The sequence below is a fragment of the Jatropha curcas genome, chromosome 11 (genome assembly GCF_041381405.1).
Source record: "Jatropha curcas cultivar XTBG-Jc1 chromosome 11, XTBG_Jcur_1.0, whole genome shotgun sequence".
NCBI lineage: Eukaryota > Viridiplantae > Streptophyta > Magnoliopsida > Malpighiales > Euphorbiaceae > Jatropha > Jatropha curcas.
Genome location: NC_143161.1, coordinates 22,272,244 through 22,344,332, shown reverse-complemented (window position 1 = coordinate 22,344,332; position 72,089 = coordinate 22,272,244). Strand labels below are relative to the sequence as shown.

Sequence of the window (72,089 nt, the reverse complement as noted above, 5' to 3'; positions counted from 1 at the left end):
GATTAGTAGATGAAGTGAAAGATGGTAATACCATGGTTTATCCTTGGAAGCCATGGGAAAGAAGAGTGGGACAAGGTAATAGAGATGAAGGAACCTCTCATGTGAATGAAGAACAAGACAAAGGAAAGGGAAGTCGCCAGTGACATCCTCCGCTCCAGCAGAAGAAGTTGATGGATGGAAGCAAGTCTTAAGTAGAGTTGATGCGTTACAACAGTCCCAAGAAAATTTGCAAGTAACCGTTTTTGAAATGGGGCAACAATTGCACACCATTCAGAAAGAACACAAGAGTATGGCACGGAAGTGGATGTCCTATTTCTGTAAGCAGAACATCGAATTCACTCCATCACCTCCAGATTCTCCGGAGGCCTGAGGTTTTTCTGTACCCATTCATTTCTCTTTTTATTTTTTTATGTGTTCTGTGTATTCTTTCTACATGTGCAAATGTGTGTGATATGGCTGTTTTCTCTCCCAATGAGGACATTGTATCTCTCAAGTGTGGGGGACGTATCTATTTGTTTTTATGTTTTTATGTTTTTATTGTCATATATATATATATATATATATATATATATATATATATATATATATATATATATATATATATATATATATATATATATATATATATATATATAATCATATAATATTATAATAATAAAAAAAAGAGACACAAAAGGAGAAAATAAAAAATTTTGACAATTAAAAAAGTCAAATTCTTTACCTTAGTTCAATGTTTAGTCTCTACATGTTGATTTGCTTATATTTCACTTTTTGAAATGGAAGTCTTGAATAATATACCATGATTAAGAGATTTAAATGATTATATGTTTAGTTTGATTATGAACTTAGCTATTAGGATTTAAAACATGACATATGAAGTTTCTTTAGCAAATTTTAAATCTTTAGTTAATTATCTAGACATAATTTTTGGCTTAAGAGAAGCATGAATCCTAACTTGAATAAGAAATAGGAAGAAAAGGGAAACTAAAGCCATAATACATGTATGTTTCAAATCAATAAAAGATGAGGGTATTACAAGAGAAAAAGCAAGATTGAGGGAATAACGGAAATCCGTTCTAATGAGAAGTGGTACGGAGTATACAATGCAACCACTTTGTGCTTATATTCCCATTTAAGTTAAAAAAAATGTGGTATGGAGCATAAAATGCAACCACAAAAGAGGTAAAAAGTGAGAAGTGGTATAGAGCATAAAATGCAACCACTTTGTGTGATAGAAATAGGTTACCTAAGAATACCTTGAGATGAGAAACATTATATGTGTACTAAACTTGTCCTAAGTACTTTCTATTTTGCATTCTAAGGAAGGAGAATTGCCTATCTCATGTTTTAAGTTTGGCTAGATTTTTAAACTTAGATTTTGTTTGCTAGATTGAAATTTTAGATGCCATGTTCACTTATAATACTTGGTTCAAAATCAAATCAATCTCTTATCTTTTGGTAGATTACTTTACTTAAGAAGTCCAAATCAACAAGTAAAAATAAACATGATCAACATGAATTCCAAAGTAAATATGAATAATTTGCTTAAGGACAAGCAAAGAGCTAAGTGTGGGGGAATTGATAGCCTCGCAAAGCAGGCAAATTTGTTATGTTATAAATCGCATGATTTGCATGTTTGCATGTTTATTGTTATACATTTTACGTTTTCTTGTGTTGTTTTTGCTTTAAAGTTGTTTTAGGAATGCATTTGAGTAAAGGATTGGAAAGGCTTGCTTTTATGGAAAAAAAGGATCAAAATTTGACCAAGTATGGAAAAGAGAAGTCCTGCCAAGAAAATTCGTGACGCGAATGAAGTCGCGTTGCATGGGAAGAAGTGAAGATTCGCGAGCGCGACCTAAAATGCGTGGGTGTGATCTATATGAAAGAAGGTTCAGAAGACATCAAGCAGAATTCGCGAGCGCGACATTAAAATGGGCGAGCGCGAGAAGCACTCCAGAAGAGGTAGAAAGATCATAAACAAAGATCGCGAGCGCGACCCTTAAACTCGCGAGCGCGAGTCGAGTTTCCAGGAGACGTCAATTGCTACCTTTTCACCAGGAAATCATGTCCTCCCATGAACAGGTCGGAACTTTTCCCAACAGGGGTCATCTGAAGTACCTTTTGTCTAACCAATCACCATCACAACCAACATCATCCTCCTCTTCTATAAATTGCAATCCAAATGAATAGGAACAGAGGAAGAAAAAAGACAAAGAAAAACTCAGAAAATAGAGAAGAAGATAAAAGAAAAACTAGTATTAGATTATAGTAGAAAAGAGAAGCAGTACTTAGAAATAAGTTGGCAAGAGTCACTTATTATTGTTTGTGCAAAGAACATCAAAGAGTTTCTCGAGGTGTGACGCCCTCCAGAGGCTTGAGTTTGATTACTTATATCCTTCTCTTGTTTTATTAAAGACTTTTTGCATGTTGTTCTTCATTACTTTTCTATGCAAAGCAACAATATTATTTAGTTTCATTCAATAAAAGTTCTTTAAGTTATCTTTTGGTCTTTGTTTAATAGAAAGAAATAATTTAGTAAAGATCAAAGAGATAGAATTCATTTAGTTGGATTTGCAAGTGAATCTTTAACTTGTTTTGCCAAAGTTAAGTCTATTCTTATTGAAATAATAAAAGAATAAGAACTAGATTCAATATTTGACAAAGGAAGCTATTTGTTGTATGTAGAAATATATATAATAAATAGAGTAATTTTGTACCGAGAGGTTGAATTATACTTTACCATATATGATTAAAGAATCCTTTATTGCATGTTACAAGTTTTGCTTTAGAAAAAGAAAATCCAGTGCATAATCAATTCTTCTAAGTATTCTACTATATCTTTTATGGGTCCCATATATGTATGGCACAACCCAAGAGGGGAGGTCAATTGGGTTTTCTAAACATATGAATTTTAGCTTTAAAAACAAAATACAGAATTCTAAGTGCAGCGGAAAAATAAAGAACTTGTGAAAATAGGTTATTGATTAGAGCTAGCTCACAATGTTCTATTCAGAGAAAATAGAAAGACCTTGCGAAGTGCAGCTATCAATTAGAACGGCTTCACAATGTCTTATTCAATTATCAGAACTGCTTTATGACGGAAAGCTATTGTAATTACAACTTCCTTATAAAGTTTAGAAAATCATAAAAGACTAAGTGAGAGACAGTTATTGAAATCTGAACTGCTTCACAAAGCTTCAATCAAGTTTAGAAAACTAATTAGAAACCCAAATAGTGAAATATACTGAAAATAGAAGAACCGTTTGGAACTTGTTATATTCACTGTTCAGAATTTCAGAGTTCTAATCTTCAGAGAAGATAAGACTTATTTCAGTTTTAGAACATCAAAACCATTAACAACTTTAGCATTTCTAGAGTATAAACAGAAGTGTGAGTAAAATAGTATCAAGCAAAACTTCAGAAATTAAAAAGATCAACACAGTGATTTATAGTGGTTCGGCACTAACTCGCCTACATCCACTCCCAAGACTCATCTTGAGATCCTCAACTATGTTATCTCTTTTCAAGGGTAAGACACAAACCAACAATACAAGGCAATAGATCAACACCAAGATCTACCTTTTATCCCACTAGATTTTCCAAAGGTTCTAGTTAACCTCAACCCTTTCTATTTTTGGCAGAGTACAGAAACTCAATTCAACAAATTAGAATCTCTCTCATGTTATCTCCCCAAGACATTAGAATCTCTCTCATGTTATTCTACATCCACTCCCCAAGACTCATCTTGAGATCCTCAACTATGTTATCTCTTTTGAAGGGTAAGACACAAACCAACAGTACAAGGCAATAGATCAACACCAAGATCTACCTTTTATCCCACTAGATTTTCCAAAGGTTCTAGTTAACCTCAACCCTTTCTATTTTTGGCAGAGTACAGAAACTCAATTCAAGACATTAGAATCTCTCTCATGGAGAAGGTCTCTTGATAACCTCTTTCACGATAGCTTCTCACCTAAGCTATTACACAAATGTTTATCGAATAGAAACCTATCTACTAAAGATTACAGAATCTAAATAGACAGACAGAAATGCAAATATAAGCACAGGAAAAACAGTTTTTCAGATTAGAAAATCATTTAGAAAACATAACTATTTTTCAAAAGAAGTTGTTATAAAAAATTCTTTTCTCTTTTAAAGATAAAAACGTAAAGTATAAAGATGAAAAGAAATAAGGGGGTAGAGAGTAAGTTTTGAGAGATAAAAAATATGATCAATAGGTGAATACTCTTAAAACAAAAACTCTTTCTTCCACATTTTTTTCAAGAATGAAAATGCCTTTTTATAGAGAGGTCTGTGACTCTCGTTTTAGAAAGTAAAAATCTCTTTTTCAAATCTTTGTTACCAAAACTTTTGAGTCAATATTCTATCTTTTTGGTAAGTAAATAAAAGACAATCTTTCTTTCCTTTACAATAAAGATTTTCTAAAGTAAGTACTTGAATAAATATTTTCCAAAAAGATTTTTCTTACTAAAACGGATTAAAATAATATCTTTCCTCATTTTAGGTAAGAAGATAGATCAACATTCTTAGATCTTCAAAAAGATTTTGTTTCTGAAATTGAAGTGCATAAGATCTTTATTCGATTTATTCTTATTACCAAAATTGTTAGAGACATAGTCTCTTTAATTTAGGTAATTTGAACATTTCAAATCTTAAGAGAATTTCAAAAAACAATTTTTAACGAAAAAAATCAAGGAATGAAAAGATTTATTTTGAAGAACTATTTTTGAAAAATAACTTTGATGAGAGAAAATTGATTTTTGTGCTTATAGTTGAATGTTCTCTCCATCCTACAATGAATCCTAAAAATCTAACCACTAGGGTCTTCGAATGTCTTCATAATCTTTGGATTTGTAGGACTTGCCTTGTTCATTTATTACTTTCCATATGTATTCTGCATAAAATATTATTAGCACAAATAATATAATTTAAATTTATTTGTTTTGTTTTAATCATCGAAATTCCGAGATTAGAATTTGACCTTTAAGCCAACATCTTTATCTATAGGATTAAGTAATATATTTAATTATAAAATAAAATAGGATTATAGTTTAATCATTTCATATTTTTATTGATGTAAACATAAGTATTAAGGATAAGTAGTAAAGTGGACATAATCTGTTCCTCGTGGGATTGATCTTTTTTATTACTACGTTGCAATCTGTATACTTGCGGGTAATCAAGGAGTGCAACAACTGCCATGTTCAAGCCACACAGGGGCACACAGAGCATGTACGAAGAAACTGTGACTCACTCTATGTACCACTAGGGGCAAGTCCATCTGACTCCCTCGGAGGTGAGATCTTGAAAAATAACAGTCCAGTCTTCAATAGTCTCACAAGTCAAACAGTAGTGACGTTGGACATAGACTCACGGTCTATAATCGAATCTCAGATGGTCCGATGGTGGATCCATCACTTGAAGATTCTCAAAAGCCCATAACTGCAAATGCATTAAAGAAAATGAAATGAATAAATAACACATTAAGTCGAAAACCCGCAAAGGGCGGCTTAAGCAAAAGTTAGAGCATATGAAAAAATAAAAAGAAAATAAAAAGAAAGAAGAATAATGCATTTACCTACAGTAGAAGCGGACTCCCCATCGGACCAAGTATTGAGCTAGAGTCAAAGCATGCTCTCCCAGCCAAGTAAATGTTTCAGCCAGAATAAGTAAAAACAGTATGCGGCGCCTAGCCATTTGCTCGACTTCAGGCACCAGCCTAAGGCTACCATAATCGTCAATGCCATTGAGTAGCAAGTACTAACTAAGTATTGAAATCTTTGTAATTAGAGTAAATATTATCTTTCCTAGTTTAAGTTTATTCCTATTTAGATTACTTCCTATATTGGAATAATCTTTTGTATATATATAGCAGAGTAGAGATTGGACAATAACAACATAATATAAAGAAATAAAACTCTCTCTTTTCAAAAACTAAATGGTATAAGAGCCTGGCTGTGATTTTTCGGCATAGGTTTTTTGCTCGCAAACAGGTCTGAATCTCAAGTAGTGTCGCTAGGAGAGGAAGTTGGTCATCACCACCCACATCAAAAGGAGGAGCAACCGCCGATCGGCCTTCCGGTCAAATCCCATCGCCATCCGATCATGCGTGCGTGCAAATGCGCCACTAGAAGTTTTTGCCCTTTCTTCATGCGCCAGTGCATGCGGCATTTTTCGGTGACCTTTGTCGACAATTCTTATTCCGGTGGTCTTGTTTTGGTGCTACAACTCAGACCCATTGGTCACTCAGTCCCAGTTTTGACTTTGTGTTGGTTCCTTTTTTTATTTCATCTCATGTACTGCTGCCTATGTGATTTTCGATTCCAATTTTTGAATCAGCTATCAAATTTTTTAGACTGACAGCATGGTTGATGGAGAAAAGGTAGACGTAGTTTTTCACTTGAAGAATCCTTCACCACAGATTAGTCCAGTGAAGTTAGATGGCACAAATTACTTGGCTTGGTCTCGGTCCTATTTGCTATTCATTGAAGCTAGAGGTTTGCCGGGGTATCTTAATGGTGGACCACCAACACTAGTTTCGACAGATCCAAGTTATAACAAGTGGAAATCAGAGAACTCCCTTATTATGTCTTAGCTAATCAATTCTATGCAGCCAACCATTTTAAGAGGATATTTACTTCTTGATATAGCTAAGAAGATATAGGATGCCACTTCACAGACTTACTCGCAGACTAGAAACTATGCTTAGAAGTATGAATTACGACAGAAAGTTCGTGAAACCAAGCAGGGAGATCTGACTATTGCTCAGTATTTTGCTGAACTTAGTGGGTTATGGCAGGAACTTGATTATTACCAAGACTTTCAAGCAAAATGTGCTGATGATGCAACTCAAGTTTAGAAGTTGATTAAAGTAGAATGCGTGTATGATTTTTTGGCTGGCCTAAATAACAAGTATGATCAGATTCAAGTCTAATTTCTTGGACGAGATCCTTTTCCATCCTTGCGACAAGAATACTCATTTGTACAGCAAGAGGAGATTAGGAGGAGTGCTATGGTTCACAGATCTACAATTGATAAAGCAGGGTTAATTGCTAATTCTGCAAGAGAACAGATACAGGCTGCAAAGAGCGGTTCTTCAAACAGAGATCAATTATTTTGTGACTATTGCGGTAAGAATAGGCACACTAAGGAGTTATACTGGAAATTACATGGATGCCCAACTAAAGGGCATGGAGGGAAGCAGGTCAGTTCTTTTAGACCACAAACTCATATATCTGATAGTGGAGTTTGATATGAGGAACCATCTACTGCTGGTAGCTTTTCTGATAAGGAAATTCAGTCCCTGAAACTATTATTGTCACAGCTTGATTCTTCCTCAACTCAAACTGTAGCCTCTAATTTTGTTAATTAAGGTAATGCTTTCCTTATCTTTCTTGCAAAAATTGCAAAACCCTCTTGGGTTATAGATTCAGGAGTAAATAAACATACAATAGGCTCTATAAAACATTTTCTCACATATTCTAAGTATCAAGGCACAGACAAAATTTGCATTGCGAATGGCTCCTTAGTACCGATTGCTGGCACAGGTCCTATTGACTGTACCTCCAATATTAAACTCTCCTCTATTCTTTATGTTCCTAGATTCCCTATTAATGTGTTATCTGTTAGCTTAATCACAAAAGTGCTTAATTGTAAAGTAACCTTTTACCCTACTCATTGTATATTTCAGGAACTGAACATGGGGAGAACGATTGGGAGTGGTAGCTTGCATGATGGACTGTATCTCTTGGATTACGTTTGTCATTTTTCAAATTCAGGTACCAGTCAAGCTTTGTTAGGAACAATTCATAGCTAGGTCTCTTATGTTCGCTATGAATCTTCCCAAACCATATTGGGGGGATGCTATTTTGACTGCTGCTTACCTTATCAATCGTATGCCTTTTCGTACTTTAAATTTTAAAACTCCATTAGAGATTCTTCAAGGAAAAAAACTCTTATATTGTACCTCTTGATATGGATCAGCCATCACTCATCCATGGAGCTCAACAGAGCAAGGAGCACAATAAAGGAAACCCATTGATACTTCCTAGTGGGCCAATTACAAGAAGTCGTGCAAAGAGATATAGGGCAGCCATGTCCTTATACGTTCAAGAATAAGTTACACAAGAGCTCCATAACCTTGCTTTCAATAAGTGCTGTGTGGAACTTAAAGGCATACCTAAGCTTTTTACATTACTTGAAGCGTATGTGGGACTACCCAAAGACAAGTTGCAAGGAGTCATGCAAAATTGAATTTGTAGCTTGTAGCACGCTCGTGCTAGAAAGCACGACCTGGCCATACTAGTTTAGCACGTCTGTGCTATGTAGCATGCCCTACCCGTGTTAGGGCCTGACCTTGGAGTGAAAAGAACACTAAACTTGCAGCAAGTAGCACGCTCGTGCTGGGTAGCACGCCCTGGCCGTGCTAGATTCTAACTTTTGCGCAATTTAGTTAGTCCATTTGTATTAGTTTTGAGTTGTAATATTATTAATGGGTTGAGCCACCAATAATTCGGCCACCCTTTGCTTTTATCCTTAATTTGTTTGGATTAGTTATTCTTTATCCTTGGTTTGTTTGGATTAGTTATTCTTTATCCTTGGTTTGTTTGGATTAGTTATTCTAAATCCTATAGTGTTTAGGTTTTTAGATTTAGTATAAATAGCTTTGTTATGTTATTAAACAAATTAATTAATGAATAATAAAATCTTCAGATTTGTTCATGCTTTTGGCGTGTTCTTTAATTAGAGTGATTGTGAGATTACTTTCCTCTAATTGCATCTAGAATCAAGGTAAACTTATCAATTTACTTGTGGCATTTATCTTGTTCTTATTTACTCTATTATTGGTGTTTTTACTTCCTTAAGCTTTGGGTGCCATAGAGGGGGAGTTTAGTTTGATCTTTGAAGCTATTCGAATCTTGTCATAGAGTTCTTGGAATTAATTTCCATAGGGTTCCGTGTCGGTATTAGAGCCAAAGATTAAGGTAAATTCTTATTTATCTTAGTTCTAAGCTTTTTGAGTTTTCTTGTTTTCTTGAATTCTTGTGTTTGTCTTATTGTTTTGATCAATTTTAATTCTGAATTTTGCATCATTGTGTTTTCTTGATTTGTCCTTGTTTCTTCAAAAAAAAATTCTGGAATTATGGCTTTAGCTTTGTCTAAACAGATTTGTTACTAAAGAAAAAAGAAAGAGAAAGGGAAAAATTCGGCAACCATTAAAGTTTGTGTTGTGTGGTTTTTGGATTCTGATCCTAATCCATAGAGATTTTGACCTTATCTTGTGGAATTTCAACTTAATCACTTTGCTTCATGTTAGAGCTTATCCTTATCTAGATTGGGTTATACTTTGTGGGATAAGGCAGCATAATTATTTGTCCATATCTTTTGGTGATTAAACTTATCCACTTTAATCTTTTGCTAAAACCTAATCTTATCTACTTTGTGGGATAAAGCAGCATAATTAATTGTCATATCTTTTGGAGCTTAAACTTATCCACTTTAATCCTTGTCAAAACCTAATCTTATCTAAATTGGGTTATACTTTGTGGGATAAGGCAAAATATTTGACTTAATTTAGGATCTTACCTTGGGAAACACATGTTCCTTGCTTGAACAACCTAATTATTCTTGCTAGGACAGCCTATCTTACACTGATTTGCACAAGCATGCACTTTTAGAGTTAAAATTAATCAAATTGTGGCATTAAGTGATTTCGGCTATCACTATAATTTTGTGTAAAATCTGATTTTTTTTTTTTTTGTTTTATTGTTTGCTTGATTTGATTGGGTAGAACTAAATTAGGTCCATATTTGGTTTGCTTTGTGGTGAACTAAATTTATAAAATATCTCCAGAATTCGTCTTCTTAATTCTAGTTTTATTTTCTTTGTTTTTGTGCTATCTTTGCTTCTTTTACATTGTTGGAGTGTGTTTGTTTGTTCCTACACTCTAAGTTGATATAATCAAGTAGTACATAGTCTTGTCCATATGCTACCATCCGTTTATATTTGAGTCTTTTTTCTAGAATTTGTGCCTACTTTTATTGTTAAGGTTCATTCTTTGTTTCTAAACGTACTTTTGAGTTGGTTGCTTGGCCTAAGATTTTGAAGTACAATTGGAGGAATTGCAAGGAGTGATAAAGGAGTGTAAACACGTGAGGGAGTATTTTTTTTTTTTTTACTATTAACTCTAATTTTTTTCGTGTTTTCTGTTTTGAGTACTAATCATGAGTGCAGGTAAGTCCGGAGATAATAGTGGGACGGAAGTCAATTAAAAGATCCCCAATTGAAACTTTTTATAGAGTCAATTCAAGGGCAGTTTCGAACTTACAATAACTTCATCCAAGACATGAGAGAGGAGTTGTAAGAGATAAAGGCTGCCCAAAGCTCGAATGCAACAAGAGCTCATCCACGTACTCCTGGCCTAAAGAGATTTCAAGCCCATGATGATGAAGAGACCGAAAACACTAATCTTAGTAAAGTTGATGGGGACTTGGGATGAATTAAGATGAGAATTCCAGAATTCAAGGGTAACAACAATGCTGAAGAATACCTTGAAGGGGAGAGAAAGATAGAACAAATCTTTGAACGCCATAACTATTCTAAGGAGAACAAATCCCACCTTGCAGCTGTTAAGTTCAAGGGTTATGCTATGTTTTGGTGGGACCAACTACTATTAAAAAGAAGAAAAAAAAGGAATGCAGCCTATGCCACCATGGGTAATTGTGAAGGAGTTAATGCACCAAAAGTTTGTCCCTACTCATTATTTCAGGGACTTGCACAATAAATTGGCAAGAATGGTGCAAAGAGGGAAGAGTGTGGAAGACTACTACAAGGAGATGGAGATTTGCATGGCTAGAGCCAAAATTGAGGAAGATGAACAAATAACCATGTACGGTTCCTTGGGGGTCCAAATAGTGTTATTGCTAATGCTTTAGAGATGTATCGCTATGATACCATGGAACAGATGGTAGATATGGCTATGAAGATTGGGAGGCAGAAAAAGGGGAGATCTACCAACAAGTACTCTGACAACACATGGGGATCTAAATGGTCCAAAGGAGGTGAAAAGAAGGACTTTAGAGGTTTTAATTTCCAATGGGCAGATTCAGCTTCAAGAGGTAAAGAGGCTACCCAAACTTCATTTAAGGGTAACCAAGGTACTTCTAACTTTACAACCCCTTCTAGAGAAATTAAATGTTTTAAATGTTGAGGAAAAGGGCATATTGCATCTCAATGTCCTAATAAAAGAGTTATGATTGTTAAAGATGATGGGAATATTAGTTCTGAATCTGAATGTAATGATTATTATGATATGCCTCATTTGATTGATGCTGATGATGATGATTCGGATAATTTGATACTTGCTGAACATGGTGAAACTTTAGCTGCTAGGCATGCTTTGAATATGCGTGTTAAAGAGGAAAGCCTTGAGCAACGTGAGAACATATTTCATACCAGATGTTTGATTAATGGAAAAGTCTATATTCTTATTATTGATGGGGGTAGTTGCACTAATGTTGCTAGTGTAAGTATAGTGAACAAACTGAACTTGGCATGTCTTAAACATCTTAAACCTTATAAATTGCAATAGTTGAATGATTGTGGGGAGGTGAAGGTAAGACGATAGGTACTTGTGCCATTTTCTATTGGGTGGTACAAAGATGAGATTTTATGTGATATAGTACCTATGCAGGCAGGCCATTTGTTGTTTGGTAGGCCATGGCATTATGACAGGAGAGCGCGTCATGATGGGTTCCACAACCGGTATTCTTTGATTCATAAGGGTAAAAAGGTGTTCTTGTTCCATTATCACTTCAAGAAGTGTATGATGATCAAAAGAAGCTACTTGGGAGAGAGAGAGAGAGGCTTCGGCCTTGAGGAAAAATGGGAGTGAGGCTTCAGAATCGAGAGAACAAAAGAGTGAAAAGAGTGAGGTTGGGGAGAAAGAGGCCACAAAAATCACAAAACAAATTAATGGCCCGATTGTGAGTGAAAAATTGAGAGAGGGGAGAAAGAAACAAACTTTTTATACAAGAGCTAGAGAGGTTAAGTGCGCTATCGCCTTGGAGCAGCCTGTATTGCTTCTTAGGTATAAAGAGGTTTTATTTGCTGACACTGACATTAACTTTGATAGTTTGCCTTCTTTGTTTGTTTTTATGTTGCAGGAGTTTGCTGATGTCTTTCTTAATGATTTGCCTAGTGGTTTGCCACCTTTGAGAGGAATAGAACATTAGATTGACTTCATTCCTAGCTCCACCATCCCAAATAGACCAACCTATAGAAGCAATCCAATGGAGACAATGGAGTTGCAAAGGCAAGTTGATGAACTTATGGAGAAAGGTTTGGTGTGAGAGAGCATGAGCCCTTGTGCAGTTCTAGTACTTTTAGTACCCAAAAAGGATGGTACATGGCGAATGTGTGTTGATTGCAGGGCGGTCAACAAAATCACTGTAAAGTATAGACACTCTATCCCTAGACTTGATGATATGTTAGATGAATTGCATGGGGCAACTTACTTTACTAAAATTGATTTAATGAGTGGTTATCATCAGATTAGGATGCATCCAGGTGATGAATGGAAAACTACTTTTAAAACTAAGTATGGTTTGTATGAATGGTTAGTAATGCCTTTTGGATTGTCTAATGCACCTATTACATTTATAAGGCTTATGAACCATGTTTTGCGTGCCTTCTTAGGGAAATTTGTGGTTGTATACTTTGATGATATACTCATTTATAGCAAGTCTCTTGATGATCATGTTGAACATGTTAGGCTAGTATTACAAACATTAAGGTCTGAACAATTGTATGCTAAGCTTAAAAAGTACACATTTTGTATAGATAGACTTGTGTTTCTTGGATTTGTTGTGAGTGCATAGAGTATTGAGATAGATGAGGAGAAAGTGAAAGCTATTAAAGAATGGCCAATTCCCATATCAGTTTCGGAAGTTAGAATGGGTTGGCAAGTTTTTATAGAAGATTTGTACAAGATTTCTCTTTAATTGCAGCACCACTCATAGGGATAATCAAGAAGGAAGTTGGGTTAAATTGGGGAGAAGAACAGTAGAAAGCGTTTGACACGCTTAAAGGGAAGTTGACATCCGCTCCTATACTTTCTTTACCTAACTTTGAGAATACTTTTGAAATTGAGTGTGATGCTTCTGGTGTAGGAATTGGGGCAGTCTTGATGCAAGAGAAGAAGCTAATTTCCTACTTTAGTGAGAAGTTGAATGGAGCCCAACTCAACTGTTCAACCTATGATAAGGAGCTATATGCCTTGGTGAGAACTCTAGACGTTTGGCAACACTACTTACTACCTAAGGATTTTGTCATACACACTGATCATGAGGCCTTAAAACACTTGAAGGGTCAAGGTAAACTCAATAAAAGGCATGGTAAGTGAGTTGAATTTATTGAACAATTTTCTTATGTGATTAAATACAAGCATAGAAAAGATAATGTTGTTGCTGATGCATTGTCAAGGAGGTATGTTCTAATTACTGCTCTTAGTTCTAAGTTGCTTGGATTTGAGTATGTTAAGGACTTTATGTGACTGATTCTGATTTTGGCAATGTGTATGTAGCATGTGAGCATGGAGCATTTGATAAATTCTATAGAAATAATGGATATTTGTTTAGGGGCAACAAACTTTGTGTGCCTAAATGTTCTATGCGTGATTTGCTTGTGCTTGAATCTCATTGTGGGGGATTGATGGGACACTTTGGGGTACATAAAACTTATGATATGCTGAATGAATATTTTTATTAGCCTCATATGCGTAGGATGTAGAGAAAGTTTGTGGTTCTTGTATTGCTTGTAGACAAGCCAAGTCTAAGTCTATGCCTCATAGATTATACATGCCTTTACCTGTTCCTAGTTCACCTTGGGTTGATGTATGTATGGACTTTGTGCTTGGTTTACCTAAGACTAGGCATAGTAAAGACATTATATTTGTAATTGTTGATAGGTCTAGCAAGATGGCTCATTTCATTCCTTGTCATAAAACTGATGATGCTAATAATGTTGCTGAGTTATTCTTTAGAGAGGTGATACGGTTACATGGGGTGCCACGGATTATAGTTTCTGATAGGGATGCAAAGTTCCTTTCACACTTTTGGAGAGTTTTGTGGGGTAAGCTTGGTACAAAGTTACTTTATTCTACCACTTGTCATCCACAAACAGATGGACAAACTTAGGTTGTGAATAGAACTTTAGGAACCTTGCTTCGTGCTATTGTGGGTAAGAACTTAAAAACTTGGGAAGATTGTTTGCTATTCATTGGGTTTGCATATAACCGTAGCATACATTCTACTTCAGGTTTTAGTCCATTTGAACTTGTTTATGGTTTTAACCCATTAACTATGTTGGATCTTGTTCCTTTACCTTTGAATGAATTCAAACTTTCTAATTTAGATGGTGCTCAAAAGGCAAATTTGGTGAATTCTTTACATGAGAAGGCTAGAGCAAACATAGAAAAGAGGAACAAGCAATATGCTGACAGAGCGAACAAGGGCAGGAAGAAGCTGGTGTTTGTGCCGGGTGATTGGGTTTAGGTACATTTTCACAAGGAAAGGTTTCCCAACCCAAGGAAGACTATGCTTGATGCACATGGAGATGGTCCATTTCAAGTCTTAGAGCGCATCAATGACAATGCCTATAAGATAGACTTCCCAAGTGAGTATGGTGTTTCTGCCACTTTCAATGTTAGTGATTTGTCTCCTTTTGACATGGATGCAGATTTAAAGACAAATCTTTTTGAGGAAGGGGGGGAATGATATGGATTAGCCATCACTCATCCATGGAGCTCAACGGAGCAAGGAGCACAACAAGGGAACCCATTGATACTTTCTAGTGGGCCAATTACAAGAAGTCGTGCAAAGAGATATGGGGCAGCCATGTCCTTATACGTTCAAGAACAAGTTACACAAGAGCTCCATAACCTTGCTTTCAATAAGTTCTGTGTGGAACTTGAAGGCACACCTAAGCTTCTTACATTGCTTGAAGTGTATGTGGGACTACCTAAAGACAAGTTGTAAGGAGTCGTGCAAAACTGAATTTGCAGCATGTAGCATGCTCGTGCTAGAAAGCACGACCTGGCCGTGCTAGTTTAGCATGCCCGTGCTATGTAGCATGTCCTACCCGTGCTAGGGCCTGACCTTGGAGTGAAAAGAGCAGTAAACTTGCAGCAAGTAGCACGCCCGTGCAGGGTAGCCCGCCCGTGCCATGCTAAATTCTAACTTTAGCGCAATTAGTGAGTCCATTTGTATTAGTTTTCAGTTGTAATGTTGTTAATGGGTTGGGCCACCAATAATTTGGCCACCCTTTGCTTTTATCCTTAATTTCTATACCACAGGAGTTGCAAAAGGCATTACAGGACTCAAAATAGAAGGCTGCAATGGTTTAGGAGATGAGAGCTTTGGCAAAAAAATGAGACATGGGATCTTGTAATTCCTTCACCAAGAAAGAAGCCAGTTGGATGTAAATGGGTGTTCATAGTTAAACATAGGGCAAATGGTTCAATTGAGAGTTACAAGGCTAGATTGGTAGCCAGAGGGTTCAGTCAGCCCTATGGAGTTGATTACCAGGAAACATTTGCCCCTATAGCCAATATGAACACAATCAGAATTTTATTGTCTTGTGCAGCCAATCTTGACTGGGAGTTACATCAATTTGATGTTAAAAACGCTTTTCTACATGGTGATTTGAAAGAAGAGGTGTATATGGAGATTCCTCCTAGATTTGATGATGACAAGACTAGAGGAAAAGTTTGCAGGTTGAAGTCATTACATGGGCTGAAGCAGTCACCAAGAGTTTGGTTTGAAAGGTTTAGTAAAGCTATGCTTTCTTTCGGGTACATTTAGAGCAATGCTAATCATACTTTGTTCATTAAACATCATGAAGGTAAGATCACATTGCTTATTATTTATGTTGATAATATAGTGATGAGTGTAAATAATGAAGAAGAAATGACTCACTTGAGAAGTTTGTTAGCTAGGGAGTTTGAGATTAAGGATTTGGGAAAGTTGAGATATTTACTTGGGATAGAAGTTTCTAGATCAAAAAAAGGGATTTTTATTTCTCAAAAAAAGTACATCCTTGATCTCCTTAAAGAAACTGATATGTTGGGATGTAAACCTGCAGAATCACCTATTGAAGCCAATCATAAGCTTCAAGCTGGAGTGGGAAGTCCAGTTGATGTTAGCAAGTATCAAAGATTGGTCGGAAGGTTAATTTACCCTGCCCATACTAGACCAGATATTGCCTATGCTGCAAGTTTAGTGAGTCAGTTCATGCATGACCCTCGAGAGTCTCACTTAAAAGCTATGCATTAGATTCTAATATATTTAAAATCAGCTCCAGGTAGAGGACTTTTATTTTCTAAATATGGCCATTTGACAATAACAGGCTATACAAATGCGGATTGGACTAGTTCCTTTGATGATAGGAGATCAACCTCAAGTTATTGTGTTTTTATTGGAGGAAACCTGGCCACATGGAGAAGCAAGAAGCAGGCTATTGTTGCAAGGTCCAGTGCAGAAGCTAAATATAGAGCTATGGCAGAGGGAATCGATGGACTCCTATGGTTGCGCAGATTAATGGAAGAGTTAAAATTGGTTGAAACAACAAATATATCCTTGTTTTGTGATAGTAAAGCAGCCATCAGTATTATGAATAATCCAGTCTAGCATGATCGAACTAAGCAGATAGAGATTGATCGTCACTTTATAAAAGAAAAGATAGTTGAAGGTTTTATAAGTGTCTCCTATATACCTTCAAAATAGCAACTAGCTGATGTTTTCATAAAGGGTTTGAATAGCAAGTTGTTTCATCTTTTAGTTTACAAGTTGGGCATGTGTAATATCTATGCACCAACTTGAGGGGGAGTGTTGAAATCTTTGTAATTACAGTAAATATTATCTTTCCTAGTTTAGGTTTATTCCTATTTGGATTACTTCCTAGATTGGAACAATCTTTTGTATATATATAATAGAGTAGAGATTGGACAATAACAACACAACATAGAGAAATAAAACTCTCTTTTCAAAAACTACACTAAGAATGAAGAAATAGACAAGTGAAGGCTAGTACAGGCTAGTGCAGTCCATACTAAATGCACAATTTACAAGTGGTCGCAATGGTACGACATCAACTCCAAAGTTGTAAGATGGAATCTTGGAAGCTGAGAAATCGAAAATAGACAGAATCAGTGAAGTAGGGTCTATATTCGACCGGGACACTGTAGGAACTTCTTCTACTATGGGTATTCTCTCAGAAATAATGCTGAATTCCTCGAATAACAGACAAATCTCGAACTAATTGTGGTGAAATAAGTGGTCTGAAGGATCAAAACGGTTATTAAACATCGCAGCGATCCGGTTGAACCCAAATATTCCGGTAGTAGCTTAACCCATTGAGCTCGATGGCGTCAGCAAATCCCAATCCTTATGGCTAAAACTATGGAACAATGCTTCGAAAGCAGGCGCCAAGGACCAATCCATGAAAAATGGAGAAGAAATGAAAAGTTTGGGGAAGTTTTTGAGTGAAGCTTCGTCTAGAATGAGGAGAAAGACCATTTCAAGCGTATGGGTGTGTTATGTACTTTTATAGCAAAGAATTAAAGGACAGATTGATAGCTAGCTGCCACTGTAACCTTAGTGGTGCACGCCACTACGTGTGGCGCATGCCACTACGTGTGGTGCAAGCCACAATATAGTGGTGCACGCCACTGGTTAGCAGATAGCTCAAGAAAATGCTGCTTTGTTGCTTTCCAATTCTAGATACAACGAACAATGCAATTATTAGCTATAAAGCACAAAGACATCAATACCACTCAGAAATATGTAAAGAAATTGGCTTTTGGCCATTGTATAAATAAAATAATAATCATTCTTTACAAGAAAATATTTCCCAAACTGGGTCCAGAATAAAAATGTAGATGAGAAAAGGAAAAATAAGAGAAATAGACTGGGGCAACCAACTCAAGACATGTTGGAAGTTGTCTCCTCTGAATCATTGCTGCTGGTCTCCTCAGTTTCTTCAATGATCACCGGCCTGCGTCTAGCTTCGAGGCTAACATGTCCGCCACACTGCATACCTCAACCAAGGCTAGCAAGAGGCGCCATGCTAGCTCTCTGCATACATTCATAAGTATTAGTAAATGCATTTCATGCATACATGGCATAAACATTGCATGTTTTGCTTTTATTGTTTATACTTATAGACACATGCTCTTCCGAGAGCCTCGCCATCACCAACTTGAGGCGCACCGCTTCGTATAGTTGGCACACCTCATTATAGTCGGAGATGGACACCTGCAGAATAAGGCAAGGGTAGACAATAAGAAAATAGAATAATAAAAGAGCAGTTATCAAAATAAAGAACAGAAATTACTCACATGGGTGCAGCCGGGAGGAGACACCTGGTACCTTTGAAGTTATAGCTAAAGTTAGTTTTTAGCTTAATATGGTTCATGTACCTTACGGTACTGTATAAGGTAAGTTCAAGAACAATTATTGTATTTAATCGAGCAGACAAATGTTATTAACCTTTTGCTTTTTATTTGTAAAGAGGAATTTTAAAATTCCATGTTAGGATATAAAAATTGAAGTTTAACTTTTATGTAAAATAGAATGGTATGCAATTCCTTTCCAAAAAGGGCCATGGGACATGGTTCCACTACATGGATGTTATGGTAAAAAAATTTATCATTTTATTAATGAGTGTTGCAGCTTATTTGACTTCTCCTTTAAGGAAATGCTTATGAACCCCCTTGATCTTTTAAGCATTTGTCATGAGCCTTGATCAAGAGTTATTCATCAGGCGCTTCTGCCTTATATTTACTTCCCAATCTATCATGAGCCTTTGACTAAGGATTATTCATTAGGTGCTTCTGCCTTATGTTTGCTTTCCCATCTGTCAGATCCTTGACCAAAGGTTATTCATTAAGCGCTTCTGCCTAAATTTACTCCCTTAATCTTAAAATGTTTCCAAAATGTAAGTTTTACTCTAAACATACTAATTATTCAATTTTAATCTCCTTTTATTTAATATCCTAATCTACTCCACAAAAAATATTTATACATCATATTAGTTTACAATTCCTTTCAAAAAGGTTTTGGGGTTATGGCTTCACTATAATTTTATTATTCAAAGGTTTCTTTCATCCAAACTTAATAAATGTTTTAAAACCAATTTCGTCTCTTCTTTAAAAAGATTTTATATGAATACGATGACAATGATTCTTTTCAAAAGAAAGATTTTCACCAATTTTATATCTCTTACGGTATGTGTAGGCGCTCAAATTTTACCCTTAAAAGGTTCAGTGATGATACACCGTTTTTCGTATGAAATTGGATCGAGATTTTCGATCGCCCCGGTTTTTAGACCAATGGTTCGTGGCTAAGATTATTATGTGTTTAACCATTTTTACTTTCTTGGGTACCAAGCGTTTCGCGGCGAAACCAAGCCCGGGAAGCACGTTAGGGCCCTCCCGGCACACTTTTTGATGCATCGTCTTGTCTTGCGTGCCACCCAATCTTATTTAGTAATAGTGGACCGGGTCCCATTGCAGGGCCCGACAGTGGCATTTTTGCCACATCAGCCCTAAATGGGGCCACTCACCCTCAAATGCCTATAAATAGACATTGGCTCGATCCCGACGCTTAAAGCACCAAAGGGCAAAAGACTTAAGAGAGACGTTGGAAGCAAAATGAGCTAAAAGAGCTCTTTCCAATAGTGACTATAAGGCCGAAACTCAAGTGCCTAAAAGGGAAGCTCCTCCAATTCCAACTCTAACAAAGGAAGACCATTTAGAAGAGGCTCATCAACTCTTGCTTGAAATAAAGCAAGCACAACTTGAAGCTATGACTCTCTTCCAAGGTGTGGAAGCGTGATTCACTCTCATGCGTAACATTGTCAATCACCTTGTGAAAATTGGCCACTTCACTCTAAAGGATGCAAAGCCATATCAAACCTCTTAGGCTTTGAGGTTCAAGTATTATAAATAGTTAGGGCCTCAAAAAGCAATTAATGTAAAAAGTCTCCTTTTGGGAAAGTAATGAAAAGAGTCTATTTTAAGCTAAATATTGTTAATGCCATAGAAAAATAAAAAAAGGAGAAAAAAGCAAAAGAAAAAATCTCAAATGTATATAAATAAAGAACCATGCTTAAGTACCATTACACTTGAGGCAAAAAGAAAAAAAAAGAAAAAAAAAAGGCATTATAAGTATTTGGCTATTAAATTGGGCACATTTTACTCCTAACAGTTCTCAAGAGCCTTTCTCAGACTTTGAATTTGAGATGTTGTGATAAAGCCACGATGGAATACAGCATTAGTTGCATCTCATGATGTTATGATTGCATTGTTGTATGACATTCTATATCCATGCATCCATGCATACATACATCATGTCGTGTTTGCTAATATTTATTTTATGCAGTCAATATAGCATCCCGAAGGGACAAAGCTCCACAAGAAGTCTATTGGTTAAAAGCGGACAATCACCTAGTTAGAGTTGAAGAAACTTCAACCCCCTCTAATTTGCCTAATTCTGCAACTATCAGTTCTTCAGGCTCCCATACTGAGATTGAATACTCTTTGTATCAAACTGATTTGTCAATTCTAGCTTCTACTTCTGCATGCTAATAAAATGGTCGAGCCAAGCATTTCCATTTCTGAAATTTAGAAGATGATTAAGAAGATAGTGGCTGCTGGCCTTGAAAAGCTCCTACGCTCTGACGGGGGTAAAAAGCAAGTAGTAATTGAAGATGAATAGGCTAAAGTTGAGTTTGAAAGAAAAGAGCATATTGATGACACCTGGCAGGATGAAGAATTTTTCTCCATGAAAATGCCTACAAAGAAGTCTGAGCCTCAGCCAGTGGTGTCGCAAAAATTTGAAAAGCTAGATAAGAAGCTTGAGAAGCTGCACGTCTTTATGAAGTCCAAGAGAATGGACCAATACGTAGACATCGATGACGATGATGATGAGGAACTTGAATTGAAGCAAGCTACCCCTATGCCCTACAAGATGCCGAAAGTGGCAAATTATGATGGAAATGGTGATCCGAAGTTGCACCTCATGCAATACAAGTTGATTATGGAGTTGGCAGGTCTGCCATCAATGGAAATTCTGAAAATGTTCTCGATTTCCTTAACTGGGTCTGCCCAAACTTGGTAATATAATCTCAAGAAGAAGGTGAGAAGAGATTGGAACGAGCACACCACGATTTTCCTAAAAGAATATGCTTACAACCTTTAAATGAGCATCAAGTTGAGGGATTTAGAAGCAATTGTGCAAAAGCAAGACGAGACCTTTACAGATTACATGGCTAGATGGAGAGCCAAGGTCACGCAGATGAGGAACCGTCCATATACCAAGGAGCAGATCTAGATTTTTATTAAGGGGACTCTGCCAACTTTTCATGAGAAGATATATTACATGCCACTGACTGAATTTTCACAAGTATATGAGGTGGGACCGTCATCGAGGACAAGATCAGAGAAGATAGAAAGTATGGGAACCATATTAGAAATTTTAGTGAGATCGGGCTCCAAAGATCGAGTTCTCTGCCAAGACCCTAAGCACGAACACAAACACAACAGCTGCCACTATAGATCTGAGAGCCACTAATGTGCCAGTGAGAAGGTTTTTCAATTTCAGAACTCTTATCTCTTGAGTGTTTGAGAAAGTAAAGTCAGTGGGTCCGTTACAACCGCTCACACCGAGACCTCCTCCAACAATTTTGCCAAAGAATTTTGATCACAATGCACTGTCACTTCCACCAAAGCAAAGGTCATTCCACTGACAATCACTTGTGGTTGAGGCATGAGATCTAGAACTTAATAGATTCATCTAGATTCATGTCTTCAAATTATTGTAATTTACTTTTCCAACATTTTATTATTCTGTCCTTTTATTTTATGCCTGTAAATTTTTGTGCTAACCCCTTATTCATCAATCTTGCATATTGTACATGCATCATATCTTCATTTTTGGGATGTATGATCTTTAGTTCTGAGAATAATGTCTATCCTTGTGTTTATGATGTTTATATGAATCTTTTTCCTTTCTTGTTGTGCTTTACTATTTTATTATTGCAAGATGTAAAGAGATCTTAATGGATCTCACTAAACGCTTATATGTAATAATTAGTTGGGTTTTGGGAAATTTGGAGGGTGATGGGTAGATTGTAATAATTAAGGATGGTTTGTAACTCTTTTCTCCTCCCTCTTTCTTTGTGAATGTTTTACTTTATGTTTTCATGCTTTATATTTTATCTAAATGTATGATTGACATAGTTTTCTAAAAATGCATCAAAAAATATTTTCACCTCGTTTATGGTTAATTGCATTATTTAAGTTATTGTGAATCTTTGGACAATGAGGAGGTCGGTTTTAACCAGGCAATAGGGGTGTCTAACACCTTCCCCTATCGTACTTAACTCTCGAACCCCATCTCAGGTTTAAAGCCGAGTTAGTCAATTTCAAAGAGTTGGCTAATTCGAGAATTTTCCCTAATAAGGGTGGCGACTCCAAAATAAAACTCTTACCAAAGTAAGAGAACCATTTTCTGAGGATAAACAAATGGATTAATAAAGAAAATCGATTTACTAAATAAAATGAACCAAGCACGTTCAACTCGATTCTTTCTAAACCAAACTTTTGGGAAAATCACACGTCCTCATTATGTTTATCTATTTTCCTGCTCAATTAGGAAGCTGAGTAATCATATTACGAGAGGCTTCTCATGTTTTACAATGGTGTAGGGCGTGACAGAAGCTGAGTGTGAAAATATATTTTTTACACCCTTATATTATTAGAAATCAATTACAAAAGGCGCGATTTGAATCAGTGTTCCATCGATTAAGAATTGGATTAAAACCCTAAAAGTTAAAAAATAACCTTTGTCTACTCTTTTGATCATAACTTGAGCTACATAAAGTATTTTTGAATGATTCAAATGGCATTGGAATGTAGACTTCTCAAGTTTCCAACAGTATATTGTACCTAAAAATCTACCTTAAAACGAGTAAGAACGGGCCTTAGAAGTTGGGTCAAAAGGGTAAAAAAACTCAAAATCAATTAAAATTAAGGACTAGCCGCAACTTGCCTTGGTGGCCACTATAAGGGGTTTCGCGGCCGTTACAGATGGCTGGTGACCATCGTAAAATACCTTGTGGGTACTGCACTTCTTGGCAGTCATTACACATCCTGACTCTTAACCATTTGATTTTAGCCTTCTGAACATATGTCGCAATCTTATGCAATTCGAGTTTTGACTCCCAATTTAGGGTGTTTTTTCCCTATTTGGAACTGTTTCACCTCTCATTTCCTAAAAATACACCCTTAAACCACCATATCATATAACCTAAACAACTTTAATAATCTTAGGGATTTTTCTATACAAAATTCATAATCTTTCTCCCTTCTCTTTTGTGATCTAAGATTTCTTTTGTTCTCCTAAAAATAATTAATTTTCATCAAGTTAATTATCTTTTACCCAATTAAGCCTTTTGGTTTTTCCCTATGGAGTTGGGATCCAGAATCATCGTTCAAGCAGTCAACCCTAATGCTAAGGTATGCTTCTCTAAATGATCCCTAAATTACTTCTTTATAGATTTGTCTTATGAACATGACAAATTAAGCTAACACAAATTTGGCTTGTGGAACATGATAAATTAAATTAAAACCAAGTATAGAACTACATTGTTCTAATTCTTGATCTGATTAAGGATCTAAGGGATATGCAAGTCGATTTTGGGATTTATCCATAAATTGCTAATCAAATCACCCAAATCCCCCCCCCTTCTCCTTTTCTATCACCTTTTTATTGATTAGAGATAATTATAATAGCTTTTAATGATTGTAATTATTAATGGGGGTGATTGTTATTGATTTGGAATAATTATAATTGTTGTTGGGATGATTATAATTATTAATGGGATGATTGAAATTAATTTGGGATGATTGTTAACAATTATTTTCATTGTTATTGGGAGAAGTGTGATCAACCTAAAATCTCTACAGAAAGGCTAGATTTGTTATCTCCTAATTATTTTATTTGATTTCTAGTTGATCTATATTTTATTATTGCTTTATTATTGCATTTGGAGATATGTGATTATCCTATAATCCCCATCAAAAGGTTAGAGATAATATCTCCATTTTTATTTAACTTTATTTATTGTTTTGTAGATGAATATTATTAATCTTGCTTATAATATTTGTTCATGCATTTTTATATACTTATGCATAATATTATTTTTTTTGTGAAAATTATTTTTATATAATTCTTATTTTAATCTTGAGCAAATCAATCAATTGCTTTAAATTGAAAACCTAGTTTTTGGATCCTTTTGGTTTCAAGCTCGAGCTCGAGTGCACTTTTTTCGCTAGACAAATTATATTCTTGGAGTCAAATTGTGATTTTTCCTTAACTTTTCTTTTAAATAATTAAACCTAAGGTGGCGACTCTTTTCTAAAAAGTAAATCATATTAAACTTTTTTCGTGTAGTTCAAGTCCAAATTGATGTTTCAATTTGCTTAATTGGAATAGTACTCGAGCGAGATCCTACAACTGGCAACTCCACTAGGGAGTTAAACTTTTTTCTAAAAATAAAGAAGACTACTAACTAGTTTGAAAAAACAATAAAATTTTCAAAAGCAATATTTTGATTGGCTCTTTATTAAAACTTGATTTCACACATCACCTTCGAAACAATCTGATTTATAATTTCAAGACTTTTCAAATAAAAATAAAAGCTTAAATTCTTCTTTTGATATTTTTTTAAATATTATATTATTTAAAGAGTTAAAATAATAGAAAAACAAGACCTAAAGAAAATTCTAGAAAACTCAGTAGAACCCACCAAGAACTGTTCTAAATCGAGTCAAATCAGAAAAAATCATTATTCAATATAATTTGGTATATGGGCTTCTAAGCTGTCAATACATAATTTAGCCTTTGAAGTTTAACAAAAAAAACTTTGTACCCCTAAACTTTAAAATCAACCTTATGGCACCCTAAACTTCATTTTTTGTAATAATCTCACACATCGTCATACTGGCAACTATAATTTTTTAAGTTTTTTACTTTTATATGTATACTATAGATTTGATATGTGGCTAATATAACTTTTGGTACTATAATTTTTTATACTTTTCAACTGTCAAATAAGTGTTTAATTGATCTAATTTTATAAGTTGAGGTGTACAATAAATCAATTAAAGTACTTAATAGGTGCAATTTTATAAGTTGAAATGCTTAATAGATCAAAATGAAAGTTGAAGGTGCCACAAGGTTTTTCGTTTTAAAAGGTGCATGGGTGAATTTACACTTCTAATCTGAAAAATCACAAAAAACTTGATTAAATAAGAGCTATATGATTTATGAAGGTCCAACTAGATAAATGATGAAATAATTAATATCTTAAAATAGTTAGAATTGATTATTAGCAGTATGATTTAAGGTTAGAAGGAGTTTCAGTTTTATATATGTAAAAACTTTAACTTAGTTATCTTAAGTGTAAATTATGAATTTAGTATCAAGTAATTTGCTAGCTACTAGTTAAGTATATCAAATATGTAGGAGGAAGGAATTATTTATCCATTTATTCTATTTTGTAATGTAATTATATAGTATAATTGATGAACCAAGAATTTAATGTTTAATTGGTATTAAATATAACTTGTGTGAATATTGAGATGGATGAGTAATGATTATGGTGGATGGGAATGATTTGATGAGATTTTCTCGACGAATGGGCATTATGAGTTAATTGTTCATTTTATGATGTCTTCACTAGCAGTTAAGTTTAGTTTTTAAGGAAAACTCTATCGCATTTCCAACAGAATTTGTAACTTGATAAATAATAAAATTCTCTATTAGGTAATACAATTAGATTCAGCTGAATACATCATTTGTCTCCTGAACTTACTAAAAAAGTCTTGCGGCCCCCTCTACTTTCAAACCGACTTTGTGACCCCTTAAAGTTACAAAATTATTAACATTACACCCTTATTAATACAGTCAGCAATGCGTGTAAATACAAATTCTCTCTTCGGTGTATTAAGTATTCTTATGTGGCTTATTATTAAAATAATTAAGATACTATTAAAACTTAACTTTTCTCTCTTTCATCCTATCTCTTCTCTTTCCAAAATCACGTTGGATTTGGGAATATCTAACTAAACCAATCTCATCACTCCTCTCACCTAACAATCATCGGTTAAGTTTGAAATATTGAATAACTCAAACAACAAGCTAGCAAATCTGGACAACGAATCAAACATTAACAATATATGGAGAAAGAACGAGAATTTGTAGAATTGAAAAATAGCAAACCCATATATCAAACTTATTTATAGTCTCAAATTATATTGTTATTATTGAAAGAATTATTATAATTTCACTTTCTCTCCTGTGTTTTTTTCTCTCCCAATAAACTCACTTTAACTATATTATTCTCTCTCTTATTTTCTTCTTGTCCTGCAATTCAAGTTCTAAGAAATTTTTTACTGTCATCAAAATGTATTCACTTCTTTATTTTTCATCAAAATCCACTTGATATGACATCATTTAAAAAAGAAATAAAAATCAGATAAAAACTTTATACAGGCATAAGCTTACCATGATCCATCTCTCCAAAATGAAAGTGTGTATCAAATTGCTTTTTCAAAACTTTCATTTCTTGATTCTAGTTTTAAAAAAGAACATCTAGATTCCAGAAGAAATTGAAAATACCAAAATGCATAAGTGACGCAGGTGTAAATCATAGAATTGGGTGGATAAATTATATGATTTTTATTTGAAATTTTAGAGAGAGACCTAATTTGTTAGTAAGAGAGAGCGACAACCATTTTTGAAAGTGGGGAGGCAAAAAAATAATGAAGAAGGAGGGCATGATCTCAAGCGTTGAATTGAAACTTGAAAGAATTGTGTTGTTTATGGGCCACGGAAAGCAATATAATAAAAAGTATAAATATTTATAAATAAAAAAATAAAAAGTAAAACAAAGTCTTTTTTTAATGTTAATTCTTGACACATATTACTTTTCTTGATACCTCAGCATGTCTTAGATGCATTCTCTTCTGCCTTTCTTAGATGCATTCTCTTCTGCCTTGAGAGGTGTGAATTATTAATAATTTTGTAATTTTAAGAGGCCACAAGATCATTTTGAAAGTAGAGGGGACCATAAAAAACTTATTTGCACAAGTTCAGGGTGCAATGATGCTGTAGCTATTGAGATTCTAACAATACCTTTCTCTAACTCCATTAATATCTTTAGATGGTCTCAATCCCTCCTCCACTCCTCAGGATCATAATCAAAGATAAGCTACTATCTCTTTCACGAATTGTTGTGAATAGTAGTATATAATATATAGTCAACTTATGCAGTTGCATTTTATTTAGTTAATATTTAGTAAATTAAAAGTTAATATGATTACGACTAATTTTATTATATATATATATATTGACACACACACAATACATATTAATTGTATTGATCAAAGTCGTTGTATTATTATTTGAAATTGTTGCACTATAATATTATTTATGTTGTGTGTGGATGGATTGGGATGAAGCATAATCACTAAGGTATATTGGCCATGGATATCATTGTCGCTAGAATTGACCATTACCCTGCAGTAACGGGTATCGAAGAAAGGATAGACAAAGAAAAGCAAGAAAAGTAAGATTGCCTGTCACCGGGCATAGTGTAAGTGGTTCTTATTGACTAAGATACTCTTATTGTATGATTATTTACTTCTGGGTGATCACTTTTACATTATAACACCCGTTATCTGGTTTAAAGATAAACCACCTAGTCTACATATAGATCGAGGAAACATGTTGCATACTGTGCTAAAAGCTGTAAGTCTAAAACTACTAATTAAAAAATTTTTAATCATAATATTCCTATCCTAGCCATGCAAAACTCTAAACATAAAATTTTACAGGAAAACTCCAAACATAATTTTCCTTACATTCTTAATATTCCAAATCTAATAACCTGCTTACAACAATACTTAATAATATCAATCATGTTGAATTCTCATAGCTACATCTAACTTTGTATTTCATATAAAGTCTAAATCAATCTTAATTTCATCATATATTACACTCCACATGCATGTGATATTCCAATCAAATCAAAAGCCTATTAAAGTTCACAACCACATACATTAGTTATACAATCATTTTTACAAACTTTATACTAAGTCTATACCATTAATTTATATATATATATATATATATATATATATATATATTATATATATATATATATATATACATGCAAAGTAAAAAAATACTACTAGATCTATTACAAGAGAACAACCTATCTATTTCAATGTAGTGTAACTCTAATAACAAAGTAGACCATATATCCTTCTCCAAATACAGCTGCTCTTTAATACCTTTGCGTGAGAAAACTCAGTGCACTAAGCTATAGCTTTAATGGGTATATAATCCCAAGCAAAAACACAGAAAGCAAAATAGCATTCACACAATTCTCATCAACTATACATCAATAAATATTCATTTCATTTATAAAGGAAAGCATCAATAAGCATAGTACTTGAATTTTCACATTTAGTTACTAAGTGCATACATATAGTATGAAATCAGATTGAAGATTAAATAACTATAACTCATATGGTTGGGCATAGCCTCTTTTAACATGCACATATATAATTATTAATCTATATTTCCAAAGCATTCATGTATAAGCTTTACACATATACTTAAACTCATGCTCGTAATCACATCTTAAATGATTTACTCATAAGAGAATTTATACATATATACTAATATACACTACAATTCATTTAATTCAAGCATGTTAAAAGTTCATAATAACATATGTTATCTTTATCACATGTTTAGCCCCAATAAATTCTAGTAAAGACTAAAACCGTATAAGGGAACTGTATCGAATAAGGCACCAAGTACCAAAAATTGGCTCGAAAGCCATATTGGGCTCGAAAGCTACACTAGCAGTGCGCGAAGCACTAGGATATGTCAATATATCCTAAAATCCCATGTGATCATAATACTGCTAGACAGTATACTAGTCATGTCACCTCCTTATTCTACTAGACTCCCACTAAGCTTATAAGGGCTACATTATACTTTAATAATCTTTATCTCTTTTTTTTCACATAACATATTCATATAATCATAGGATATGTAAATATTTTACACATGCTCATTTGTTGGATTGGATTCTTTAGTCATTTTAGCATAATCATCATATAGCATGATTAACTTGATTTTATTTAAGAAATCATTTACATTTACGTAATCATGTCAAGCAATACAAATTGTACAAATGATATTTGCAAGTTAATCAAATATATTGCTTTATCAACTTTCATTTGACATGCATGATCATGCTTCTAAAACATTTAAAGCAATCAACTAAAAATGTAGAATATTAGAAGTGCCATTAGACCAGTGGACAAACATCATCTCATAATTTCATTTTAATCAAGGTATCATCTTTTGAAATCACACTCATCTTATATTATAGAGAATTTACCTTTAAAGAGCCATAGGTAAGCCCCATTAACAATGTGTTCCTTATTAGGCCTTTTCGGCCATCTCACACACATATATTAAATTTATCTTAAACTCAATCATGCAATTTTATCAAATACCATCAATTCATAAAGCTCAATACACAAATAGTCATTTATATGACTTGAAAAGTTTATGGTCTAATATGAAATCTATATATATATATATATATATATATATATATATATTATTTACGTTTTATTGAATCTTAACTAAATCCTTTGAATAGAATTCATATATTCTCAAACACATAAGATGAGCTCATATAGCGACAAAGTTATGCAAGTCCATAAAAATGCATCTTTTTGCACTTTAACTAACTTACTCATTTATTCATAAAGATTTGGTAATTCATAACTAAATAAGATTTTCCAAGATAAAACATTTAACTTCTATAATCATATTGATTTCATATTAGACCATAAACTTTTCAAGTCATATAAATGACTCCTCGAAATATTTAGCCAATTATTCTAACCTATCAATGATAACTTTTATCCTCCTAATCATTTAACATAAACTTTTGAAGTCATATAAGTCTTTAACTTTGCATTATTGATAGATGTTATTTTTATAGTATTTTTAATATAGTTTTTATTAGGAATTTTAGTATTTTTAATTACTTTAATTAGTTTTTTATTTAGTTTTATTTATGTTTTTGTTTAAAGCTTCCTTGAATCACATTTCACTTGATCTTGGGGAATTTTGCAGCATTTCTATAGAAAACCAACAAAACAGAAAAGAGTGTTCCTAAGTTCAGAAGCTAGCACGCCTTGGGCGTGTTATTTAGCACCCCTGTGCTGTGTTGAATTCAACAGAGGTTCAGAAGATGGCACGCCTGTGCTACAAGAGGCTGTCGATCTTTGAGCATGCTCACTCCAGCACAGCTCGTGCTGCAACTACCTTAAAGTCTCCAGGCCCTAGCACGACCAAGTCATGCTAGAGAGCATGCTTATGCTGCAAGCAACTATTGATCGTTGAGCGTGCTCACTCCAGCACAGCCCGTGCTGCAACCACCTCAGGGACACAGAGCCTAGCATGCCCAGACTGTGCCAGACAGCACGCCTGTGCTGAAGACTAGATTTTACCTTGGGATGAGAACGTTAGTTCTAGCTTGTGCCGCTTGCATGGACCCGCATGAGATGCTTTTTTGACGTGCCAAACAAGTTTAAATCCTATTTAGATGCTGTAAGAGTCATAATTAGGAAGAAAAACAAAGCCTAAATAGTTTTCTATCTCAAAAAGATTTCTTACTCAATAGGAGATCCACTTTCCTAAAGGAACACAAAGATATTTTCAGAAAGTCTATCTGAAGAGAGACTAGCTAGGATTGAGGGTGATTTTTCATATTCCATCTCTTGTTTTATTAAATTCTACATAATTTTCTCTCTTCAAGACTTCAAGTGCTGAAGATTGGTGTCAAGATTCAAGAAAACCGTTTAAGTTTATCGTCGACTACTTTTTATTCTAAACTCTCTTTTTGTTTATTATTCTTTATAGGATTATTTACAAATTTAATTGAGTTTTATTTAATTACTAAGTCGAACTAAACTCTCATACTAGGAATTTGATGTGGCTTAATTTCGATTCCAATTTATAATATTAGATTCACTTTTCTTTATTCAAAGTATAATTTATTATCGAACTTAATGCTTCCAGACAGAGTTTTTCTCCTGAATTGATTTATTTCATTAATCACCACCAGGAGAAGGGTTTTTGATATAAAAAAGGTAATAATTTACATGAGAATAATAACTTGATGCGGAAGCTATATGGTTTAACTCATGAGGGTGTTTGTAAGTTAATGACCTTAGGTTATGAATTCATAAACAAACCATAAAAATTAATGATTTAATTCATGTTTGATTGCACTATTGGAAGATAGGTAATTAGATCGGGTTAAAATAGCTACCAATACATCAGAAGAGCTTATTAGTGATTTTAGGGTTGTTTCCCCTACTTGAATAATTAAAATTGATTATCAAACTAATAAAATAAATTGGATAGAATTAAGTGAAATCAAAATCCCTAGTAGCTTCAAATCCTTGATTCCTTTTCATTGAATTGTCTTGTTTGATTTCTTCTCTTTTACTTATTTAAATTTTTAAAATAATTCTCCTTATTGTCATCTAAATAATAGTAAGTTAACACCAATTTGGTACTTGGTATACAATCCTTGTGGAATGATACTCTATTCATTCTTTATTACTTATCGTGATTTCGTACGCTTGCGAAAAAAGCCTGTCAAGTTTTTGGCGCCATTGCCGGGGATTGGCGTTACCAATATCAATACTTATTACCTTATTATTAATTTAGACATTTATTTTTATTTTCACTTTTACTTTTTCTAGAAGAGTATTTCATGTGTATATGCAAAGACCGGTAGAACTGAACCCTTAGTCTCTAATCCAGAAATTGAAAAGACTTGTCACAGAAACAACGTTGCTAGGAGAATACAAAGGAAAGATCAAGAGCAACAAGCAAATATGGCTAATGATTTAGACATAGAGAATGATCCTTTACATCAGATTTCGCCACCATTACCCAATCATAACAATAGAGGACTTCAACCTCTTGTCCGCACCTTGCGAGACTACACAACTCCTTCTCTGAATGGAGCCACCTCAAGTATCACCAAGCCTAAGGTGGAAGCTAACAATTGCGAGATCAAACCTGCAATTATTCAAATACTTTCCACCTCAGTTCAATATGGAGGTTTGCCTAATGAAGATCGTAATGCCCATATCACAAATTTCCTGGAGATTTGTGATACATTCAAGCAAAACGGAGTTTTTGAGGTGCCATAAAATTGAGACTGTTTCCTTTCACTCTAAGGGATAAAGCACGGTCTTGGTTACAATCATGCCCTGCTGGAAGTTTTACTGCATGGGAGGAACCAGCCCAGAAATTCTTGGCAAAATTATTTCCATCTTCAAAGACCACAAAGCTTCGTAATGAGATAATGACTTTTGCCCACCAGGATTAAGAGAGTTTGTATGAAGCTTGGGAGAGATTTAAGGACCTATTGAGGAAGTGCCCACATCATAGCTTACCTAAGTGGTTACATGTACAAACTTTTTATAATGCATTATCTCCTAATATAAAGATTACTTTAGATGTAGCTACTGGTGGATCTTTTGAAAGAAAGAAAATTGATGAGGTATATTATTTGATAGAAGAGATGCCAAGCAATAGCCATTATAAAAAAAGTTCAGAAAGGAAGAAGCCTACCAGAGTTTATGAGATTGATGCCATTACCGCACTCAATGCCAAAGTGGACAATATGGTAAGGAAGTTGGATTTGTTGACTACTAACTCTGTTAATTCCATTGTGCAAGCATGTGACAGGTGTAATGGACAATATGGAATTAGAGAGTGCATGTTGGATTCTTTAAATTCGCAAACTTTGGAGCAAGTCAACTATGTGATGAATGAAGGAAGAAAGAACTACCCATATTCTAACTCTTATGATAACAAGTTGAGGAATCATCCTAATCTTTCTTACAAGAATCCAAACGCCTTAAATGCACCACCAAGTTTTCCTTCTCAAAAGAAGAAGACTCATGATGATCTTCTTACTGCTCTCTCTAAATCTCACATGGAGTTCATGAACGAAACTCAGGAAAATCACAAAATCCAACAAGCTGCGATAAGGAACTTGGAGATTCAACTAGGGTAGTTTGCTAACATGATGGCTTCTAGACCTCAAGGTACGTTACCTCATAACACTGAGAAAATCCCAAAGAACAGGTACAAGCTATCACTTTAAGGAATAGCAAACAATTGGAGGATCCACCCAGGAAGGAGGACGAAAAGGAGCAGAAAAAGATCCCTATAATTGACCTTGAAGAGAAAGAGAAAGTGAAACCCTATGTTCCACCTGTTCCTTTCCCATAAAGGCTCAAGAAATCACAGGATGATAAGAGTTTCCTCAAGTTTTCTTGATGTTTTTAAAAAGCTTCAAAAACATCCCTTTTGCTGAAGCCCTTGCTCAAATGCCCAGTTATGCAAAATTCTTGAAGGAGATCCTGAGCAAGAAAAGGAAGATCAATGATCAAGGAACAGTAATAGAGGAGTGTAGTGCAATCATTCAAAATATATTTCCTCCAAAGTTAAAAGATCCAGGAAGTTTTTCTATCCCTTGTAATATTGAAAATCTTGATTTTGAAAAAGCTTTAGCAAATTTAGGTGCAAGCATTAATCTTATGTCTTATGAAGTTTTCAAGATGCTAGGGATGGGAGAGCTGAAACCAATAAGAATGTCTCTACAATTGGCGGATCGATCAATCAAATATCCGAGAGGAATTGTAGAAGATGTGCTCGTCAAGAGAGGTAAATTTATTTTTTTCTATTGATTTTATTATTCTTGACATTGATGAAGATAGAGAAGGATCCCTAATCCTTGGAAGGCTTTTCCTTACAACTGCAAGAGCATTGATTGATGTCTATGAGGGTAAGTTAACCTTAAGGGTAGGTCAAGAGGAAGTTGTTTTTTATGTTCTTAAATCTTGTAAGCTTCCTATGGATTATAATGATTGCTTTAGAATTGATGTTATTGATGATTGTGTAAAAGGAACCTTGAATGTTAAAAATAAAGTGACCATTGATAAAGGTGACATTAATGATCAAAGCATCAAATGTGAGGAAGTAAGTGAACCACCAAAGCAAGAATTAAAACAACTTCCATCTCATTTAAAATATGCATTCTTAGGTGAGAATAATTCTTTTCCTGTTATTATTTTCTCTCACTTATCACTTGATCAAGAGAAAATGTTATTGCAGGTTCTAGGAAAGCATAAGAAGGCTTTAGGTTGGTCAAATTTCAGATTTGAAGGGGATAAGTCCAAGTGTGTGCATGCACAAGATCTTGATGGAAGAAGACTACAAACCTACAATTGAGCATTATCTATCCAATCTCAGATAGTAATTGGGTAAGTCCCGTTCAAGTTGCTCCAAAGAAGGGAGGCATGACAATTATTTCTAGCAAGAATAATGAATTAATTCCTACTAGAATTATTACAGGTTAGCGTGTGTGTATTGATTATTGAAAGTTGAACAAAGCAACACGCAAAGATCACTTCCATTTACCTTTTATTGATCAAATGCTTGAAAGACTTGCAGGTTACCCTTATTATTGTTTTCTACATGGTTATTCAGGGTATTTTCAAATACCTATAGCTCCTGAGGATCAAGAAAAGACTACTTTCACTTGCCCTTATGGTACTTTTGCTTATAGGAGAATGCCTTTTGGGTTGTGTAATACACCTGCGACTTTTCAAAGGTGTATGATGTCCATATTTTCTGACATGGTTGAAAAATTCATTAAAATATTTATGGATGATTTTTCTGTTTTTGGTTCTTCTTTTGATTCTTGTCTCCATAACCTTTCTCTAGTAATGTAGCGATGTGAGGACACTAACCTTATTTTGAATTGGGAAAAATGTCATTATATGGTTAGTGAATGTATTGTTTTAGGGCATAAAATCTCAGAAAAAGGGATTGAAGTGGACAAAGCCAAGATAGAGGTAATTGAAAAGCCACTGCCTCCAAATTCAGTGAAGGGAGTACGGAGTTTTCTTGGTCATGCAGGTTTCTATAGGAGATTTATCAAGGATTTCTCAAAAATCACAAAACCTCTTTGTAATTTATTAGTTAAGGATGTTCCTTTTGATTTTAACAAAGAGTGTTTGAATGCTTTTAATAGGTTGAAGAATTAATTGATTTCAGCTCCTATCATTGCTACACCAGATTGGCGCCTACCTTTTAAACTCATGTGTGATGCTAGTGATCATGCATAAGAGTTGTTCTTGGGCAAAGTAGAGAAAAAAAAGTTACATATCATTTATTATGCTAGTCGTACATTGAATGATGCACAATAAAATTATGGCACCACTGAAAAGGAGCTTCTTGCTATTGTTTTTGCATTTGATAAATTTAGAGCATATTTGATTGAAGCTAAAACCATAGTCTACACTTATCACTCCACTATTAAGTATTTGTTAAAAAAGAAAAATGCAAAGCCTAGACTAATTTGTTGGGTTCTTCTTTTGCAGGAATTTGGTTTGGAGATTCATGCTAAAAAGGGAACTGAGAACCTTGTAGCTGATCACTTGTCAAGGCTTGAGTTGGGGGAAGATAAGCAAGAAGAGTTGCAAATTAATGAAGACTTCCGCATGAACATCTTCTTCTTCTAGCCAATACGAAAGCTCCATGGTATGCTGATATAGTTAACTATCTTGCTTGCAAGATTACTCCTCCCAATCTTTCTTATCAACAAAAGAAAAAATTATTTCATGATCTTAAATATTATTATTAGGAGGAGCCTTTCTTATTCAAGTATTGTAGTGACCAACTCTTTAGACAATGTGTGCCAGAAGAAGAGATGGAAAGTGTTCTTCATTTCTGTCATTCAATGGAATGTAGAGGATATTTTGGAGCGAGCAAGACGGCGGCACATGTTTTAGAAAGCGGTTTGTATTGGCCTAACTTATTTAAAGATGGTTTTAACTTTATTCATCTTTGTGATTGTTGTCAAAGTTTAGAGAATATCTCCAAGAGACATGAGATGCCATTGAATAACATCCTTGAAGTGGAGATTTTTTATGTTTGGGGTTTGCATTTCATGGGACCTTTTCCATCTTCTTATTCCAACCAATACATTTTAGTGGCAGTGGATTATGTCTACAAATGGGTGGAGCAATTGCTTTTTCCAATAATGACGCCAAGAGTGTGATGAACTTCATTAAAAAATACATCTTCACACGTCATGGTACTCATAGAGCAATAATCATGGATGGAGGTAAGCATTTTTGCAATAAGTACCTAGATTCCCTTCTTTCAAAATATGGTGTTACTCATCGTGTAGGTACCCCATACCATCCACAAACAAGTGGACAAGTAGAGGTCACAAATCAGGAAATCAAGAAAATTTTGGAAACTACAATTGGACAATCAAGGACTAGCCCAAAAAGCTCGATGATGCACGTTGGTGTATAGAACTGCATTTAAAACACCAATTGGTATGCCTCCGCATCGAATGGTCTATGGTAAGGCATGTCATCTATCTATTGAGTTAGAACACAAAGCATATTGGGCAATCAAGTTTCTCAACTTTAATGCAAACGAGGTAGGTAAAAAGAGGTTACTTCAACTGAATATGATAGATGAAATGAGGCTCCATGCTTATGAGAATGCCAAAATCTATAAAGATCGTACTAAACAATGGCATGACAAGCACATCATTGTGAGAAATCTGAAGGTCGGCCAACAGGCATTGCTCTATAACTCTAGGCTTCGTCTTTTTCCAAGAAAATTGCTCTTTAGGTGGTCGGACCATTCACAATCAAAGAAATTTTTCCACATGGAGCGATTGAAATAATGAATGGAGAATAGAGCTTCAAAGTCAATGTGTAACGATTGAAAGTTTACCAAGATGGAGGCTTTGATCCAGTCAAAACCACTATAAGTGTTGCCTAAATTGGGTCTAGTGCATTGAGCTTAACGTCACGTTAACCAAAAGCGCTTATGGGAGACAACCCATGTTCTTTTCTTTAAATTCTCCCATTTTGTTTTATTTTGTTACTTCTTTTTTATCAATCTCCCAAATTTTTAATCATTTTTGTCTTGTATTATTAGCCCAAATATTTTCAGGTAAAACTAAGAGTTAGGCTCTAACGCGATGAGCACGACCATTCTAACTAAAGGGAGACATCTTTCCAAGTTAGAGGCTAGCACGCCCCAACCGTGCACCTCAGCACGCCTGTGCCAGGTAACAAAATTTTGTCTCGTAGGTTCAGAGGCTAGCACACCCAGATCGTGCCCCAACAGCACGCCCATGTCAAGGGGAACTATTGATCTCTGGCCGTGCTCGCCTCAACACGCTCGGGCTGCCACCACCTTGCAAGATCCAGAGCCCAACATGCCTAGGTCGTGCTCAGCAGCACGCCCGTGCCACGCTGCAAAATTACTTTTTAAAACGGCGTGCTGTGACTTTTCAGTTACCACGAAAACCCTAACTCCTTTTCTTTTTAAATAGCACACCCTCACCTCTCTTCACTCTCAACTCTTTTTCATTTTCTCTCTACCAAAACCATAGCAAACTTTTCATTTTCCTTTCTTTCTTTGATTTTCACCATGCACCACGACACAAGAGAAGCATATATGCTGCTTCAGTGGCAGTTGTGGGTCCCGTATGTGTATGGCACAACCCAAGAGGGGGGTGAATTGGATTTTCAAAAAAAAATAAACATTTAACTTTTAAAATCAAACTCAGAGTTCTATAGCAGCGGAAAAGTAATGCACTTGTGAGAATAAGTTATTGATTGGAACTTCCTCACAATGCCCTTATACAGAAAATAGAAAGACTTTGCAAAGTACAATTATTGATTAGAACTGCTTCACAATTTCTTATGCAATATCAAAACTACTTTATGAAGGGAAGCTATTATGTTTAGAACTTCCTCATAAAGTTTAGATAAATATAAAAGACTATGTGAGAGACAATTATTGAAATCTGAACTGCTTCACAAAGCTTCAATCAAGATTAGAAAACTGATTAGAAACCTTAGTAGTGAAATATACTGAAAATAGAAAAACAATTTAGAACTTGGTATATCCACTGAGCAGAAGTCCAGAGTTTAATGTTCAGAAAAGACAAAGCTTATTCCAGTTTAGAACATCAAAACCATTAACAACTTTTAGCATTTCTAAAATATAAATAGAAGTGTAAGTAAAATAGTATCAAGCAAAAACTTCAGAGAGTAAAAAGATCAACACAGTGATTTATAGTGGTTCGGCACTAACTCACCTACATCCACTCCCCAAGACTCATCTTGAGATCCTAAACTATGTTATCTCTTTTCAAGGGTATAGAGACAAACCAACAGTACAAGGCAATAGATCAACTCCAAGATCTACCCTTTGTCCCGCTAGATTTTTCAAAGGTTCTAGTTAACCTCGACCCTTTCTGCTTTAGCAGAGAACAGAAACTCAAATCAAGACATTAAAATCTCTCTCACGGAGAAGGTCGCTTGATAACCTATTTCACAATAGCTTTTCACCTAAGCTATTACACAAAAGTTTATCAAATGAAAACCTATCTACTAAAGATTACAGAATCTAAATAGACAGACAGAAATGCAAATATAAGCACAGGAAAAACAGTTTTTAAGATTAGAAAATCGTTTTAGAAATCAGAACTGTTTTTCAAAAGAAGTTGTTATAAAATTTCTTTTCTCTTTTAAAGATAAAACGAAAAGGATTAAGATGAAAAGAAATAAAGGGGGTTGAGAATAAGTTTTGAGAGATAAAAAATATGATCAATGGATGAACACTCTTAAAAACTCTTTTCTCCCACTTCTTTTAAAGAGAAGACGCCTTTTATAGAGAGGGATAAGAATACCGTATTTAGAAAGTAAAATCTCGTTTTCAAATCAGAATATTGACTTTCCATATTTAGAAGATACGCAGATCTTTGTTACCAAAAATTCTTTTGAGTCAATATTCTTTCTTTTTGGTAAGCGAATAAGAGAAAATCTAACTTTCCTTTAAGAACAAAATTTTCGAAAATAAGAATTTGAAAATCTTCTTCGAAATATTTATTTATCAAAAACGATCGAGATAAAATCTCATTCATTTAGGTAAGAAGATAAAATCGATTTTGGATTTCTTTAAAAGATTTGTTTCCGAAAATGAACACATAAAGATTTTATTCGATTTATTCTATTACCAAAATTGTTTGAGACAAAGTCTCTTTAGGTAAGTGAATAAATTTTGAACCTTTATGAAAATAATTTTCGAAAAACTGAAATAAGCTTTTTCTAAGATATTTATAACCAAAAATAATTGAGATGAGATCTCCTCCATCTTAGGTCAAAGTGTTAAGGAACGAAAAAGCTTTTAATTTTTTAAGAAAATATTTTCGAAAATCCTTTGATAAAGAGAGAAGAAATTAATTTTGTGCTTATAAATGGATGTTCTCTCTATCCTACAATAAATCCTAAAAATCTAACCACTAAGGTCTTCAATAGTCTTCATGATCCTTGAAATTGTAGGACTTGCCTTGTTTATTTATTACTTTCCATATATAATTTGCATAAAATATTATTAGCACAAATAACATAATTTAAATTTATTTTTTTTTGTTTTAATCATCAAAATCTCGAAATAAATATTTGACCCTTGAGCAAACAATCTCCCCCTTTTTGATGATGACAAAACCAATAAATTTATCAAACATAAAAACATGTGCTCCTCCTAAATTTATGCATGTCAATAAAATATAAGTTCTAAACATGACATATGTTCTATTTTGAAACAAGTTTAGAACATGTATAGAACTCCCCCTGAGTAAGTGCAATAAAACATTTACGGGATTTAGAATGGAAAATAGTTTTAGAAACTAATATTAGAACATACAAATAGAAAAGAAATTCTAAGTTCTAATAATCAGAGCATATAATTAGAGCAATAAGAAAAGAATAGAAACTGACATTAGAAATAGAACATAAGTCCCAAGTCTAACCTGCAGAACATACGTTAGAATAGATAACTAAGTTCTAAAAATCTAACTAATCAAATTATCATATAAAACATATAGCCCATATTCTATTTTCTGTAAATAAACAAAATAACACAGTTTAGAACATGATAAGCATTTAGATATAAGTACTAAAATTAACACATACTAGCAGTTTGAGATAAGTACTTAATCATCAGAATGTCCTGTGTTCTCCCCCTTGTCATCATACAAGAGGGTTAGTAAAACCAGAGCAAAATAAGCAAATAATAAACATAACAAACAACAAAAACAAAAATTAAATAGAATTCAAACAACACAACCTACAAAGACACACAAAAAAGAAATTGTTCACAAAACATAAACAAACCAAGTAAAGAATATCAGAGGGGTTTGGAGTCAATTCTAAGTCTCTTAGAACTTCTGAGATTTTGAGCAGGAGCAGTTTCAGTAGAACTTTCTGGACGCTTAGAAGAAGGGTGCAGTGGAGGCTTTCTTCCATGAACTCTGTGCTTGCCAGCAGTGTGCTTTACTCTCTTTGGCTTTTCTAAGGCAGGAGTGTAGGGTGCTCCCTTGACTTTCACAGTAGCTAGCCTTCTTTCATTAATGTTTTTCATATTTTCTAAGGATTCAATAAGGGACTGATTATGCTCAATTAAAGCCTTGCTTTGTTTTATTGTCTCATCAAGCTCCTTATTGTGTTCTTCTATAAGCTCTTTTTCCATTTTGCCCAGCATAGCTTCTCTACTCCTTTGAGCTGATAAAAGTTCAAATTCTTTTTCTGCCTTAGCCTCAGTTTCCTTTTCTTCTTTACTCAATTCCAATTTCTCTATCTCTACATCACTGGCATCCTCAATCTCTACAGTCTCATCTTTCTTAGTCTTTTCAGCGTCCTTCTTCTCTTCAGTCTTAACTTCCACTTTTTCTTTTTCTTCTTCTATTTCCTTTTCTGATTCTATTTCAATTCCAACTACCGTCTCCTTTTCTTCCTCTATTTCTTCCTTCTCTTCTTCTTCCAATTTCTCTTCCTTTTCTTTCTTCTCTGCATCCTCCAACTTAACTTTCACTTTGTCTTCTCTTCTCTTCTTTTTCTCAGCTTCTTCTCCTTTTTCTTCTTTTTCTTTCTTTTCTTTTTCTTCTTCAATTCCTTGTTCTTTTTCTTCATCTCCTTCTTCATCTTTCAGTTTCAAAGACCCACTGTCTAGCTTTGAAACATTGTAACCCTCACTTTCATTTAACTTTACTTCCAAAAATTCAAACACATGAGTGAGCACCATGGCATAGGGTAGTTTCTTAAGGCTATTCTACATTTTATCAAAGATGGTGTGACAAAGATTGAAGGGTTTCTTCTCAGTTATATGCCACATTATGCATATCTCAACCTGATTCACATAAGTGAGCAAAGCACTCTTTGGGTAAATGTAGTGCACAATCAATTTATACAACCACTTCATACTGTCAGTTAAGTTTGAACATTCAATAACACCATGCTTATCTGCAGAACCTTTATTCACAATTTTCTTAACAAATTCTTCCTTTTTGTATCTGCTAACCCTAGAAAGATCTTGCTCAAGTCAGCGTAAGACAACGCTTTGATTTCTCCTTCAAGTTTTACAGAAATTGACTCTGACCCACTAGTTTTAAGAGAACCGTAAAACTCCTTAACCACATTCTCATAACAGGGCTGTTCAAGCATAAAAAATCCATCCATCCCTGGAACTCAAAGAGTTCCCTGAATTTGAACTCGTTCTTCCCAAAGAACTTCTAGTCTATTACATAAGAACGCATAAGAGGGTATGGAGAAAGAACATATTTACCTTTGGCACGAGAACTAGCGACCTGTTTCTTTGATTTTTCTGTTTTCGCTTTTTCTTCCTTTGGTTCCTCAACAGATTTCTTCTGTTTCAACTCCTTGTGTTCATACTTCTTTGATAATATTTTGAGGAGTTAAAGTTCTTGTTCCGTTAGAGAGTCTGAGGAGGAAGAGGTAGAACTCGATCCGGCCATTGTTAGCATTTTGAAGCAAAAAGCGTTTTAGGGTTTTGTTGTAAGAGGGCAAGAGAGAAGACAGAGCAGTTTTTAATAGAGAAGCAAAAATGATTAAGTTGAGAAATAATCTTTAGGAAAGAGGGAAACACTTAAAAAAAAGAAGTTAACAAGACAACATAAAATAAAAAAGAAAAACAGTTTTAGGGAAATTCAAACTGACTTAAAGAATTTAAAAAGAAAAATAATACCACCAAAACTTAAATAAAGCAAAGACATAAAAATAAGGTAAAACAAACACAAAAAAAAATAAATTGACTGTTTTTGAATTTTGTCTAAAGATAGAACATGATAATGACATTAGAAAGTCATATAAGAGTAATATGCATTTCTTTTACACAGAAATATTTTTAGAATCACACAGAAAACTAAAAACATAACACAGAGCAAATCTTTTAATTTCAAATATAGAAAGCAGTTTAGAACATACTTACAAAGTTCTAAAGTTAAGAGTTTAGAACTAACATACTGAGCTCTCTTCTAATTAACCAAAATTGGCTTTCATTCAACGGTTTAGTAAAGATATCTGCCAATTGCTTTTCTGTTGGAATGAACTCAATCATTATATCAACTTTTTTGAACATGATCATGTATGAAGTCATGTCTGTGTTTTAGGTGCTTCGTTCTAGAATGTTAGACTGGATTTTTGGATAAATTGATGGCGCTTTGTTGTCACACTTGATTGGTACTGTTTCTAATTTCAGACCGTAGTCTGCTAATTGTTGCTTAATCCATAGAACTTATGCAACACAGCTTTCAGTAGCAATATATTCTGCTTTTGCAGTGGAAAGAGCAACAGATGTCTATTTCTTGCCAAAACCATGATACAAGGACGCTACCTAGAAACTGGCAAGTTCCAGACGTGCTTTTTCTATCTATTCTGCTTCTTACAAAATCAAAATCACTATACCCAACAAGATCAATTGTATCGCCTTTAGAATATCACAGACCCAGATTAGAAGTTCCACAAAGATATCTTATAATTCTTTTTACAGCAATTAAATGCGATTCTTTGGGACACGACTGAAATCTAGCACATAAACAAACACTAAAGTGTATGTCAGGTCTGCTTGTCATTAGATATAGTAAAGAACCAATCATAATTCTAAACAATTTGATGTCCACATCCTTACATTTTTCATCTTTTTCTAATTTTGAGGATGGAATCATTGGTGTACTACATACTTTGACATTTTCCATCTTGAACCGTTTCAGTAATTCCTTAGTATACTTTCCTTGGTTTATGAAAATTTCATTTTCACATTGTTTGATTTGAAGTCCAAGGAAGAAGTTTAATTCTCCAATCATGCTCATTTCAAACTCACCCTACATAATCTTAGAAAATTCCTTACAAAGAAGGTCATTAGTAGAACCAAAGATTATGTCATCAACATAGATTTGTACAACTAGAATATCATGTGCTTTATTTTTGATAAACAGTGTTGTATCAACCTTTCCTCTAGAAAAACCATTTTCTAATAAAAACTTACTTAATCTTTCATACCAAGCTTTACGAGCTTATTTCAAACCATAAAGAGCTTTAGTAAGTTTGTAAACATGATTTGGTTTATCATATACTTCAAAACTAGGAGGTTGTTCTACATACACTTCTTCATTTAGAAAACCATTTAGAAAAGCACTTTTCACATCCATTTGATACAACATGAAGTTTTTTAAACATGCAAATGCACAAAGCATTCTAATGGCCTCAAGTCTTGCAACTGGAGCAAAGGTCTCATCAAAATCGATACCTTCCTCTTGGTTGTACCCTTGAGCCACTAGCCTTGCTTTGTTTCTCACAACATTACCTTGTTCACCAAGCTTATTTCTAAACACCCATTTTGTTCCAATAACAGAATGGTTTTTAGGTCTAAAAACAAGTTTCCAAACTTGGTTTATCTCGAATTGGTTTAGATCTTCTTGCATAGCAAGAATCCAACTCTCATCATTTTGAGCATCTTTTAAATTTTTAGGTTCTAATTGAGAAAAGAAAGCAACATTACCAAAATATCTCTTATATTGAGCTCTAGTCATCATCCTTTCTGAAGGATTATCTATGATGTCCTCTTTGTGGATGATACTTGTGAAATCGCCATTCTTTTAGCAATTGAGAATCTTCATTTTCTATTTCTGGCATTTGACTTTCAGTTGCATTCTGATCTTCATGTTCATCTTCTAGTTCAGCCTGATTATCAACATTCTGCTCACTTTCTGGCCGTTCCAATTGTTCTGATTGTTCATTCTGCTTTTCTTGATTATAATCTACAACATCATCATTTTCTAAAATTCTAGAAGTAGATTCAGATTCATCAAACACAACATGAATAGATTCTTCTACGACTAGAGTTTTCTTATTAAACACCCTTTATGCTTTACTATTACTAAAATATCCTAGAAAAAATTCCTTCATAAGATTTGGCATCAAATTTAGCAAGATGATTTTTCTTGTTATCTAGAATAAAGCATTAACACCCAAAAATATGAAAATAACCAATATTTGGTTTTCTACCTTTGTATAGCTCATATGGAGTCTTTTTAAGTTTAGATCTTACCAAAGCCCTGTGTAGAATATAACATGTAGTGTTAACGGCTTCTGCCCAGAAATACTTTGGTAATTTAGAATCACTTAGTATGGTTATGGCCATTTCTTGAAGTGTTCTATTCTTGCGTTCCACTACTTTATTTTGTTGAGGTGTTCTAGGTGCTGAGAAGTTATGGAAGATTCCTGATTCGTTGCAAAAAGCATCGAATTTCTGATTTTCAAATTCTCCTCCATGATCACTTTTAATTGCAGAGATGTTATATCCTTTCTCATTTTGTATTCTCTTGCAAAGATGAACAAACATGTCATATGACTCATCCTTATTTCTAAGGAAGAGTGTCCATGTGAATCTTCAATAGTCATCTACAATAACAAATGCATAGAATTTTCCTCCAAGACTAGAAGGAGTAATAGGTCCGAATAAATCAAGGTGTAGTAATTCTAAAGGTCTAGAAGTAGAAACCATGCCCTTAGATTTGAAAGATGTTCTAGTTTGTTTGCCCAATTGACAAGCATCACAAATGTGATCTTTTTCAAATTTCAACTTTGGCAAACCTCAAACCAAATCTTTCTTAGATAGATTACAAATAAGGTCCATGCTTGTATGTCCAAGTCTTCTATGCCATAACCAACTAGAATTATCAACAGAAACTAAGCATATGTTTAGGTTATGCATATCAGAGAGATCTACTATGTATATATTCTCAAACCTTTTTCCAATAAATAAAGTTTTGTTATCATGTATGTTCTGAACTTCACAATAAGAGGGTTCAAAGATCACTCTTCTATTTTTATCACAAATCTGACTCACACTTAACAAGTTATAATGTAATCCTTCTACTAAGCATACATCTTCTATTAAAGGATTAGAACTTACCACACCAATACCAACACTTTTATTTTTTGCTTTGTCCCCAAAGCTTACTGTACCTCCCTTTTTCTTTTCTAATCTGGTGAATTTCTTTCTATCACCAGTCATATGCTTAGAGCAAGCATTGTCTATGTACCACATTTCTATATTTTCAGCTCACTTCTTAGGCACACCTGAAAAGATCATGTAGATTTAGGTACCCAACTCATATTAGGTCTTGGAGGGTTAGTGGTAACAGGTGTATTTAGCTTACTGTGATTTTTCTTTCTGTTGAGACTTTCATATTTCTGATGTTCTAAAATCACAACATTAGAAACATCATTTTTCTTATTAGAAACATGATTCTATTTAGAAATGCCATCATAGCTAGAACTTGTCTTTTCTTTAGAAAATGATTCTGAAATTGATTTTAGAATTCTAATCTCAGTTTTTAAATATTCATTTTCAGCATTCAGATTCTTACATTTTTCTTCAAAGTATTTGAGATTTTCAGAAAATCTATTGTTACAATTCTTAAGATCTTTGATCTCTAGTATAAGATCTTTGCATGTAACTTCTTGATAAAAAGCATCTTTTAAATGATTAGATTCAGTTTTTAACTTTCTGAAATCTTTCTTTAGAACTTTATGCTTTTTAACAAGCTTTTCAAATTCATTGTAAAGGTTATTATAAGTATCTAAAAGATCATTTTCTAATTCAAGTTCAGAAATACTTACATTGCTTTCTTCACGCTTTTGGACCGTTGCATCTGTTTCATCAACTTTCTGTGTTGAAGGCAGAGTGCTGATTTCCTTGGAATCAGAATTGATAGTGGCCATCAGACAGATATTTGTAGTTTCTTCTTGGTCACTTTGGCTTTCAGAATTAGAATCATCTGAATCACTCCAATCGGCTACGAATGCCTGCTTCAACTTTTCTTTCTTTGACTTCTTTTTCAGTTTAGGATAGTTAGGCTTGATATGTCCGGGCTTGTTGCATTCATAACAAACCACTTCAGAAGGTTCTTTCTTAGGCAAGTTGCTATTTTTAGGTGGAAAGTTCTTTTTAATAAACTTTTTCTATGGCCTTCCACTCTTTTTATAGAACTTTTTAAATCTCTTAGCAACAAGTACTAAATCATCACTATCAAGATCAGAAGAACTTTTTTCACTGGAAACTACTTTCAAAGCCAGTCCTTTCTTTTTCTTATCTTCTACAATCAAAGAAGATTTCATTTCTTCTGAAATAAGAGCTCCTATAAGATAATCATAAGTAACGGGAATCTCTTTGTAATTCATAACAGTTCCTATAAAATCCCATTTTTTAGGTAGAATTCTAAGGATTTTCTTAACAAGCTCATCTTCTGAAATTTCCTTTCCGAGAGTTCTCAAAGGATTTACTATATTGGTGAATCTAGAATTTAATTCAGCAATAGTTTCTCCTTCCCTCATACTAAACATTTCATATTCTCTCTAAAGGATATTTATTTTGGATTCTTTCACTCTATCCGTAGCCTCACAAGTAACTCTAAGTTTTTCTCAAACTTCTATTACAGACTTACATCTAGACACTTTGTTATATTCTGTTGGATCTAAAGCACAATGAAGAATATTAATAGCTTTTGCATTTATAGAAATATCATTCCAATCAGCATCTGTATATTCTTCTTCTGATTTTCTAATTCTCTCATTTTCTACAGTTTTCATAGGAATGCGAGGACCAGTAATGATGTTCCTCCAGCAGTTTATGTCCACTGATTTTACGAAATTTTCCATTCTTGTTTTCCAATAAGAGTAATTAGAACCATTTAACAAAAGAGGTCTAGAGAGAGACTGACCTTCTAAAGAAGGAAGAGGAAGTGGGGCTACCATGGGATCTTATCTCTTAAGCTGTTAAGATTTGGTAAGTCAAGAGCCAATGCTCTGATACTAGATTATGGGTCTCGTAGGTGTATGGCACAACCCAAGAGGGGGGTTGTAACACCCACCGACCAATCCCAGAGAACCAGATGGTGGATGCCACAATCGGTGCCGGAGCACCATCTTATGTCACTATAAAAGCTAGATCACAAATTAGAAGTGGTTAAATTTTCATAAGGAGGCAAGTAATTAACATTTTGTTTTTTTTTTTTTTTTTTTTACAAAAATAATGTTTAAGGAAATTCCTACGAAAATTTCGCAAGAGTTTCCCCTAAAAATTAACTTGCCACACAAAGCAAATATACACACTTCCAATTTTCTCTAAACCCCCAAAACTCCAATTCAACACAACATACCACAAGCACTTCTAAATATCTATCAACATACCCATAATATTCGAAACACATTCTTTTCAAGGAATCTATAATCATCATACACCAAAAATATAATAAGATGTTATTTCCTTAAATAATCATAACTCTTAATACATGACAAACTTATTATATCCAACCTTCACAACACAATATTTATATACATGCCAAAAATCACCATTTACAAAATATCCTACCCAAAATGTGATATCTACTCTGATGCTCGTCCTCTGGTCTTGAAGAACACCCTCCGCTCCTAACCTGCGCGTGATAAAAATCAACGCGCTGAGTGGAAGACTCAGTGGTGCTAAATAACCAACAATTTAATTAACAATAATAGCCAAGGCAAAACTTAAATTACTCAACTATATAAATACCGAAATCGCATTCATTTAATTCAAATACTTTGAAAGTAATGAGAAGATTATAAATACAAATATGTCTTCATTCTTTTATAGCAACAATAAAATTTCATTTTTTGTTAAGGCTCATACTCATGCAGAATGAACATAAGCAGATTTGATCGTGGCCTATGTTAGCACCACCCCCATCACATACTCGTGGCCTATGAAAGCACCACCGTGGCCTATGAAAGCACCACCCCATCACACAAATAAGCGCGTCCACCTATTTATAAGGGCTGATAACCCTAGCATATGATCATAGCTTCACAATAAGAAAATCCATCTCATCATACCACGTCTCAATCATGCATAGTAGAGCCCAAATCAAAATCATTCTTTCACAAAAGCAATAATTCTTAATCAAAACCTCTTTATTTAGTACTCATCAGTTCAAAATTTTTACTCAAAACACTATAAATGTATATATACTTAATATAGTATTAAAGTACATAAATCAAGAACTTTTCAGCATTTTCATAAACTTGACCTTTGCTGGGTTTTTAACACATAATTTGAGTTATGGGTCTCCAAATTGAATGAAATTAATGCTACAAATGTTCAGAAGGGACCACAGCCCAGATCAAACAGTAAGATAGCAAACAAAAGCTCAGAACACAGACCAACAGATCAGACCTGATTCAGCATAACCAAGTCCAATGTTTCTTGAAGTCCTACTTCACCAAACACTCAAATGAAACCAATCCAAAACGAGAGAATTCTCAAGACACGGGACAACAACTTTTATGAAGAACTCAGAACCTAATCTTGTCATTATAGTGGTCAAAATGGACACTCAATTTAGTAATGCATGTGGCCCGACACAACAGAGTCAGTTTGGGTGTTTCAGCCATAAGTTGAGCTATGTATATCCAATTTGGACACAAGAGGATGGGTTGGAAAGATAAGAAGTAAATCTATAACTTTTAAGAAGAACATAAAACGTTATTTTGCCATTTGAGTGGTCAAAATGGACAATCATTTCGGATAGACAGGTAAGACATCATAACAGAACCAGTTTTGGTATTTAAATCATAAGTTGAGCTACAAGTATTGGAATTAGACATAAGAATATGTTTTGGAAAGCTGAGAAATAGAGCTACAACTTTCATGAAGAAGTCAGAAACAAATGGGAAGTATAAAGGGGTCAAAAATGAGTTCCAATCCCACGGCAGAACACATCTCACATTAAAATTCAGCAATTTCAACAAAACATACAAAGTTCCCAAAATATATTCAAAACCCTAACCATGTAAAAACAACTTAAACAAGTGAAATTATGATTGCACTAACCTTATTAACAAGCTTGAATAAGCTTGGAAATCCTTACTCCTTGGCTTTCTCTTTACCCTTTGAGGATGGTTCTCCAACCTCTTCAAAGCATGAAAAATCAACATTACAAGCAAAACTTGACAAAAGAAATAGTTGGAGCATGATTTAATGCATCAATAACATGTCTAAACCATGAATTCTACTTAACAATTCACAAAACTCAAAAACCACAACTTACTTGCTTTAATGGTAACATCACTTCTCTTTGCTTTTAATTACCAATCTCAACTTCTACTCCTTAATTCTTAAGCATTAAGTCCTATTCTATGGTTTAATTAGGTAGTTTGGTGGTAAATTTGGAGGTAAGAAAATGAAGAAAATGAAAGAAGAAGGAAGAAGATGGAAATGGCGTGGAGAAGAGAAGAGAAGAAAGAAAAAAAAATGTTGTGGTGTTACTTTAAGTGCCAAAGTCAAATTTGACTTCCTAAAATCATGCCAAATGTGTGGCTAAGATAAAGTCCTAAATAATCTCATCCAATGGCTCTAAATATTCATCAAATAATTCTCTTCTACTTATTATTTAACTCCACCAATTAATTAAATTAACTCCACTAAAATAATTCCTCTAGTATATCACACTAGAAATATTGCATTTAATACATAAACTCTCCAAAAATATTCATTAAATATTTTCTACCCACCTAAATCATGCAAACACGCTCCAAAAATAGTAAATAAAATATTAACTATGCATAGTAATTTTTCCGGACTAAAATAATACCAAGTCCCGGACCGATGGTACTATTCACAGACCGGTAAATCACTATTACCGACACTAAAAGAAAAATCAGTCTGTTACAGGGGTGAATTGGGTTTTCAAAAAAAATAAAAATTTAACTTCTAAAATCAAACTCAGAATTCTATAGCAGCGGAAAAGTAATGTGCTAGATTATTTTAATAATCTGAGTGGCCCATGTGATTAAAGGGCTGGTTCTAATTAAGGCGGCCCAAGATGATGGTTATTGGGCTTAATGGATAAGGACAAGTTAGGGTTTTAATACCCTTCCTCTGCCTTATAAAACATAAAGGAATCAACAGCTTAGGGTTAAGAGTGAATGCACAGAAAAGAAAAATAATATAGAGCGTGACGGCTGCCTTAAACACATACGGCGATAGCTTGTTTTTGAGAGCGTGAAAAGAAACTCCCGTAGCTGTTGATAATTCTCTGACCATTGAGAGAAAACTTAGGGACAAAAGGCCAAAGGAAGAAACGTAGATCTGTTGTTACGGTGAGAATCGAATTGCCGCAATGAGGTAATCCATAACATAGATCTGCTGTTATGGATCAAGGTACGCTTCCATTTATTGTCTATTTCTATCAAACAAATTCTATGAACAATAGATCTAGGCTATATTAAAGATTATTCAACATGTGGTATTTGAGCCTATACTTGTTCTAGATTTGTTTAATAGCGTTTTGTTTGGCTTAATTTATGGAAAATTAATTTCATATTGTGATGATTGAACGAAGCCAAAATTATAGAAATTTGAAAAACTATTTATTTTCTTTATTCTTTATAAATTATTTTGTTGTTATTTATAAAGAAAGGTTATGACATCTTATTGTGTTATGTCATTAAAGTTTTGAGATCTTAATTCGCTCTCATAAAAGTCTTGCATAAATCAATGTTCAATGAATGGAAAACTTGTTAGTCACCAAAGTGGCCTTGTTTGGATTATTGTAGACATTGATTATGCAGTTTTCAATTGTTCATGTTTGTGTGATGCCGTTAAATGACATGAAAGTTAAAATTGAACAATTGAGTTCATTGATTATAATTTGTTAGGTTACCCAAAGGTAGACCATTAATTGTAATCAATGGCATTAAAGAGACTTATCATTGTACTAATTAATATGAATGTATATCCAAAGATAACATGCATATTGTATGCAGCATTATTGAATAGGTGAAACGAATAAAAAAAATAGTAACTGGATTCCAGAAAGGAGCACGGGCGTGCTACAATGAGCACGGGCGTGCTATGGACTTCCAGAGAGAAGCACGGGGCATGTTTAATGTAGCACGGGCGTGCCCTGACTTCCAGAAAGAAGCACGGGGCGTGCTGCAATGAGCACGGCCGTGCCCTGACTTCTAGAGAGAAGCACGGGGCATGCTGTAGTGAAGCACGGGCGTGCTTCTCTCTGACTTGCATAAAGGTTCGCAAGTTGCTCCACATCAATGAAAGTCTATTAAAGTTTTTTTTTTTCTTGGCAACATTATTGATTAAAGCTATGCATTTAAATATTACCCAAAGGTGAATCTAGATGCATAATTAAGGTTGTTATTTGTTTGAATCCATTTTATGTTTACTCAAAGCATTAATGTATGAGTATATGTGTAATGTTGCAGCTTCCTTTAACATGTTTGCTATGGGAACTGGATTGATTAAGTTCAATGGATTGAACTATGTTGATTGGTCCGAACAAATCCATTATCAGTTAGGAGTTCTGCACTTGAATCTGGCATTAGTTTCTGAAAAGCCAGCAGTTATTACAGAGACCAGCACTGAAGCTGACAAGTCTCATTATGAGGCTTGGGAGCGGTCTAACATGCTAAGTTTGAACTTAATAAGGATGACAATGGCTGAAAATGTTAAGTTGTCAATGCCTAGAACAGACAATGCAAGAGAGTACATGCTAAAAATTAAGGAATACTCCCAATCGGACATAATTGACAAGTCCACCGTAGGATCCTTGATGAGTGAGCTGATGACCAAGAAGTTTGATTGGTCCTAATCCATTCATGATCATGTGACTGGCATGCAGAATTTGGCAGCCAAATTGAAATCAATGGGAATGGATGTGAGGGAATCCTTTTTAGTTCAATTTATTATTAACTCACTTCCTCTTGAGTTTGGTCAGTTCCAGGTGAATTACAACACCCTTAAGGAAAAATGGAACATTCAGGAAATCAAGGCCATGTTGATACAAAAGGAAGGGAGATTAAAGAAATTGAAGGAACACTTCGTCAATCTCACATTTCATAATGGAGCTAGCAGCAGCAACCACAAATCAGGGAAGAAAGGCAAGAAAAGGGATAGTGCCTCAATGAAGGTGAATGAGGGCCAAATCCGTAAGGAATTGAAGTGCTACTTATGTAGGAAGAATGGTCACTTCAAGAAGGATTGTCCTAAAAGGAAGATTTGGTTTGAAAAGAAAGGTATACTTTATGTTTCAGTATGTTTTGAATCAAATCTTATTGAAGTGCCTAATAATACCTGGTGGTTAGATTCTGGTGCAACTACTCATGTGTCTCATATTATACAGGGATTTCTTTCGATCCAACCCATAAACGAAACTGAAAAGTTCCTATTCATGGGAAACAGAATGAAGGCACGAATAGAAGGAATTGAGACTTATAGATTGATCCTGGACACTGGTTGTTATCTCGATCTTGAAAAGTGTTGCATTCCTTGATTACCCGCAAGTATACGGATCGCAACGTAGTAATAAAAAGATCGATCCCACGAGGAACGGGTTATGTCCACTTTACTACTTATCCTTAACACTTATGTTTACAGCAATAAAATATGAAATGATTAAACTATAATTCTATTTAAACTTTAACTAAATCTGCTACTTAATTCTATTGATAAAGATATAGTAGAATACTTAGAAGAATTGATCATGCATTAGATTTTCTTTTTCTATAGCAAAACATGTAACATGCAATAGACGATTCTTTAATCACATATGGTAAAATATAATTCAACCTCTCACAATAGAATTACTCTATTTATTATATGTATCTCTACATACAACAAATGCCTTACTTTATCAAATATTAATCCTAGTTTTTATTCTTTGATTACTTCAATAAGTTAGACTTAACTTTGATAAAGCAAGTTAAAGATTCACATGCAAATCCAACTAAATGAATTCTATCTCTTTCATCTTTACTCAATTATTTCTTTCTGAGAATATAATTGAGTAAATTTGATTAAACAAAGATCAAAAGATAACTTAAAGAATTTTTATTGAATGAAACCAAATGATATTGTTGCTTTGCATAGAAAAGTAATGAAGCACAATATACAAAAAGTCTTTAATAAAACAAGAGAAAGATAGAAGTAATCAAACTCAAGCCTCCGGAGGGCGTCACACCTCGAGGAACTCCTTGATGTTCTTTGCACAAACAATAATAAGTGACTCTCGTCATCTTATTTCTAAGTACTACTTTATTATTTTCTACTGTATTATAATAATACATTTTGCCTATTGCATGATGCATATTGTATATTGCATATTTTCCTCTTGATTTGGATTACAATTTATAGAAGAGGAAGAGGATGTTGGTTATGATGGTGATTGGTTGGCCAAAAGGTGCTTCAGATGACTCCTTTCGGGAAAAGTCCGGACCTGTGCATGGGAAGACATGATTTTCTGGTGAAAGGGTAGCAGTTGACATTTCTTGGAAACACGACTCGCGCTCGCAAGTTTAAGGATCGCGCTCGCAGTTGTTGCTTATAAAGTCTCTGCCTCTTCTAGAGTGCTTTTCGCGCTCGCGCATTTGAAAGTCGCGCTTGCGAATTATGTTTGGTTCCTTCTGAGCTTTCTGTCACATAGGTCGCGCTCGCACATTCAGGTTGCACTCGTGAATTGTCAGTTCTTCCTTTGCAGCGCGACTTCATTCGCATCATGAATTTTTCTAGGCAGGATTTTCCATACTTAGTCAACTTTTGGTCCTTTTTTTCTATAAAAGCAAGCCTTTTCATTCCTTTTAATCAAATGCATTCCTACAATCACTTTAAAACAAAAGCAACACGAAAAAACGTAAAATGCATAAAAATAAACATGTAATCATGCAAATAATGCGATAATAACATAACAAAATTGCCCGCTTTGTGAAGCTATCAAAAAGTGTCTCTATGTTCCTAAATGTGCTAGAAATCTAGTTTCTGTAGGGAGGTTGGATAATTTTGGTTTCAGTTTTAAGATTTGTAACGGTGTTTTTTCATTATAAAAACATAAATACTATTATGGTTCTGGTACTTTGATTGATGGTTTGTATCATTTTAATCTTGATGCTGAATTTATTGAATCCCTGTTTAATGTTGAACACAATATAGGTAATAAACATATTGCACATAATGAATGTTCTGCTTTCTTGTGGCATCAAAGGTTAGGTCACATATCTAAAGAAAGGATTTTGAGGTTAGTGAAAGGTGAAATCTTACCTCAATTGGACTTCACTGACTGGGATGTGTGTATAGATTGCATTAAAGGTAAGCAAACTAAGCACACATTAAAGAATCCATCCACAAGAAGCAGTGAATTGCTTGAACTTATACACACTGATATATGTGGTCCTTTTGATGTTCCCTCTTAGGGTGGTGAAAAATATTTTATTACTTTTATCGATGATTTCTCACGGTACGGTTATGTATATTTGCTGCATGAAAAGTCTCAATCAGTGGATATCCTTGAGATATTCATTAATGAGGTAGAAAGGCAGTTAAATAGAAAAGTTAAAGTAGTGAGATCTGATAGAGGTGGTGAATATTATGGAAAATTTAATGAAAATGGACAATGTCCAAGTCCATTTGCAAAGTTCCTTGAAAGTCGTGGCATTTATGCGTAATACACAATGCCAGGTACACCTCAACAGAATGGTGTAGCTGAAAGGTGGAATTGTATTCTTATGGAAATGGTTAGGAGTATGATAAATAATTGTACTATACCTTTATCATTATGGATGCATGCATTAAAGACTGCTGCATATTTACTTAATAGGGTTCCTAGTAAGGCAGTTCCTAAGACCCCTTATGAACTGTGGACGAGAAGGAAACCTGGTCTGAGGCATCTTCATGTTTGGGGTTGCCCAGCGGAAGTAAGGATATATAATCCACATGAAAAGAAGCTTGATGCTAGAACGGTTAGTGGATTTTCATAGGATATCCTGAAAAGTCAAAAGGGTATAGATTTTATTGTCCTAACCATAGTACGAGAATTGTAGAGTCTGGTAATGCTCGGTTTACTAAAAATAGCCAAATTAGTGGGAGCAGTGAACAACGTAAGGTGAATGTATAAGAGATTCAGATTGAAATCCAACTCAGGTGGATTTTCCTAATGTCTCTTCTTTGGTTGTTGTTCCACTTGTTGTATCATGGTTTAACAACATGGTTGAACAACAAAACAACATTCCGAACCCAAAAAATGACCATATAAATGATGAACCAGCAAATAATGAATAATTCACGAATGATCAAGTGGTTTCATAAGAAATAGCATTACGGAGGTCACAAAGGCAAAGAAGGCCAGCTATTTCTAGTGATTATGTGGTTTACTCACTTGAGCATGAATGTGAATTGAGCATCGATAAGGATTTAGTCTCTTTCCAGAAAGCCATGGAATGTGATAATTCTGAAAAGTGGTTTAATGCCATGAAGGAAGAAATACAATCAACGAGTGATAATCAAGTCTGGGATTTAGTCGAATTGCTTGAGGGGTCAAAACAAGTTGGTTGTAAATGGGTTTTTAAGACCAAACGGGACTCTAAGGACAACGTTGAAAGATATAAGGCCAGACTTGTTGCTAAAGGTTACACTCAGAAGGATGACATTGATTATAAAGAGACCTTTTCTCTAGTTTTCAAAAAGGACTCTTTAAGAATTATTTTGGCTTTGGTGGCTCATTATGATCTAGAGCTTCACCAAATGGATGTAAAGACAGCCTTTCTTAATGGTGACTTAGAGGAGGAAGTATATATGGACCAACCAGAAGGGTTTGTAGTCACAAGAAAGGAAAATTTGGTGTGTAAGTTAAAGAAGTCAATATATGGACTGAAGCAAGCTTCCCATCAGTGGTATCTTAAGTTCAATAATACTATTACTTCATATGGTTTTATAGAAAACACTATTGATCAGTGTATTTATATGAAGGTCAGTGGGAGCAAGCTCATCATGTTAGTCCTATATGTTGATGACATTCTGCTTGTTGCGAATGATGTTGGGTTGTTGCATGATGTAAAGGGTTTTCTTTCTAAGAACTTTGAAATGAAAGATATGGGAGAGGCATCCTTTGTGCTTAGAATAGAAATATTCCGTGATAGGTCACAAGGACTGTTAGGATTATCTCAAAGAGCTTACATTGATAAGGTATTAAAGAGATTCAGAATGGAAAAATGCTCTGCAGGAATAGTTTCAATTCAGAAAGGAGATAGGTTCAGCGAAATGCTATCTCCTAAGAATGATTTGGAATGTAAAGAGATGGAGTCTATTCCATATGCATCAGTGGTTGGGAGCTTAATGTATGTTCAAACATGTACTCGACCGGATATTAATTTCATCGTAGGAATGTTAGGGCGATATCAAAGTAATCCCGGGATGGACCATTGGAAAGCTGCAAAGAAAGTACTTAAATATTTACAAGGCACTAAGGATCATATACTCACTTATAGAAAGTCCAACCATCTAGAAGTGGTGGGATTCTCGGATTCAGACTATGCGGGTTGTGTAGATTCTAGAAAGTCTACATTTGGCTACTTGTTTCTCCTAGCTGGGGAAGCAGTATCATGGAAAAGTGGAAAGCAATCTGTCATTGCTACTTCCACAATGAAGGCTGAATTTGTGGCATGCTTTGAGGCCACTATTCATGCATTGTGGTTGTAGAACTTTGTCTCAGGTCTAAGCATTGTCGACCGTATAGCTAGACCGTTGAGAATTTACTGTGATAATTCCGCAGCTGTCTTCTTCTCTAAGAATGATAGGTACTCTAAGGGTGCAAAGCACATGGATTTAAAGTACCTATCTGTGAAAGAAGAAGTGCATAAACACAAAGTGTCAATTGAGCATATCGGTACTGATCTGATGATAGCGGATTCTCTAACTAAAGGCTTACCGCCCAAAATCTTCACTGGCCATGTTGATAGGATGGGCATTATAGATAAGTCCTCGTTAGCATGGTGTTCAAACTTGTGTATATATATACATATGATTATTTTGCTCATATTATTGTGACACTTGGGAATTTAATTAAAATGTGTTTTTTGCTTATTTATGTGTTATCCACATTATAGTTGTATACAATAACGGTTTGAGTGAGATAGCAATAACTTTTGATTGTGACAATATATTGTTTGTTGAATAGTTTCTCCATTAAAGTCTTAAGAATTGAGGTGGTCTGTGATATATGGAAGGAATCATGTCGATTAATGACTTGTGACCGCCATAATCCGACCATTTTAATTCTAATTAAGGTAAACATGATAGATTCAAGAAATGCACATGGGCCAAGTGGAAGATTGTTAGATTATTTTAATAATCCCAATGGCCCATGTGATTAAAGGCCTGGTTCTAATTAAGGTGGCCCAAGATGATGGTTATTGGGCTTAATGGATAAGGACCAGTTAGGGTTTTATTACCCTTCCTCTGCCTTATAAAACATAAAGGAATCAATAGCTTAGGGTTAAGAGTGAACACACAAAAAAGAAAAACAATATAGAGAGTGTGACGGCTGCCTCAAACACATACGGCGATAGGTTGTTTGAGAGAGCGTGAAAAGAAACTCCCGTAGCTGTTGATAATTCTCTGACCATTGAGAGAAAACTTACAGACAAAAGGCCAGAGGAAGAAACGTAGATCTACTGTTACGGTGAGAATCAAATTGCCGCAACGAGGTAATCCATAACATAGATCTGCTATTATGGATCAAGGTACGCTTCCGTTTATTGTCTATTTCTATCAAATAAATTCTATGAAAAATAGATCTAGGCTATATTAAAGATTATTCAACATAATGCATTTGTGAGAATAAGTTATTGATTAGAACTTCCTCACAATGCCCTTATGCAGAAAATAGAAAGACTTTGCAAAGTACAGTTATTGATTAGAACTACTTCACAATTTCTTATGCAATATCAAAACTACTTTATGAAGGAAAGCTATTATGTTTAGAACATCCTCATAAAGTTTAGATAAATATAAAAGACTATGTGAGAGACAGCTATTGAAATCTGAATTGCTTCACAAAGCTTCAATCAAGATTAGAAAACTGATTAGAAACCCAAGTAGTGAAATATACTGAAAATGGAAGAACAATTTAGAACTTGGTATATTCACTGAGCAGAAGTCCAGAGTTCTAATGTTCAGAAAAGACAAAGCTTATTCCAGTTTAGAACACCAAAACCATTAACAACTTTTAGCATTTCTAAAATATAAATAGAAGTGCAAGTAAATAGTATCAATCAGAAACTTCAGAAAGTAAAAAGATCAACATAGTGATTTATAATGGTTCGATACTAACTCGCCTACATCCACTCCCCAAGACCCATTTTGAGATCCTCAACTATGTTATCTCTTTTCAAGGGTAAGAGACAAACCAACAGTACAAGGCAATAGATCAACTCCTAGATCTACCCTTTGTCCCACTAGATTTTCCAAAGGTTCTAATTAACCTCGACCCTTTCTGTTTTTGGCAGAGAACAGAAACTCAAATCAAGACATTAGAATCTCTCTCACGGAGAAGGTTGCTTGATAACCTATTTCACAATAGCTTTTCACCTAAGTTATTACACAAAAGTTTATCAAATGAAAACTTGTCTACTAAAGATTACAGAATCTAAATAGACAGACAGAAATGCAAATATAAGCATAAGCAAAACAGTTTTTAAGATTAGAAAATCGTTTTAGAAATCAGAACTGTTTTTCAAAAGAAGTTGTTATAAAATTTCTTTTCTCTTTTAAAGATAAAACGAAAAGGATTAAGATGAAAAGAAATAAAGGGGGTTGAGAATAAGTTTTGAGAGATAAAAAATATGATCAATGGATGAACACTCTTAAAAACTCTTTTCTCCCACTTCTTTTAAAGAGAAGCCGCCTTTTATAGAGAGGGATAAGAATCCCGTATTTAGAAAGTAAAATCTCTTTTTCAAATCAGAATATTGACTTTCCATATTTAGAAGATACGGAGATCTTAGTTACCAAAAATTCTTTTGAGTCAATATTCTTTCTTTTTGGTAAGCGAATAAGAGAAAATCTAACTTTCCTTTAAGAACAAAATTTTCGAAAATAAGGATTTGAAAATCTTCTTCGAAATATTTATTTATCAAAAACGATCGAGACAAAATCTCATTCATTTAGGTAAGAAGATAAAATCGATTTTGGATTTCTTTAAAAGATTTGTTTCCAAAAATGAACACATAAAGATTTTATTCGATTTATTCTATTACCAAAATTGTTTGAGACAAAGTCTCTTTAGGTAAGTGAATAAATTTTGAACCTTTATGAAAATAATTTTCGAAAAACTGAAATAAGCTTTTTCTAAGATATTTATTACCAAAAATAATTGAGACGAGATCTCCTCCATCTTAGGTAAAAGAATTAAGGAACGAAAAAGCTTTTAATTTTTTAAGAAAATATTTTCGAAAATCCTTTTGATAAAGAGAGAAGAAATTAATTTTGTGCTTATAAATGGATGTTCTCTCTATCCTACAATAAATCCTAAAAATCTAACCACTAAGGTCTTCAATAGTCTTCATGATCCTTGAAATTGTAGGACTTGCATTATTTATTTATTACTTTCCCTATATAATCTACATAAAATATTATTAGCACAAATAACATAATTTAAATTTATTTGTTTTGGTTTAATCATCAAAATCTCGAGATAAATATTTGACCCTTGAGCCAACAGCAGCAAGAGTCCGACCCACAACTCCTCCATCACCACCTCCTCCCACGACTCTTGCTCTCCACCATTCGAAATTAGCAAGCCCGAGCAACAAGAAAGGTGCACTAAACTCTCTCTCCATCATATTTTGCCAAATCGCTTCATTGATGAAAATGCTTTAGCAAAAATAGGACTTAGAGATGTTGTATTAGAAACTTTTAAGCGAATTGGGTGGGAGAAATTTATTGATATGAAGGATTTCGTGTATGCACCAATGAATTTAGAATTTTTAAGTTCTTATTCTACTGATATTTTGTATTGCCTGATGAATATCCAAGTAAGATTAAGTTCAGACTTTTTGGCAGAGATTATGAACTATCGGTGAATGAGGTTAGTAATATATTTGGTTTTCCCATTGAGAATGCCCTTAAGCAAATCCCCAAAGATTTTAATGATTGTGGAACATGGACAAGATTGACTGGGCAAATTGGATAAAATCCTAGATTATCGAAAGCCTCAAATTTTTGGCTAACACAATTTTTGGATGTAGTGAGAGTGATGGGTGTTAAGCCTAAATGTACTATACTTTATTTGAGCAATGACCAGGGAATACTTCTTAATGTTGGTTTTTGGTTATGCCAACGATGGTCTAGAATTGCAAGGGCAGAAAAGGGAGCTATAATGATGGGATGCTTTGTGGCCCGTATTACTTCTTATTTGAGAGCGTGGAACCTTGTCCGACTGATCTATGACATTGTGGGAGGTGGAAAGGGTACTAGACTTGACATAGATGTCATGGTGCATATGAGGTTGGTAGAGAAGGTAGGGGATGTGTTCCGTATTGTGGGATCCTAAGAAGCAAGACCTGATGTTAAGGAAACTGAATAGGCTGGTGATACTAATATGGAGGAGGATATTCCACATACATTTCCCGATTTTGGTACTTTTTCTAGTGCAGTTACATTTAGAGCTAGTCCTTCCTTTTAGGGAGCGTCCAAATTGTCCTACGAAGAGGTTCTCGCACGTATGATGTCTAGAATGGACATGTTTGATGCTCGCTTTCAAGGAACAGAGACCATGATTTTTGACCGGTTCTAATCCATAGAAATTATGCAAGGGAGCCTCGACTGTCGAATAGATACCATGCAAAGTCACTATCAGGGAATCGCTAGTCAACTCCAAACTGCGATACAGTTGCTGCAGCTGCATCCACCTCCACCTTTTAAGGAATGATTGTTTTTCATTATTTTTCGTTTTGTTTTTATTTTATTGGTTTGCCCTTCTTTAGTTCTTAATTTTTATTTAGACCGTGTTCTTGTTCGTATTGAGTATTTTGCATATAATGTGTTTTGTTTTTAGTGATTCTTTTTCATAGCTTTGAGAATTCCTGGCGTCGGGCTCTTATTGTATCTTTTCCTTCATTTTTATTGTATTTTTCAATACAATGGTGGCAACGGTTTCTCAGCTCTCATATTCTTTTGCCACATTCTTGATAATATGATAAGTTTAGGGAATTGATTTTACACACATCAGGAACAATATGCTAAATTAAGTTGGGGGAAGGAAAAATTTTAGTTAAAATTTTAGTGTTATTTGTTACATTAGCTTAATATGGTTGGAATAATTGTGAGCAAGCTTGAAAATTATCATAATTTAGTAACTTGTGATAAAGTTAGTTGTTTTTTTAGTCTAGTATGTTTAAGCTTTAATTTAAATTTTTAACTTAACATGCTTCTTTGACTTAACCATTTGTTTCTAAGATCATGAACACTAATTTTTGTGAATTTTATGGCATATAGGTATGTTTTTAATAAAAATTTATTTAACCTTGCCATTTCTAAAACAAATTAGAATTCCCTTTGAGGCAAAATTCTTAATGCTCACATTTAGAAAGAGATTATTTAGGCATTCTTTGTTGAACTCCATATTTAGCCTAAGCAACCTAATTTAAATTATGACCTTTGCAATCAATTTGAACCCTATATCCAAATTTTATTGTTACTCTTATTAAGCCTAGCCATTAAACCAATTTAAATTCTTACTCTAAGTGTAATAATGTATAATTGAAGGATTTGATTTTATTAAAACATAGCAATAAAAGGGAAGAAAACTTTTAATACTAGCAAGTGGAACAATTAAAAAACTCAAAGAGAAACACCCCATAAAAAAAGCAATCAATCAAGAATTCAAGTTTGGGGAATTGAAGCAAGGAAGAAATTATCAAAGTATTATGAAGAGACCTTGTCAAAGTGGCTCTAATTTTTAGCTAGTGAAAAACTTCAAGTTAATCTCCCTTTACAAATAAAAATTTATTTTGATGTAATGAAAATCTTGAGATTATGCATTATTTGTGCTCTTTGTCTATCTTTTATCCTTTCCCTTGTTTAGCTAAATTATACCCTAAAATCCATTATAACCTTAATAAAAGACCTTTTGATCTTTTTAATTGTGTGCATTTCGATTTTGGAGAAGGGATAACTAATTTTGCCTTGTGGGTCCCGTATATCTATGGCACAACCCAAGAGGGGGGTGAATTGGGTTTTCTAAAGATAAAAATTTTGGCTATAAAAACAAAACTCAGAATTCTAAGTGCAACGGAAAAATTAATGAACTTGTGAAAATAAGTTATGGATTAGAACTTCCTCACAATGTTCTATTTAGGAAAAATAGAAAGACTATGCAAAGTGCAGCTATTAGTTAGAACTGCTTCACAATGTCTTATTCAATATCAGAACTGCTTTATGATGGAAAGCTATTGTAATTAGAACTTCCTCATAAAGTTTAGCAAATCAGAAAAGACTATGTGAGAGACAGTTATCGAAATCAGAACTGCTTCACAAAGCTTTAATCAAGTTTAGAAGAATGATTAGAAACCCAAATAGTGAAATATATTGAATGTAAAAGAACTGTTTAGAACTTGGTATATTCACTTCAGCAGAATTCCAGAGTTCTAATGTTCAGAGAAGATAAGGCTTATTTCAGTTTTCGAACATCAAAACCATTAACAACTTTAGCATTTCTAGAGTATAAATAGAAGTGTGAGTAAAATAGTATCAAGCAAAACTTCAGAAATTAAAAAGATCAACACAGTGATTTATAGTGGTTCGGCACTAACTCGCCTACATCCACTCCCTAAGACTCATCTTGAGATCCTTAACTATGTTATCTCTTTTCAAGGGTAAGAGACAAACCAACAGTACAAGGCAATAGATCAACACCTAGATCTACCCTTTATCCCACTAGATTTTCAAAAGGTTCTAGCTAACCTCAGCCCTTTCTGTTTTTGGCAGAGTATAGAAACTCAATTCAAGACATTAGAATCTCTCTCACGGAGAAGGTTGCTTGATAACCTCTTTCACAATAGCTTCTCACCTAAGCTATTACACAAATGTTTATCAAATAAAACCTGTCTACTAAAGATTACAGAATCTAAATAGACAGACAAAAATGCAAATATAAGCACAGGAAAAACAGTTTTTCATATTAGAAAATCGTTTAGAAAATAGAACTGCTTTTCAAAAGAAGTTGTTATAAAAATTCTTTTCCCTTTTAAAGATAAAAACGTAAAGTATAAAGATAAAAAGAAATAAGGGGGTAGAGAGTAAGTTTTGAGAGATAAAAGATATGATCAATAGGTGAATACTCTTAAAACGAAAACTCTTTCTTCCACTTTTTTTTTAAGAATGAAAACGTCTTTTTGTAGAGAGGTCTGTGACTCTGGTTTTTAGAAAGTGAAGATCTCTTTTTGAAATCAGAATATTGACTTTCCTTATTTAGAAGATACGGAAATCCTTGTTACCAAGATCTTTTGAGTCAATATTCTATCTTTTTGGTAAGAAAATAAAATACAATCTTTCTTTCCTTAAAATAAAGAATTTCGAAAGTAAATGCTTGAATCAAATATTTTCCGAAAAGATTTTTCTTACTAAAACGAATTAAAATAAGATCTTCCTTCATTTTAGGTAAGAAGATAAATCAAGATTCTTAGATATTCAAAGAAGGTTTTGTTTCCGAAAATGAAGTGCATAAGATTTCCATTAGATTTATTCTTATTACCAAAATTGTTAGAGACATGATCTCTTTAATTTAGGTAATTTGAATATTTCGATTTTTTAAAGAGATTTCGAAAAACAATTTTTAGAGAAAAGATTTATTTTGAAGAATCTATTTTTGAAAAATAATTTTGATGAGAGAAAAATTAGTTTTTGTGCTTATAATTGAATTTTCTCTTTATCCTACAATGAATCCTAAAAGTCTAACCACTAGGGTCTTCGGATGTCTTCATAATCTTTGGATTTGTAGGACTTGCCTTGTTTATTACTTTCCATATGTATTATGCATAAAATATTATTAGCACAAATAATATAATTTAAATTTATTTGTTTTGTTTTAATCATCAAAATTCCAAGATTAGAATTTGACCCTTGAGCCAACATGCCTATGAGAATGCTGAATTTATATTGTTAAACATCTTGTTTAAAGGTTAATAATTTTTGTGAAAATCCATATTCTTTTTGTCATAACTTGAATAATTATTGGTGTTGAAAATTTTATTAACTTATGTTTAGATTAAGGAATGTGTTTTGTTGAGAATTGAATTTTTGCTAGAATATAATTAGCATAGGAAACATTTGATTTATTCTCATATTAATAATTTTTGATATTTTTGAAATTGTAAATATTTATCTCCAACCACATTAAGCTAACTTTGTTAGTTTGTTTAGCTTGTGTTTTTCTTTTATTAGCTTTGTTGCTTAAGGACAAGTAATGGTTTAAGTTCGGAGAATTTTGATAGACGTTATTTTTATATTATTTTTAATATAGTTTTTATTAGAAATTTTAGTATTTTTAATTACTTTAATTAGTTTTTAATTGAGTTTTATTTATATTTTTGTTTAAAGCTTCCTTGAATCACCTTTCACTTGATCTTGGGGAATTTTGCAGCATTTCCATAGAAAATCAGTCAAAAATATAGAAAAGAGTGTTCCTAGGTTCAGAAGCTAGCACGCCTTGGGCGTGTTATCTAGCACCCTTGTATTGTGTTGAATTCAACAGAGGTTCAGAAGCTGGCACGCCCGAGCCATGATAGAGAGCACGCCCGTGCTACAAGAGGCTGTCGATCTTTGAGTATGCTCACTCCAACACAGCCCGTGCTATAACTACCTTGAAGCCTTCAGGCCCTAGCACGACCAAGCCGTGCCAAAGAGCACACCCATGCCACAAGCAACTGTCGATCCATGAGCATGCTCACTCTAGCACAACCCATACTGCAACCACCTCAGGGACTCAGAGCCTAGCACATCCAGACCGTGTAGGACAGCACACCCGTGCTGAAAACCATTTTACTTTGGGCTGAGAACGTCAGTTCTAGCCCGTGCCGCTTGCATGAACCCACATGAGATGCTTTTTTGACGTGCCAATTAAGTTTAAATCCTATTTAGACGCTGGAAGAGTCCTAATTAGGAAGAAATATAAAGCCTAAACAGTTTTCTACCTCAAAAAGATTTATTACTCTATCGGAGATCCACTTTCCTAAAGGAACACGAAGATATTTTCTGAAAGTCTATCTAAAGAGAGAGAGACTAGCTAGGATTGAGAGTGCTGAAGATTAGTGTCAAGATTCCAGGAAGTTGTTCAAGCTTATCGTCAACTAGTTTTTATTCTAAACTCTCTTTTTTTGTTTATTATTTATTCTTTATAGGATTATTTACAAATTTAACTGAGTTTATTTAATTACTATGTCGAACTAAACATACTAGGGATTTGATGTAGCTTAATTTCGATTCCAATTTATAATATTAGATTTGTTTTTCTTTGTTCAAAGTATAATTTATTATTAAACTTAATGCTTCCAGGTAGAGTTTTTTCCCTGAATTGATTTATTTCATTAATCACTATCGGGAGAAGGGTTTCTTATATGAAAAAGGTAATAATTTACATGAATAATAACTTGATGCAGAAGCTATATGGTTTGACTCGTGAGGGTGTTCATAACTTAATGACCTTAGGTTATGAATTCATAAACAAACCATAAAACTTAATGATTTAATTCATGTTTGCTTGCACTATTGGAAGATAGGTAATTAGATTGGGTTAAAATAGCTAGCAATACATCGGGAGAGCTTGTTAGTGATGTTAGGGTTGTTTTCCCTACTTGAACAATTAAAATTGATTATCAAACTAATAAAATAAATTGAATAGAATTAAGTGAAATCAAAATCTCTAGTAGCTTCAAATCCTTGATTCCTTTTCATCGAATTATCTTGTTTGATTTCTTTTCTTTTACTTATTTAAATTTTTAAAATAATTCTTCTTATTGTTGTAGAAAAAAATAGTAAGTTAACACAATTTTGGTACTTGGTATACAATCCTTGTGGAACGATACTCTACTCATTCTTTATTACTTGTCGCGATTTTGTGCACTTGCGAAAAAGCCTAGCATTTACCTTGATACCCATTATTTCAATTTTTATCTAGTCCTAAAAATCATGGTATTTAATTAACCAAGAATCATCAAAGAATGACAACCATCTTTTTAAATCATAACTAGGTCATACCAAGTCATACTCCTTTCAATTTTCATAGTTGGCTTTTTTATTTATATTAACATATCAACCTAACCATATTCATTTTTACCTATCTAATTCATACACATAAAACATATGCATTAATTAATCATTATTTGAGCAACTTATCTCCACATGCTCTTTGCCACACATAAATTCATTTACCACCAAAAACACTGCATCCAATCCAGGCAGAAAGATGTGGATAATATTCTTTTCCTTGAGTTGTTAATGAATGCATAACATTAATTAAATATGGAGAGCATGTCAAATTAGCGTATTAGGCTAAGCTACTTAATCCAAATACAATTCTACAATTCTCAGACTATTTAGGGCTAGCTAAGAAACTATCATTTCTAAAATTTTAAGTAATCACACAAATCTTGTTGGATTGAAAGGTGAACACCTGCCTTCAGATTTCACTCATACAAGATTAGAAAATTTTGCTTTGATCTGAATTAGTCCGAACATGTTTATCAACTGTTATTTCTAAAAATTTATGTAATCACACAAATCTTGTTGGATTGGAAGGTGACCACTTGCCTTCAAATTTCCCTCATACAAGATAAAAAAATTTGGGCTTTGATCTGAATTAGCCCAAGCGTGTTCACCAATTGTTTGTAGTTCAAAATCTGCAGGGATAGAGTATTTGATCCTAAACTTTTCTAAATCTTTGTCATCTAAAATTGACTTCAACTCGGATATTCTCTTTTTTTAGGAGAAGTGCCTTTGTGCTTCTCTTTATGGTTTTGGCAGGAGGACTCATATATATCTGAACATAAGAAAGACAAGGATGGATATTTCTGTTTCTAATAAGAATTCTAGAAGCCCTAACTCTTTCTAAAGAAACTACAATAATGGACCTACAAAGACTAAAAGAAAAACCTCCAATTCTAGTTCTTTACAGCTAGAAGAGATACAGCTAGAATCGACATCGACTAATCCTTTACTCTTCCTAAAATAAGCAAAACTCATTTTTGAAGGGAAATAAGAGAATGAAACAAAAAGGGAAAAAGAGAGAAAGATGTTATCTTAGAAACAAAGAAGATTATAGAAGAAAAAAATGCCAAAGAAATGAAGCAACTGCAGTTATACAAACAAATTGAGAAGGCAACTAAAGGGACATCAGTTTTGAAGTTAATGGTTTGGCACTTCAAAGGTCACATCCATTTAAAATTTCACATTAGACTAGATGATCCTGCTTAAAAGAAAGACTAAAACTTATCAACTTCTGCAAATTGCCTTTAGAATTAGGGCACAAATATGCACTTGAAGATGAGCTTCGACAGTTGGTCCTTTAATGAAAAACGAACATAAATATTTGATATATTCAAAAACTTTTGATAGATTAATTAAATGAACCAAAGGCATGTCTGTAATTTTATCAATGTAATTATACCAAATGTTACATAATCATTTCAAATATGTAAAGCTCGGTCAAAAATTTATATTTATTTTACATTTAATCATCTGAGATAATTGCGTGGTCATTAATGCCTTGTCCCTTGCTCGGAACAAGGCAACACATATGTTATTCCTTTATAAATCCATGTATGAAGTTCACTGGAATAGACAGAAAAATATATCATCGCAACTATCTATCTTATTTGATTATCTTTACTTTATCATTTTCACTTCTATGAGACATAATTTATAAATAGATAGATGGATATAGATTATAGTTACATATATATATAAATATGTCACTAAACAAATGGATTTCTAATACGGGCGTTCTAGCAAGTTTGTGCTATTTATGAGTACCCCTGCACATTTGACAAAGCTAAGGGCGTCCAAAATCCAGTTTTCGGAATTAGGACCGTTGATTCCAAACCGGTGGGAACTAGAACCGGAATCAGTCCGAAACGGTTTGGTTTCGGTTTCACCAGTTTTGAAACCGTGAACCGACGGTTCACAAAACCAGTTAAAACCGATGGTTCTAGTTCTGGTTAGAACCGTCCGGAACCGGTCGAAATCGCCTCGAACTGGTCGGAAGCTGGCCGGAACTATTGATTTTAGAACCGTTAAGAAACCAGAACCGGAACTGGAACCATTCGATTTCAAACCATAACCAGAACCATTAATTTTTGGTTCAATTTCGAATCTAAAAGATTTGAAACCGCATCCGACGATTTCGAAACCTTGGCCACGTCTGGACGGAACTAGGGGTCTACGGTGGCTCCCTCCCCTAGCAAAAATCTTTTTAAAGAATCAGCCGTAAAATATTGAACTTTTTTTTTTTTATTTTATCATTTAAAATAGTAAATTTTTTCAAAAAAATTACAGGCTTCCTCACTCCCCTTGAACAAACCGAAAACGTTTTTCTATCCGTTATCTCAAATTTTTTGTCATCGTAGAAATGGCAGCGGCAGAGGCTGTATTCCCTCTATTCCTGACCCATGCTTCTTCCTCTAAATTCTTCTCATCATCCAAACCATCAACGGCACTGCTGTCCATAAATTTCCATAATCCGTGTTTTACTCCTCTCGTTTGTCGAAATTTCCCACTATTTCCTCTCACCAACAGCCACCTAACAACTAGAAAGCTTTCCTTTAAAAGATGCTCCACTACACAAGAACTAACAGCGGAGACCGAACTACAGCAAACCCAGGAGGAAACAGTCCAAAAGAGAAAACTATATGTAGTTAATTTGCCCTGGTCTCTTTCAGTTGCTGATATCAAAATCCTCTTTGGCCAATGTGGGACTGTGACAGATGTTGAGGTTCTTTCAATCGACAATTTCTTTCTTTAGTCATTGTATTTAATGTGCTGATGATGTGGGTTTCGGTTCTTTTGTTGTTTAATCCAGGTTATAAAGCAAAAAAATGGGAGAAGCAGGGGATTTGCATTTGTGACTATGGCTTCTGGGGAGGAAGCTCAGGCTGTTGTTGATAAATTTGACTCTCATGTAAGCATTTTTTTTTTCCATCTTTTCCCTTTTTATTCTATTACTTTTATGTTTGATATAATATTGGAAGTAGAAAATTGTTATTTTATCGAGAAAAAGGTGGCTTTTGTTTGATTTATCTAGTATATTGGAATTTTCTGTAATTCATTTTTGGCATATAACTTGTCAAGGTCAAGTCAAGTAATGTTAAAGTTTTGCTTCAGTTCTTTTTGCTAGTTTGTAAAAGAGAAAGGAAAAAGAAGGAAAGAAAGAAAACGAAAGAAAAGCAAACCTCTCTTTGTACATTCTCTTCATTCGTTTTGTTAAGCTTTATTTACCTGAATTCTAAACACTTGACGGTCATTCTTTGGCTTTCACAGTGTGTATGTGATACTTAAATAGTGTTTCTTCTTCTTCTTTTTTTTTTTTTTCTTTTCTTTCTGTTAGTTGTATTATTAACTATTGTTTTTCTTGATTACGATTAAGAGGATGTAAAATATTGGGTGAAGTTGCAAATTGAAGTTTCCTTCTAGATTTTGTTTTATACACCTAGTTTGGTATAGTTCATTTGAAGTTTAGTTATAAATGATAGAATTTGATTTTGTGAGATTCAGTTCTACAAAATTGATTTCATAGAAGTAAACTGAACAATTTCTTTCATAATAAACATATTCACATGAATTCCCAATGAGTTCCATAAGAATTTTAGAGAACGAATTCATACAAAACAAGGCGTTAGGGAAGCAAGATTATCATTTTTCCCTCTCTCATTTGGTTTAGCTACATCTGAAGTTGAATTCAAGACCAACTCATATCTCGTTTGGTTTAAAGAAAAATAAGAGAAAATAGCAGGGATTAGAAACTGATAGAAAGAGGGAGGAGAGTGCCAAAACCACATATTCTTTATAAAATCAAATTATTCTTTTGTTTGACAATCTCATATCACTTGGCAGGTGAAAATCCTTACTTACGTCAGATAACAGTTGACACTTATAACAGACTTTAACAGACGCTAACAGCCTTAAACAGCTTTTCCCATCTAAATCTTTTCAATTTGAATCCAAGACCAACTTTTATCTAGTTTGTTGGATGAAAAATGAAATAAAATTGCATGGTAGGTAGAAACTGATAGAAAAAGACAGAGGAGAGTGCCAAAACTAATTATTATCCATCATCAAATTATTATTCATTGACAATCTCAATATTACTTGGAAGGTAAACGTCCTTGATTACATCATATAACTGTTGAGACTTATAACAGACAGTAACAGACACTAATAACCTTAAACAACTTTTCCCGCCTAAATCTTTTGATACATGGGCTTCCAAATGCGCTTGATTCTTTTATGTTTCATCCTCACTTCGCAAAATGATAGTCCTAAGATTGCTATGAGTTCGATTGCCATTTTCCCATATTGTATTGAATGGATGCTACTGCCAATGTGTTTTCATTTTATGATTTTCTGCTGCAGGAAATATCAGGGAGAATTATTAGGGTGGAATATGCAAAGAGGTTCAAGAAACCTTCTCCTCCACCCCCACCAGGTGCCCCTCCCAAGGAGACACGACACAAGCTTTACGTGAGTAACATTGGTTGGAAAGTTAGAGCAAATAACCTAAGAGAATTCTTCTCAGCTAATAATTTCACCCCAGTTTCAAGTAGAGTCGTCTTTGATAGCCCTACAGGGCGATCTTCTGGCTATGGGTTTGTATCATTCGTGACAAGGGAGGAAGCTGAGGCTGCCATTTCTGCTTTAGATGGAAAGGTAAAAAAGAAAACATAGTCAAACATGCATTTCACTTGACGAGTGCTATTCATTTTGTATGGGCTTGAGAAGTTGGTTAATTGCTTTTGTTGACTGAATAAATTATAATATGTTACGGTCCCTTCATATGGGTCTGGTTATGAGTCTATGGGATAAGTGTTCAGGGTGAGTTTTTGGGTTGGGTGAGATCTTTCTTCCTTCCACCTATGTTGACAAACTTTAGAGAGAATCTGCAATCTCTTGGAGCTCGTTAAGAAGGAACTCTAGAATCTCTGAGTTTGGCCTTTGTTTAAAATTCTGCTTACATTTTTCCTTGATATCACAGCATTTTAAACAAATAAATGCAAAGCTAAATACTACCCACCACCCATAAATAACTACCAATTACAATAGATAACTTGCTTAACAACCGCATTAATACCTACTAACAAAGAAACTGATAGTAACATGATAAAAACTGAATAACTAAATAAAACTGCCTTAAATATAGCAGTAAAAACTACCCTAAGTACAGCAGCTCCATAACATTATACTCCTCGAGAAGGCATTTTTCCTTGAGTGCAAATGATGGATGATATGCAATCTTCAACTTGAAAAATGCGAAGCAAACAAAATCTTATCACCCTCTATTATTGCTGCATGTAAGAAGCTGTTTATTGTGCTTATATATTTAATTAAAAATCC

General features: G+C 34.0%; 1 protein-coding gene, 1 long non-coding RNA gene and 1 other non-coding gene across 3 annotated transcripts in view; 2 read left to right on the top strand and 1 right to left on the bottom strand.

The window, feature by feature from the left end:
• The first annotated feature begins 24,266 nt into the window (after positions 1-24,266).
• Positions 24,267-31,048, top strand: LOC149492744 (uncharacterized). The gene is made up of 2 exons (XR_016318723.1): positions 24,267-27,738; positions 30,312-31,048. It is a non-coding gene; the product is annotated as an uncharacterized LOC149492744 (long non-coding RNA).
• A 1,496-nt stretch (positions 31,049-32,544) lies between these two features.
• LOC119371584 (small nucleolar RNA R71) lies at positions 32,545-32,651 on the bottom strand. Its single transcript, XR_005179218.2, has one exon. It is a non-coding gene; the product is annotated as a small nucleolar RNA R71 (small nucleolar RNA).
• Positions 32,652-69,038: 36,387 nt separating this feature from the next.
• Positions 69,039-72,089, top strand: part of LOC105641827 (RNA-binding (RRM/RBD/RNP motifs) family protein) — a 5,369-nt gene continuing 2,318 nt past the window's right edge. The window contains exons 1-3 of the mRNA XM_012226440.4: positions 69,039-69,474; positions 69,562-69,660; positions 71,112-71,405. Of these exons, the coding sequence (XP_012081830.1) occupies positions 69,112-69,474; positions 69,562-69,660; positions 71,112-71,405 (756 nt within the window). The 5' untranslated portion in view covers positions 69,039-69,111. The remainder of the gene's footprint in view (positions 69,475-69,561; positions 69,661-71,111; positions 71,406-72,089) is intronic.